Source organism: Bombina bombina, chromosome 10 (genome assembly GCF_027579735.1).
Source record: "Bombina bombina isolate aBomBom1 chromosome 10, aBomBom1.pri, whole genome shotgun sequence".
NCBI classification, from domain to species: domain Eukaryota; kingdom Metazoa; phylum Chordata; class Amphibia; order Anura; family Bombinatoridae; genus Bombina; species Bombina bombina.
In genome coordinates, this window is record NC_069508.1 from 155,452,018 (window position 1) to 155,524,106 (window position 72,089).

A 72,089-nucleotide genomic window follows, 5' to 3' on the forward strand; every position below is an offset into this window, starting at 1 on the left:
ATACTTAAACTGCCTGAACCCCCTAATCACCTCTAAACTACATGGCCCCCTTAATAATCTTTAAACTCCCTGACCCCTTCATATCCCCTAAACTGCCTGCACCCCCTAACAACCGCTAAACTGCATGACCCGCCTACTAAATCCCTAAACTGCCTGCACCCCTTAATAATCCCTAAACTGCATGACCCCATAATAATAATCCCTAAACTGCCTGACCTCTTAATATCCTCTAAAACTGCCTGCACCCCTAATAATATCCCCTAAACTGCCTTAATCCTAATAATAATCCCTAAACTGCCTGACCTCTTAATAATATCCCCTAAAACTGCCTGCACCCCTAAACTGCCTCCTAATAATAATCACTAAACTGCCTGGCCCTTAATAATAAACACTAAACTGCTTGACCCCCTGATAATCACCAGCAATAGAAAGTCTCAAGGACCAAATATGTAAACAATCTGAGTAACCAACTATGTTAGAAACGTAAAACAGAACTGTCTTTGGTATATTTCAGCCAGTGCAATACCTTCGGATATTTCCCAACACTAAAAACAAAACTATGAGCTAAATAAACTTTTCTATAGCAGATTTTCAAATGTCATTGTATTCTAGTTCTATAATGCTCCAAAAAGACACAATAGACACTTAATCTAATTAAAGGTCAATAGTAAAACTAAAGCTCTACGCTCACGGTCTATTGGTTTGCCAGTAAAAGAATCGTCAATGCGCCTTGTATGCACAGTTTTATAGTAACCTAATAAATGCGCCTTGTATGCACAGTTTTATAGTAACCTAATAAATGCGCCTTGTATGCACAGTTTTATAGTAACCCAATAAATACACCTGTTTTAATTCTCTGGAATAAGATAGTATTTTTTCCCCCAATGTAAGAATGTGTGCGGAGATCCCAGCAAATCTCACTGGAGCTGACCAGTCGTTACCACCTGTACAAAGCAACCCCTACTTGTATGCAGCCCCCCGAATAATTTTTTTTTTTTTCAGGGGCACATGGTCAGTAGTACCACTAGCCTACAGTCAATCTAAGGTGCATGGAGTTCATACTGTGGGATAAAAAGCCTGTTGCCCTAGACAACTGCCTTGTGTGCTTAGCATGACTGTGCCCATGACAGTATGTAGAGGCTTGTGCCACTTATGTAGATTATTGTGCGTTTGAGGTTTATATAAAACGTACATATTTCATAACAGATCTGCTAAAACAGAAACACTGGCCCTGAGGATGAAAATAAATAATTATTTGTATACCCCTCACAAGTAAAAGTTAAGCCGGCCGACTTTCTTGTACTGTAACAATTTATTGCTGTTTTGTCATGTTTAGGTGCTTAATACAATAAGGGGGAGTATATAACCTTAAACACATAACAATGAGCACATATACTGCACCACAGTTTCAATGCTATAGAAGATTTAAAGGGTAGCGATAACACAGCACAAGTGCTCACCACGTCACACTGATAGCAGAACAGAGCCCAAGAACCATCTCCATGGCTCCAGGTCCTGCTGGTTATTCTAGCAGTTTACTTTGTCCTGCATTAACCGCTGCTACACTGGAGATCTGCAAGTGCTAAACACGTTACAGCTAATAATGTTGACATTCCTACCCCTCAACAGTTATTAATCTCATATGATGGACATTGTTCAGTTGTTTATATGGCATTAAAGGGATATGAAATAGTATGTGTAAAAACAAAACTGCTACTCTGCCTTCCTGCAGAGACCCCAGACCCCTTTTGGGGCTGTGGCCAGAAGTAATGGACCCTGCACAAAAAAGTATAAGCCACTGCTTAGTGCTTTTTTTTTATCACAACAGTGAAACAGATAGTATAATATCCATTTAACCATAAGAAAAGTTCACATAAAAAGTGGTGGCCCCTTATAAAAGCAGATGGATAGCAGATAACCAATAAACACACTATAGTAATTATCACTAACCATATGCAGATTTCCTGTGGTTTAGTGTACTTGTCTATAGCTCCCTTACCCAACTTCATGGAACCTCTTGCGCTCTCCAAATAGAACAACAAAACTAAAGAAGTTTTTGTCATAGCCTCATTTATGTCATCAGGAAAGTGCAAAATGTTCTGGGACAATAATAGTCTATATAGTACCATTATACACAACTGCAATAAATATTGTTTTTGTATAATGCAGATGTGGGACACAGAGGACTGTCTAATGAGACTGATGTGAGACAGCTGTTCATCTATCAAGCAGTCTATTTATATAGAACCAAGTAAAAACCCTGTAATGAAAAATAATGAGAAATTATAATGAACTTTAACTTGTTATAACAGGTAAAAAAAAAAAATTATGTATAAAAATCTAATTAAAAAACACGCAACTCCCGTAATCCTGACTCCCCCAAAACTGTAGAACTGGCAGCACTACGAAGCATGCAATAGAAGCTGCGGTGACGCATGTTTAGTTACATTACCTTATTTATTTCTGTAAGTGTAGAAACATAACAGAAGGGCTCATTCATTTCACATAGAACAGTAAAGGACCTCAGTCACATTATACGTCACAACAAGCACCCATAGCACCTACACAGAAACATGTTCTAAAAGCATTTGAAACCCTATTTTGTTATGTTCTGCAATATGGTGAGGCTACAGGACTTCACAGATCTCTCAGGCAAGTGTACAGTATCTCACCGTATGAGAACACAATTAGTCTCACAGGAGATAAACAAATTACAGTAATAGCAAGCAGAATAATTGCACACTGCATTTTAGATTTTATTAAATTATACGATTATCAGTTCAGTCTGTTTAAAGGGACAGTCAAGTCCAAAAAAAAAAGTTTCATGAATTAAATAGGAAATGTAATTTTAACAATTTTCCAATTTACTTTTATCACCAATTTTGCTTTGTTCTCTTGGTATTCTTAGTTGAAAGCCAATTCTAGGAGGTTCATATGCCAATTTCTTAGACCTTGAAGACTGCCTCTAATCTGAATGCATTTTGACCCCTAGAGGGCATTAGTTCATGCGTTTCCTATAGATAACATTGAGCTCAAGCACGTGAAGTTACCCTGGAGTGAGCACTGATTGGCTAAAATGCAAGTCTGTCAAAAGAAATGAAATAAGGGTGCAGTTTGCAGAGACTTAGATACAAGGTAATCACAGAGGTAAAAGTATATTTCTGTAATAGTGTTGGTTCTGCAAAACTGGGTAATGGGTAATAAAGGGATTATCTATCTTTTTAAACAACAAAAATTCTGGTGTTGACTGTCCCTTTAAGAGAAGCCAGTAAAAACAGACATTTTAAGAGCTTGAGACACTCATGACATAGCACCAGAGGGCCACTCACATGACTAACTGTAGGTGCACGTATGTGCTATGGGGGGGGGGATACTTATAGCAGTTGCTGGTGCCACATAATGCAGATCTCTTACATTAAGCGAAGCCTACAGAATGAGCATATAAAGAAGCATGTGCAGTATGCGCCAAACTTACATTTATATTTACACTTTAATAGAATCATACGAACATCACAACATTTTCATTTGTATATCACTGTCAAACGGATTGAAAAATACACCAAGTACACTGCTGCCCAGGTAAGGTTTGTGGGAGAAAATCGCAATAAACAATATTTTATTACACAAACGATCACATTCCCAACATTCAAAGGAAACCATAACGGGGTCTTCTGCTTTAGTTTAAAAATGTACCAAGTTCGCGAATGCGATTTCACACCTGTCTCTCGTTTTCACAAGATCCTAAACACTGAGACAGCGGATGAGTAAAACTATATACACCATCTTTATATCACGTCTGGAGGGATTAAAAAAGAAAAAAATATTTATATCCTGACAAAGTCAGAGAGGAAAACATGGAATAAATAGAAGTCTGTCTTGCTGATGTCCAAGCCAGCGGGAGTGACGCCACAGCTGGAAGCATTACAGGACCTCAGTCTCCCATCTTTACTTTGGAGGTCTAGGGGGGGAAACAAACAGTTAGTACTATGATACTGTGCAATGACCACAAATAAACTATACTGTACAAGAGTGCTCCAAGCTGGACTAATGAGTCACTAACATAACGTGATACAAACGCTAACAGCGGAATAAGATCTGGTTATATTACAGTAGAAAGCCCAGCTCTAGATGATTCTATTAACCTATGCCATGCCAGTCTTATTAATGATAAATATGTTTACATTTATTATTTATGCGATAATGTGAGTGACGTAAGAAGATACTACAGTAAAGTTATAAATCGTTATCCCCATCAGGACCATGTGGGGCGTTGATGAAGGACCTAGAGATGAGCATTAGGTAGTTTTGTTCACTGCTGAATGCAGAAGTTAGAAGCTGCTTTTGGTATTAGACTCTTTTCAGTGCCGAATATCCTCTTGTGCAAGTGAAACACAGTAAGAGCTTAGTGCGTTTTACTTGCACAAGGGATATTAGGTTCTAAAAAAGAGACGAAAACTGTAAGCAGCCTCCGACTTCTGCATTTGGCAGGTAAGACGTACGATTATCTGGTATAATATTGTACTTTATAAATACAACGCAACACACCTGCAGAATAGCAACAATAACACCGAACAGTCCAATGGCACTGCCGAAGATTTCCACGATCAGGATCTTCACAAACAGACTGGCATTCTGAGCATCAGCGAGAGCTGCTCCACTGCCAACAATACCCACACAGATGCCACAGAACAGGTTAGAGAATCCCACAGTGAGGCCGGCACCAAACATGGAGAAACCTAGAGACAGAAGAGGGGTAAAAGTTTGGTGATAGCCTGGAATATCATCAGTTTATCACTCACTACTCACAGCTTACAAAGAAACGCACCAACTAATAACCCACAACTCACTTCTAAAGCATGAGCTGATGTTGTGGCACAGTCACCCCGATAGACAAATCTGAGAAAGTAAACATTAGGCCCTGAGATTTGGCAATCTTATAATTTATAACCAATCCTGTATGACGCTTTCAGGGAGGTCCCAATATAATCTGACTTAGCATTACACATTATGTATGAAATAAAACAGGAACCTATTTCTATGGGAATGTTAAAGGGACAGTAAACCTAAAAAAATAATGTTATATAATTCTGCACATAGTGCAGAATTATATAACATTATTTTAGTGCTATAGTTATAAAAGCCTTTGTACCCTTTGAATATTTTTAAAATATGCCGCTTTTACAGACCCGCTCTCTGCTCTCTGCTCAGCGGGTCTGTTTTTTTTACTCAGCGCATTGGGCCAGCTGTATAGTCACAGCCCGGCCCGACCGCGCCATAAGACTAAGTGCAGCTCGCTCCTGCTCTGTCTGACAGCAGGAGCGAGCTTCACTTAATGTTATGGCGCGGTCGGGCCGGGCTCTGACTATACAGCTGGCCCGATGCGCTGAGTAAAAAAAACAGACCCGCTCAGCAGAGAGCGGGTCTGTAAAACCGGCATATTTTTAAAATATTCAAAGGGTACAAAGGCTTTTATAACTATAGCACTAAAATAATGTTATATAATTCTGCACTATGTGCAGAATTATATAACATTATTTTTTTAGGTTTACTGACACTTTAAGGCACAGACACCATGTACACAAAGTAATTACATTTGGCGCTGGTTGTAAATGCTGCACATGACAGCACAGTTCTCACCCAACGACATCCCACAAGCGCTATAACACTGCGCTGGGAAAATCCTTCTTTCCACCAATAGGTTAAACAGCTGAGTGTGGCCTTCCCAGTCCAGTTTATTTGTGCTTACAGCCAAAAAGTCACTTAGTTCCTTTGTATAAGCTGCCGATACCAACAGGAACAGTGGTTTTAGCATTACTATACATATAGCCACTGGAGTAACGAAGAAAAGAAACTTTTTATATAGCAAACATCCATAGGATTTAGGTACAGAATTATATAAAACAAGAAGCATATCTAGCTGTGACACATTGTCTTAAGAAAACATATTAGATAAAAAATGACTTAAAAGGGATAGGAAAGGCAAAATTAAACTTGCATGATTCAGATAGAGCAGGTCATTTTAAGACTTTTAAATTCACTTCTATTTTCAACTGTGCTTCGTTCTCTTAGTATCCCTTTTTGATAAAGAATATGCACATATACACTAGTAGGAGCTGCTGCTGATTGGTGCCTGCACACATTTGTCGCTTGTGATTGGCTAACTAGATGTGTTCAGCTAGCTGCCAATAGTGCAATGCTGATCCTTCAGCAAAGGATAACAAGAGAATGAAGCAAATTTGATAATAGAAGTAAATAGGAAAGTTGTATAAAATTGTGTGTTCTATTCAAATCATGAAAGAAAATTTTGGGATTTCCCGTTTCTTTAAAAGAAAAATTACCAAAGTAATTACAAGCACCTTAATATAAAATGCACTGCGTGGTTCCCTGTGTAAAGCAAGTGTGCAATAAATACATCCCCTTCGCTCATTAGTTATAGTTTGTACAAAGCAACGTAATAAAGAGAACACATTTCTTTACCTGCCGAGCATTTAGATATATTTTATAGACAACTAGACGTTAGACCCGACTTAGCGAGGCTCAGTTTGTGGAGAAAACAGCAGTTACTGCTAAATGAAACTTATTAATAATGATAATGAGACAAAAACACTCTGAATGCACCAGAATGTGATAGTGTGTGTGGCACAGGAACATCGCTTATACAATAGCACCCTCTAGTGACCAAACCTGCACCTCACACCTGCCTGCATGCTGCTAGGGAACACTATACCAAACTATAAAAAGATACATTAAACTCAACCTTACACTGCCACAAAATGTTTAAAAAAAAATAAAAAATGTTTTTGTATAATCACTTTACTATACATTTGATATTCCACTACAGCAACAAATTTACAATACCAAACGCAACCCCCACCCCAAGAATACAGGAGAAAAGTGTACAATGCAGTTGGCAATGCTACAGTGAGTCTCACATGTCACCCCCAGAGGGACAGGAGACCAAGAGTGCATACTGCAGTATCCTGATATTGTCTGTGTAAAGAACAATGCTACAGTGAGTCTCACGTGTCACCCCCAGAGGGACAGGAGACCAAGAGTGCATACTGCAGTATCCGGAGATTGTCTGTGTAAAGAACAATGCTACAGTGAGTCTGACGTGTCACCAATTTCCCACAGAACTATACGAATACATAATTGAAAAATCATCTGCTCTTAGAACCACCATTCATGTTTTTTTGTCCCACAAATTAGTAGGGACATCACTATAAACAGTCCAAGCACATAATTGTGCAACAAAATAAGTTAGTGGGACAAAACAGCTTGTCAGCAGGGTCAGTTGTGATGCACATTATATAAAACGGCCTCTAGCCTATTGCAGGTCTTCACGCCAGCCTTGCACGTGCACTCACACGACTACGTGAATGTACAGACAAACTCATAACATAAACCAATGCTAACAGACAGATAACGTGACCAGCAGCGTATGAAGCACAAATGTCTATGGCTGGAGGCGAATGCTCTCAAAAATAACTTAGAGTGTTAAATATAACGGCTACCAACCTGCGTGATAGTTTCGGTTTCCAATAGTCTCTGGTGTTGTCCCTTGGAATCTCTAAAAAACAAAAACAAAACAAGAAAATCAGTCATTTTCTTCCAGAGAGTTAATGCACCAAAAATCTCAAGGGGGGGGGGGGGGGGGGGTCTTAATTTACAATGAAGTCTAAATGTATCCAAACACACACCAGTAAATTAATTGTATGCTTATTTCTATTGTAAACATTATAAAATTTCTCTCTGCTACATAGAAGATATTTGGGATAATTGGGGATTCACTCACACAATTTGTAGATACCTTGAATGAAGTTGTATCCACTTTAAAGTTCAGATTGACTTATTTAACTGACTGTTACTGTTTTTGGATACTGGGGTATTTCTTTCAGATAACAGCTTAATCTGACATGAAACCCCAAAAAAGTTTTAGGAATCAGGGCACTTTTTTTTATTTTTTATAAAGTTTCCGATTTACTTCTTTTCTCAAATTTGCTTTGTTCACATGATATTCTAGGTGTCTGGAGCACTATATAGCAGGAAATAGTGCAGCCATATTGTGCTCTTGCAAAACTGCTGCCATACAAATTCATAATTGAGCGGGTCAACTTAGATCCCAGATAACGGACCATATACAGAAACAAAGGGGAGGGGATAGGGAATTCAAATTGAAAAGGAAGAAGTCTGGTGGATAAAAAAAAAGTTCAATACATTGTAACCTAATGGCCTGAAAAGGAGATTAAAATGAATTTGTATAGGTTGTAGTCAAATGTAAAAGTAGGTTGTTTCAGTATACACAAGTTTTATTAATACCCACTCGTAATGATAGTTACTAAGTGAAAATATGTTTGTTATAAGAAGAAAAAGTTGTTAAAAAAAGTATGTATATCTAAGCAACTCTGGTGAGTGAAGGTTTTTAAGCTTGCAGATTGTGAAGTGATAATTATTATGATTAAGAACCAGAGAGGTACAAAGCCGCACTGTTTTATGGAGTGGGGATGTGTCCCTTGAATACATTATGTTACTTGTCATTGTGCTGTCGCTATTGATTCTTAAGGATGTGCATGCTTTTATTTGCGCATGCGTCTGTGTGCTGAGGATTCTACTTTGCTAGTCTGATCTAAGCAACACTAAACTGAGACACAGCAGAAGAATGACAAGTGACATAAATAAGAGTAAAGTGACAAAGGATCTGAATTACAATGTAAATCGCATCAGGCAGACAACTCATCAGGTCAGATAATTCAGACAGAATCTTCCGCTGACTATGTTAGATATAGTTAGTGAGTTCCAGTAAGCCTTACTCAGGCAAGTAGATGAAAAGATTTTATTGTATTCCAAAGAACTGCAGAAACACCTTTTCAAATGAACTGGGCCCTCTTTCCCACTGTGAGGTTGATTTATATTGTTGTATTTCGATTGCTTAGCTGTCCTTAGAGAATATTGCAGCATTCAGGTTCTTAGTATAGGTGGTGGCTCCAAAAGGCAAAATATGCCATTTCACATAACAAAATATAGGTAAAATAGGTATTTGTAAACAATTGAATACACTGTAGAAGGTTAAAAGGATAATTGGGGACACATTAAAAGGGGAGAACATGTACAATGACCCTTTAAGAAAGGTGCAGAATCTATAAAATATACGTTAAGCATAAATTAGATCACTGAGAGGGTAATGAACAGGGGCTGTGCCAGGGGAGATGCACACGTTTAGTATCAGTGTGATCACTGAGAGGGTAATGAACAGGGGCTGTGCCAGGGGAGATGCACACGTTTAGTATCAGTCTAATCAGTGAGAGGGTAATGAACGGGGGCTGTGCAAGGGGAGACGCACATGTTATAGTATCAGTCTGATCAGTGAGAGGGTAATGAACAGGGGCTGTGCCAGGGGAGATGCACACGTTTAGTATAAGTCTGATCAGTGAGAGGGTAATGAACGGGGCTGTGCCAGGGGAGATGCACACGTTTAGTATCAGTCTGATCAGTGAGAAGGTAATGAACAGGGGCTGTGCCAGGGGAGACGCACATGTTTAGTATCAGTCTGATCAGTGAGAGGGTAATGAACAGGGGCTGTGCCAGGGGAGATGCACACGTTTAGTATCAGTCTGATCAGTGAGAAGGTAATGAACAGGGGCTGTGCCAGGGGAGACGCACATGTTTAGTATCAGTCTGATCACTGAGAGGGTAATGAACAGGGGCTGTGCCAGAGGAGATGCACACGTTTAGTATCAGTCTGATCACTGAGAGGGTAATGAACAGGGGCTGTGCCAGGGGAGACGCACATGTTTAGTATCAGTCTGATCACTGAGAGGGTAATGAACAGGGGCTGTGCCAGAGGAGATGCACATGTTTAGTATCAGTCTGATCACTGAGAGGGTAATGAACAGGGGCTGTGCCAGGGGAGACGCACATGTTTAGTATCAGTCTGATCACTGAGAGGGTAATGAACAGGGGCTGTGCCAGGGGAGACGCACATGATATAGTATCAGTCTAAGGGTAATGAACAGGGGCTGTGCCAGGGGAGATGCACACGTTTAGTATCAGTCTGATCAGTGAGAGAGTAATGAACGGGGGATGTGCCAGGGGAGATGCACACGTTTAGTATCAGTCTGATCAGTGAGAGGGTAATGAACAGGGGCTGTGCCAGGGGAGATGCACACGTTTAGTATCAGTCTAATCAGTGAGAGGGTAATGAACAGGGGCTGTGCCAGGGGAGACGCACATGATATAGTATCAGTCTAAGGGTAATGAACAGGGGCTGTGCCAGGGGAGATGCACACGTTTAGTATCAGTCTGATCAGTGAGAGAGTAATGAACGGGGGATGTGCCAGGGGAGATGCACACGTTTAGTATCAGTCTGATCAGTGAGAGGGTAATGAACAGGGGCTGTGCCAGGGGAGATGCACACGTTTAGTATCAGTCTAATCAGTGAGAGGGTAATGAACAGGGGCTGTGCCAGGGGAGATGCACACGTTTAGTATCAGTCTGATCAGTGAGAGAGTAATGAACGGGGGATGTGCCAGGGGAGATGCACACGTTTAGTATCAGTCTGATCAGTGAGAGGGTAATGAACAGGGGCTGTGCCAGGGGAGACGCACATGTTTAGTATCAGTCTGATCAGTGAGAGGGTAATGATCAGGGGCTGTGCCAGGGGAGATGCACACGTTTAGTATCAGTCTGATCAGTGAGAGGGTAATGAACAGGGGCTATGCCAGGGGAGATGCACACGTTTAGTATCAGTCTGATCAGTCTAAGGGTAATGAACAGGGGCTGTGCCAGGGGAGACGCACATGTTTAGTATCAGTCTGATCACTGAGAGGGTAATGAACAGGGGCTGTGCCAGAGGAGATGCACACGTTTAGTATCAGTCTGATCACTGAGAGGGTAATGAACAGGGGCTGTGCCAGAGGAGATGCACACGTTTAGTATCAGTCTGATCACTGAGAGGGTAATGAACAGGGGCTGTGCCAGGGGAGACGCACATGATATAGTATCAGTCTAAGGGTAATGAACAGGGGCTGTGCCAGGGGAGATGCACATGTTATAGTATCAGTCTGATCAGTGAGAGGGTAATGAACGGGGCTGTGCCAGGTGAGATGCACATGTTATAGTATCAGTCTAAGGGTAATGAACAGGGGCTGTGCCAGGGGAGATGCACACGTTTAGTATCAGTCTGATCAGTGAGAGAGTAATGAACAGGGGCTGTGCCAGGGGAGATGCACACGTTTAGTATCAGTCTGATCAGTGAGAGGGTAATGAACGGGGCTGTGCCAGGGGAGATGCACATGTTATAGTATCAGTCTAAGGGTAATGAACAGGGGCTGTGCCAGGGGAGATGCACACGTTTAGTATCAGTCTGATCAGTGAGAGAGTAATGAACAGGGGCTGTGCCAGGGGAGACGCACACGTTTAGTATCAGTCTGATCAGTGAGAGGGTAATGAACAGGGGCTGTGCCAGGGGAGATGCACATGTTATAGTATCAGTCTAAGGGTAATGAACAGGGGCTGTACCAGGTGAGATGCACATGTTATAGTATCAGTCTAAGGGTAATGAACGGGGCTGTGCCAGGGGAGACGCACACGTTTAGTATCAGTCTGATCAGTGAGAGGGTAATGAACGGGGGCTGTGCCAGGGGAGATGCACATGTTATAGTATCAGTCTAAGGGTAATGAACGGGGCTGTGCCAGGTGAGATGCACATCTTATAGTATCAGTCTGATCAGTGAGAGGGTAATAAACAGGGGCTGTGCCAGGGGAGACGCACACGTTTAGTATCAGTCTGATCAGTGAGAGGGTAATGAACAGGGGCTGTGCCAGGGGAGACGCACATCTTATAGTATCAGTCTGATCAGTGAGAGGGTAATGAACGGGGGCTGTGCCAGGGGAGATGCACATCTTATAGTATCAGTCTGATCAGTGAGAGGGTAATGAACGGGGCTGTGCCAGGGGAGACGCACATCTTATAGTATCAGTCTGATCAGTGAGAGGGTAATGAACGGGGGCTGTGCCAGGGGAGATGCACATCTTATAGTATCAGTCTGATCAGTGAGAGGGCAATGAACGGGGCTGTGCCAGGGGAGACGCACATCTTATAGTATCAGTCTGATCAGTGAGAGGGTAATGAACGGGGCTGTGCCAGGGGAGACGCACATCTTATAGTATCAGTCTGATCAGTGAGAGGGTAATGAACAGGGGCTGTGCCAGGGGAGACGCACACGTTTAGTATCAGTCTGATCAGTGAGAGGGTAATGAACAGGGGCTGTGCCAGGGGAGATGCACGTTATAGTATCAGTCTGATCAGTGAGAGGGTAATGAACAGGGGCTGTGCCAGGGGAGACGCACATGTTATAGTATCAGTCTGATCAGTGAGAGGGTAATGAACAGGGGCTGTGCCAGGGGAGATGCACACATTTAGTATCAGTCTGATCAGTGAGAGGGTAATGAACAGGGGCTGTGCCAGGGGAGATGCACACGTTTAGTATCAGTCTGATCAGTGAGAGAGTAATGAACGGGGGATGTGCCAGGGGAGATGCACACGTTTAGTATCAGTCTGATCACTGAGAGGGTAATGAACAGGGGCTGTGCCAGGGGAGACGCACATGTTTAGTATCAGTCTGATCACTGAGAGGGTAATGAACAGGGGCTGTGCCAGAGGAGATGCACATGTTTAGTATCAGTCTGATCACTGAGAGGGTAATGAACAGGGGCTGTGCCAGGGGAGACGCACATGTTTAGTATCAGTCTGATCACTGAGAGGGTAATGAACAGGGGCTGTGCCAGGGGAGACGCACATGATATAGTATCAGTCTAAGGGTAATGAACAGGGGCTGTGCCAGGGGAGATGCACATGTTATAGTATCAGTCTGATCAGTGAGAGGGTAATGAACGGGGCTGTGCCAGGTGAGATGCACATGTTATAGTATCAGTCTGATCACTGAGAGGGTAATGAACAGGGGCTGTGCCAGGGGAGACGCACATGTTTAGTATCAGTCTGATCACTGAGAGGGTAATGAACAGGGGCTGTGCCAGGGGAGACGCACACGTTTAGTATCAGTCTGATCAGTGAGAGGGTAATGAACAGGGGCTGTGCCAGGGGAGATGCACACGTTTAGTATCAGTCTGATCAGTGAGAGAGTAATGAATAGGGGCTGTGCCAGGGGAGATGCACACGTTTAGTATCAGTCTGATCAGTGAGAGGGTAATGAACGGGGGCTGTGCCAGGGGAGATGCACACGTTTAGTATCAGTCTGATCAGTGAGAGGGTAATGAACAGGGGCTGTGCCAGGGGAGATGCACACGTTTAGTATCAGTCTGATCAGTGAGAGAGTAATGAACAGGGGCTGTGCCAGGGGAGATGCACACGTTTAGTATCAGTCTGATCAGTGAGAGGGTAATGAACGGGGGCTGTGCCAGGGGAGATGCACACGTTTAGTATCAGTCTGATCAGTGAGAGGGTAATGAACAGGGGCTGTGCCAGGGGAGACGCACACGTTTAGCATCAGTCTGATCAGTGAGAGGGTAATGAACGGGGGCTGTGCCAGGGGAGATGCACATGTTATAGTATCAGTCTAAGGGTAATGAACAGGGGCTGTGCCAGGGGAGATGCACACGTTTAGTATCAGTCTGATCAGTGAGAGGGTAATGAACGGGGCTGTGCCAGGGGAGACGCACACGTTTAGTATCAGTCTGATCAGTGAGAGGGTAATGAACGGGGGCTGTGCCAGGGGAGATGCACATGTTATAGTATCAGTCTAAGGGTAATGAACGGGGCTGTGCCAGGTGAGATGCACATCTTATAGTATCAGTCTGATCAGTGAGAGGGTAATAAACAGGGGCTGTGCCAGGGGAGACGCACACGTTTAGTATCAGTCTGATCAGTGAGAGGGTAATGAACAGGGGCTGTGCCAGGGGAGACGCACATCTTATAGTATCAGTCTGATCAGTGAGAGGGTAATGAACGGGGGCTGTGCCAGGGGAGATGCACATCTTATAGTATCAGTCTGATCAGTGAGAGGGTAATGAACGGGGCTGTGCCAGGGGAGACGCACATCTTATAGTATCAGTCTGATCAGTGAGAGGGTAATGAACAGGGGCTGTGCCAGGGGAGACGCACACGTTTAGTATCAGTCTGATCAGTGAGAGGGTAATGAACAGGGGCTGTGCCAGGGGAGACGCACACGTTTAGTATCAGTCTGATCAGTGAGAGGGTAATGAACAGGGGCTGTGCCAGGGGAGACGCACACGTTTAGTATCAGTCTGATCAGTGAGAGGGTAATGAACAGGGGCTGTGCCAGGGGAGATGCACACGTTTAGTATCAGTCTGATCAGTGAGAGGGTAATGAACGGGGACTGTGCCAGGGGAGATGCACATGTTATAGTATCAGTCTAAGGGTAATGGACAGGGGCTGTGCCAGGTGAGATGCACATGTTATAGTATCAGTCTGATCAGTGAGAGGGTAATGAACGGGGACTGTGCCAGGGGAGACGCACGTTATAGTATCAGTCTGATCAGTGAGAGGGTAATGAACAGGGGCTGTGCCAGGGGAGACGCACGTTATAGTATCAGTCTGATCAGTGAGAGGGTAATGAACAGGGGCTGTGCCAGGGGAGACGCACATGTTATAGTATCAGTCTGATCAGTGAGAGGGTAATGAACGGGGACTGTGCCAGGGGAGATGCACACGTTTATTATCAGTCTGATCAGTGAGAGGGTAATGAACAGGGGCTGTGCCAGGGGAGATGCACACGTTTAGTATCAGTCAGATCAGTGAGAGAGTAATGAACGGGGGATGTACCAGGGGAGACAAGAGATAACTAAGCTGTCTGAGGGACGGATAAAGCAAGGCTTGCAGAGATCTGTGACAAGACCCCTTAGTTTCTATAGATAAAAGCTGCAATACTCTGATGCCTCTAGATAAGCGTTTAATAGCTCAGAACTTATAGCACGTACCTCTGCCATATTGCTGATGACAATAGCCATGATTATACCGTAAATGGCCACCGCCTCACAGAAGATAATACTGTACGGAGAGAACATAAAGTGTATTATCATCCCACTGCAATAAGACATTTAACACATTCTTCATTCCATCTGCTCAATAAAAGGATATCTAGGAATGTGCCACTTACCTGACCAAATTCTTGGTTTTAATACGTGGCGCCTTAACTCCTCCCCCTAAAATACTGGAGCCCGTAATGTAAATGCCCCTAGAAGAGTAGAAAATTTATTTTTTTTTAGCAGTTTTTCCTTTAATATTTTTTTTTTTTCATTAAATAATTTTATTGATTTTAAACATTTTAAACAGATCAAACATTTCAAACATTTCAAACAGGTGTGCAGAAACAACGTTCAGTCAGACATCATATGCAAAAATACAGCTCATTTAAAGTAAAAAAGGGGGAGGGGGAAAGAGAAAAAAAAAAAAAAAAGGGGAGGGGGGGGAAATATCGATGCACTGAATAATTGCTAGGATTTGGTTCTTATCTCTGTTCCCAAATATATATAATATCTGCAATAAAATTTTGTTTACCCATAAAGGTGTAATATATTTTTTCTAGTGTCAACACATGATCCATTTCTCTCACCCACATCGAAAAGTTTCCTTTAATATTTTTGAGCGCACAAATAAAAATGTACTGGCACCATGACAGGGAGTGCATTTGTACACACAATACGGAAACATACAAACTTGGTAGACCTGGTGATGAACTGAGCAAAGGCAGACACCCACAAATAACTGCTATTTGTTACATACAGAATGGGACTTACCAGGCAGCACCCACCACTGAAAGAGAAATGGACAACCCAATTCCCAGCAGCGCCCACATGTAAGGTGAAGTTTCTGTAAGAAACCTGAAAGTATACAATGGAAAATTATATAGTTAACTGTTCTCAGAGCAAATACTTATATAACAGTAGATGTCCAACATCAGAAAATAGTAAATTAATATGTAATGTATTTAATGCTGAGCGACTGCCCCTCTCACATGTGCGCAGGCTGTGTACAAACATCAGATAATATTAACTTAATATGTAATGTATTTAATGCTGAGCGACTGCCCCTCTCACACGTGCGCAGGCTGTGTACAAACATCAGATAATATTAACTTAATATGTAATGTATTTAATGCTGAGCGACTGCCCCTCTCACATGTGCAAAGGCTCTGTACAAACTTCAGATAATATTAACTTAATATGTAATGTATTTAATGCTGAGCGACTGCCCCCCTCACATGTGCGCAGACAGTGTACAAACATCAGATAATATTAACTTAATACGTAATGTATTTAATGCTGAGCGACTGCCCCTCTCACACGTGCACAGGCTGTGTACAAACATCAGATAATATTAACTTAATACGTAATGTATTTAATGCTGAGCGACTGCCCCTCTCACACGTGCACAGGCTGTGTACAAACATCAGATAATATTAACTTAATACGTAATGTACTTAATGCTGAGCGACTGCCCCTCTCACACGTGCGCAGACAGTGTACAAACATCAGATAATATTAACTTAATACGTAATGTATTTAATGCTGAGCGACTGCCCCTCTCACATGTGCGCAGGCTGTGTACAAACATCAGATAATATTAACTTAATACGTAATGTATTTAATGCTGAGCGACTGCCCCTCTCACACGTGCGCAGGCTGTGTACAAACATCAGATAATATTAACTTAATACGTAATGTATTTAATGCTGAGCGACTGCCCCTCTCACATGTGCAAAGGCTCTGTACAAACTTCAGATAATATTAACTTAATATGTAATGTATTTAATACTGAGCGACTGCCCCCCTCACATGTGCGCAGACAGTGTACAAACATCAGATAATATTAACTTAATACGTAATGTATTTAATGCTGAGCGACTGCCCCTCTCACACGTGCACAGGCTGTGTACAAACATCAGATAATATTAACTTAATACGTAATGTATTTAATGCTGAGCGACTGCCCCTCTCACACGTGCACAGGCTGTGTACAAACATCAGATAATATTAACTTAATACGTAATGTATTTAATGCTGAGCGACTGCCCCTCTCACAAGTGCGTAGACAGTGTACAAACATCAGATAATATTAACTTAATACGTAATGTATTTAATGCTGAGCGACTGCCCCTCTCACACGTGCGCAGACAGTGTACAAACATCAGATAATATTAACTTAATACGTAATGTATTTAATGCTGAGCGACTGCCCCTCTCACACGTGCACAGGCTGTGTACAAACATCAGATAATATTAACTTAATACGTAATGTATTTAATGCTGAGCGACTGCCCCTCTCACACGTGCACAGGCTGTGTACAAACATCAGATAATATTAACTTAATACGTAATGTATTTAATGCTGAGCGACTGCCCCTCTCACACGTGCACAGGCTGTGTACAAACATCAGATAATATTAACTTAATACGTAATGTATTTAATGCTGAGCGACTGCCCCTCTCACACGTGCACAGGCTGTGTACAAACATCAGATAATATTAACTTAATACGTAATGTATTTAATGCTGAGCGACTGCCCCTCTCACACGTGCGCAGACAGTGTACAAACATCAGATAATATTAACTTAATACGTAATGTATTTAATGCTGAGCGACTGCCCCTCTCACACGTGCGCAGGCTGTGTACAAACATCAGATAATATTAACTTAATACGTAATGTATTTAATGCTGAGCGACTGCCCCTCTCACACGTGCGCAGGCTGTGTACAAACATCAGATAATATTAACTTAATACGCAATGTATTTAATGCTGAGCGACTGCCCCTCTCACATGTGCAAAGGCTCTGTACAAACTTCAGATAATATTAACTTAATATGTAATGTATTTAATGCTGAGCGACTGCCCCCCTCACATGTGCGCAGACAGTGTACAAACATCAGATAATATTAACTTAATACGTAATGTATTTAATGCTGAGCGACTGCCCCTCTCACACGTGCACAGGCTGTGTACAAACATCAGATAATATTAACTTAATACGTAATGTATTTAATGCTGAGCGACTGCCCCTCTCACACGTGCACAGGCTGTGTACAAACATCAGATAATATTAACTTAATACGTAATGTATTTAATGCTGAGCGACTGCCCCTCTCACAAGTGCGCAGACAGTGTACAAACATCAGATAATATTAACTTAATACGTAATGTATTTAATGCTGAGCGACTGCCCCTCTCACACGTGCGCAGACAGTGTACAAACATCAGATAATATTAACTTAATACGTAATGTATTTAATGCCGAGCGACTGCCCCTCTCACACGTGCGCAGGCTGTGTACAAACATCAGATAATATTAACTTAATACGTAATGTATTTAATGCCGAGCGACTGCCCCTCTCACACGTGCGCAGGCTGTGTACAAACATCAGATAATATTAACTTAATACGTAATGTATTTAATGCTGAGCGACTGCCCCTCTCACACGTGCGCAGGCTGTGTACAAACATCAGATAATATTAACTTAATACGTAATGTATTTAATGCTGAGCGACTGCCCCTCTCACACGTGCGCAGGCTGTGTACAAACATCAGATAATATTAACTTAATACGTAATGTATTTAATGCTGAGCGACTGCCCCTCTCACACGTGCGCAGACAGTGTACAAACATCAGATAATATTAACTTAATATGTAATGTATTTAATGCTGAGCGACTGCCCCTCTCACACATGCGCAGACAGTGTACAAACATCAGATAATATTAACTTAATACGGAATGTATTTAATGCTGAAGATGATCTACTCCTGCCGCAGTATCCTGCTCAATGCTGAGTGACTGCCCTCTCACATGTGCACAGACTGTGTACAAACATCAGAATATGAGAACTATTGCAAGCCTAGTTAATCAATACAGAGGGATACATTTTTTATTATTGTTGGTGCACTAAATATGATTTAACCTCTGTGGACCCTGTCTTATTCCTTAATCAACTTTAATGAGGTAAAATCTGTGGCACAAATAGTAGCGTCAAACTATGAACTGGTGCTATATGCACTGTTCATATTTAGCACCTATAGCAGACATACTACATATTTAGTTAAGTAAAATGCCCAGCAGAGGATTTCTATAAGGAACCCCTCGCTGGCTGTATAGCTGACCTATAGTTTGTACCAGCTAATTATTATATAAACATACAGAGGGCTGCATGCAAACCTCTTGATAATACAGATCTTTATGTACTTATGTAGTAAATAAATACACTCTATGAACAGCTGATACCGGATATCCCACATGAAGAGGTTCCAGAGGCCCAAATGCTCATTGGATCAGATTTAATATGTATAATATGAGGCACAAAGCAGAGAGCGGCTGGCTGCTATATCGCGAGACATACAGACCCCCATGGTCAGGCATCATGTGCTCGGAGGGTTGGCAGACTGCATAATGGTTTCTTTATCATATTTCCTCCAAGAAATATAGGTTTTAAAAAATCCAAAGAAATATGAAAGGCATTTGTAGTAATGAAGGATTTGTTAATATTCCACAAAGACGGACACTTTTTGACCTTTGAACCATAGCTGGAAGGATTGTAGCCCTTTGATATGGCTGACAGACAATACACTGAAGACATCTATAGCACTTATAGGGTTATTACAAACTTCTAGGTAAAATTCTTGTTCACATAAGTGAAAAGATGTAATTTAACTTTAAGTGCGCTCATGTGTCTCTTCTGAAACACATATGGTTAAACGTCTTCACAGCCCAAACCTCGCATGGAATGCATCCTGTTCACGTATAACGTATCACAACTGGTCTACAGTACAGAAACACAGTGTTAGCGTAGTGTGCAATAAGATCTCCAAACAGACTGAGTCTCAGACGCATCCTACATCAGAGAGATGTCAGGATTATTACACACGATACCAAGCCCACCGTCTACACACAGTACCACCAGTGAATTCGACAATAGTACAGAGAAGCCAGTTTCAGTAACAAAAGTTAGCAGCATTATGTGGCCAAAAAACAAACCAGATCACCGAACTGAGAAATGAAGAACTTTAACAGTGTTTAGTTTAGTTCCCTCTGGTAGTGAAACAGTTAAGAAAACATTTAATATGCTGCTGTATACAGTGTAATAACTGGCTCCTAGCAAGAGTCTGACCGACACTGCACTGAGCAGGTCTAGGCTGAACTGGTCCCTGACAGGGACAGCTAACATCTCTGTTTATAGTACAAACAAGGAGGAGAGACTTCTCTAGTTTAGTAAACTGCTTCCTGTCTATGTGACGAGGCACTGATTGAAAAGAAGCTCAGCAAGAGGTATATGGGCACATTATTTACACAACGGCTGTCTGTATGTGCTGAGGGCACTGAGAAATGACACTAACACAAGTAAAATGTGACCTCTTGCACGGAAACCCCCAGAATTAGTGTAAAACGCTACAGGCGGCACACGCTAACCTGCACTTAACCACTGGAAATAAACCTGTGTAAGGGAAGCTACTGCATATGTACAAATGCGTGTATATAGGTGTGTGCGCATATGTATAGGTGCAGGCGCATATGTACAAGTGTGTGTGAGCATGCCCTGTGGCCTTTAAGTGAAAACACTGCACACTACAAACAGTCTAAAAGACTAAAATTGCATTAAACACATAGCTACAGAGCAAAGGCAGGATAAACGCAGCAATAAAGTGCAAAATCTTACCATCCCACATCAAACCGGAAACCCAGGTCAAATATGGTATAACAGGTACCTGCAACAGACACACAACAGTTAGTTATGAGAAATTGTACAAGACAAAGCAGCAAGGAAACTGAAGCTGTGAATACAGTCACTTTGTTCCCAGCTACCGGTCAGTAAGGCCCATTGGGCACAGTATAAAATATGGCACAAGTAGACCAAACAGACGGAACCCAGGCCTTCTCAAACGTTACTGGCTACTAAACTGTATGGATTATGTATGTGCCTAGCAAATAAACAGTTTTATTTGAAATATTTTTTAACAACATTTTATATAGCAGGAAATATTTTCAAAGTGTAAAAGAACCATCTCAAAATGTATTACAGCTTTTTTTGTGGAAGTTTCTTTGCTAAATAAAGCATTTTTCCTATGGGATGCAGTAGATACCAGTGTATCACTTATACCAAACTATTTCAGGTCACTGTCCCGTTGGTTCTATAATCTCACCATCAGTGCCCGCCTAATGTAACCCATAAAAACCAATAGTCAGACCAGCAGTGCACAACCACTAATAAAGATAACACAATCTAAAGGAGTAAATTAAAGAGACAGTCAACACCCAATGTAACTTAAGGCCATACCTTAGATCCGGAATAGAAGATGCAGCTACACCGCATCAATGTTGATGAGCGCTTACGGTATTGGAGTTATCACCGAAAATACATAGCTTTATTCCTTGAAAATATGGCCGCCAAACTCCCCCCACTATTACGTATGGACCTTCTTTTTAATTGAGTCCTCCAATTGCAATGAAATCCTCGGTCGGTTAGCGAGTGTGCAGAAGATAATGCGCATTATCAAAACAGAATCATCACCCTTTGAAAAATGAACGAGCATGTTAAGACATTAGAGAAGGGGACGAAGGAGGAGGGGGAGGAGTTTGGCGTCCATATCTTCATGGAATAAACCAATGTATTTTCGTTGATTACTCCAATACCGTTAGAGCTCATAGACATGCGGTGTAGCTGCATCTTCTATTCCTGATCTAAGGTCGGGTGTTGACTGCCCCTTTAAATATTCACAATTTTTTTTAATTAAAATTGTATTCTTTATATTCTGATACTAAACCCATTTATTTTATAGATGGGGCAGGCAGTTTTAAGCAACTTTCTAATTTACTCCTATTATCAATTTTTCTTCATTCTCTTGCCATCTTTATTTGAAAAGCAGGACTTTAAAGCATAGGAGCTGGCCCATTTTAGGTTCAGCACCCTACATTTAGCCACCAATCAGCAAGCGCCACATAGATGCTTAACCAAAATGATGCAGTTTCCAAAGCTTTACATGCTTGCTTTTCAAATAAAGATTGCAAGAGAATGAAGAAAAACTGATAATAGAGCATACAATTTTAAGCAACTTTCTAATTTACTGCTATCTGAATAATTAAAAAAAGATTGGCAGTCTGATAAGGTGATAGAGATATAGATAGAGATCTACTAGCACCCAATTCTGCAACTTTCCTACTAGTGCCCTCTATTGTAATCCCAGTGCCCCCCTTCCACCTCTTATGCATATTAGTGCCCCCCTCAGTAATCTCACCACCCCCAGGGAGCAGTAACGCCCACTTTGGGAACCACTGACATACACGATAGAAACATTTTGCTTATAATAACTGATAATAGGATTGGACCGAGGGTACAGGTAGTTAAAGGGTTTGATTACAGTGCGCCACCCGGCTAAAATATTAGCCAATATTAAAAGGAATATGAAATCCAGAAATGTTCTTTTGCGAATCCCAGAGAATGTAAATAAAAAAAAAATGTTTCCAATTTACTTCTATTATCTAATTTACTTTGTTCCCATGATATTCTGTGGTTGAAGAGATACCTAGGTAGGCATCTAGAGCAGGAAATAGTGCTGCCATATAGTGCTCTTGCAAATCTGAATCATGAAAGAAAAATTGTGGGTTTTATATCCCTTTAAAGGGACAGTCTACTCAAGAATTGTTATTGTTTTTAAAAAGATAGATAATCCCTTTATTACCAATTACCCCAGTTTTGCATAACGTACACTGTTATAATAATATACTTTTAACTTCTGTGATTACCTTCTATCTAAGCCTCTGCAAACTGCCCCCTTATTTCAGTTCTTTTGACAGACTTGCAGTTTAGCCAATCAGAGCTGACTCCTAGGTTACTCCAAGTGCATGAGCACAATGTTTGATGATAAAAGTAAATTGGAAAGTTGTTTAAAATTGCATGCCCTATCTGAATCATGAAAGTTTAAATTTGGAGTGTATATATATATATATATATATATATATATATATATATATATATATATATATATATATATATATATATATATATCTGGCAAAGTTTTCTGTGGAGAACACTGGATTACAAAGTAGATCTGGTTTATGGGGGGTAAATATGAGACACATTCCTTGTCTAGTTGCGAAAATGTAGGAGCAGAAGACGACTGAGTAACACTGCACAAGTTACAGCAAGAACAAGATACAGGGAGAAGAAGTGAGACACGTGAATTGCAAATAATTGCAGGTCTTTTTGTTTTATCTATAGGACCCAGCACAACCCAAGATGGGGACCACACAGATAATGCAGATCTGGTAACCAGGGAGGGTAAACATAAAGCTATTCTTCATACAGAACAATAAAGCGTCAAAAAGGGACAGTAAAGACAAAAATAAAAGTGACATAAAATAAGTTTTGGTTTGGATACATTCTGCAATTTTAAACAACGTTCCAATGTAATTCTATTATCAAATATGCTTTGTTCTCTTGGTAACTTTTGTTGAAGAGTAAACCTAGCAAAGCTCATAAGAGCTCAGGATCATTCACATCTCTTTAGGACTCTAAACTGTGACCCTTAAAAAGGAGCCGTAAAGTCCAAATTAAAACTTTTCTATTGACTTGTATTAAATGACTTTCTCTTGACATCCTATGAAGAGTAAACCTAGGTATGCGCATAGGAGCTCATGAGCAGTTATATGTCTTTAGGACTTTATGGCAGCTGTTTGCAACCTTTGTAGCAGTGTTATACATTGTGCCATTATGTCCTATAGACATGTAACTGCTCCTGAGCTGCTATGCACATACCTAGGTTTACTCTTCATAGGACATCAAGAGAAAGCAATTTATAATACAAGTCAATAGGAGAGTTGTTTACAAATGACCAGCTGTTATTGAAAGTTACATTTGGACTTTGGCACCTTTTTAAGGATCACAGTTTAGTTTGATGCGCCGTAGAAAGGGCACTTTGAAATCTCCTGCACTGAGATTTTTATTTTATTTTTTCATGCTGATGAGGCGCATGTGACCAAATAAGATTTGTATTGTTTGAATAAGAAAACCTTTTTTAGAGTTTACTGTCTCTTTAAGAGAAGACAAGGCGCTATCTGGACCAGGCAGTGGTATCTTGTGTTCCTCATATAAATCAACAGAATAAAACAGACAATGTACAGAATAGAGGAAGTGCTGACAACTCACACGGCTTCCTCTTAACCAAATTTCTCAACAGCTCTAAATTCAGGGAAAAATTTAAATGATGAAACTGTGGTGGTGCTGCTGCATTAACCCTTTATATCAGGGAATTTATAAACAGCAGCAAATACAAATGATTAGGGGAAACAGCAGTTAACATACTCCACAGAAAATCTGCCAGCCGGGTGGTATTATAAAGTAGGATCAGTGAATTTAGGAACATTTTCGGTTATTTATTAACGTTGCTTACGTTATACAAAGTGCAAATTAATCGCATAAATTTAATAGAAATTGAATTAATGAGAATGTGTGCAAAAAACAATGACATTTTTTTTAGCTAATTGTAGCTTAATATAGCTTAAATTGTAGTAAAACCAGATGGGTGGTTTGCCCTTTAAATATGTCCTGGGGGAATACTGCGCATATGATAAACTGTGACTTTGCAAACAGACGGGTGCAGATCTTATTGCCGTGCTACCAATGACATCTGAAGGTAGCTGCTGAGCCCTATCCTGGTCTCACTGGCCAAAACCACCTCTGTTTACTGTAAATAACGACAGAGAGCTCACTCTGGCTCATCTGGTTATATTTAGATGGGAAACCTGCACTAAACACCTACATATACACATAAAAAGCATGTTACTCGTCAACACAAAGGGTTAATATGCGCAATAAAGTTAGCCCTTTTGTGCTTAAAAAGTGGTTTCGAAAGAAGCAAATGATGTGATTGGGTGCATCATTTCTTAAACTTAAAAAGGGATAATAAAGCCAATTTTTCTCTTTCATGATTCAGATAAAGCATGCAATTTTAAGCAACTTTGTAATTTGCTCCTACTGTCAAATTTTCTTTTTATCTTTATTTGAAAAAGCAGGAACGTAAGCTTAGGAGCAAAACCATCTTTGGCACAGAACACTGGGTAGCACTTGCTGATTGGTGGCTACAATCAAAATATATTTAACTTTTTCTACAATATCAGTAGCTGAACCAATTCCAACTGTGGCAGATCATTTCCATGGAACATATTACACACATTATTTGTAAAGCTAAATAAATGGGGGGGAAAACATGAACATTAGACATTTCTTCTGAACAAAGAAAGAAACTTCCCCAAAAACTGAGAAACTGTCATTACTGCTGGTAGCAGCTGTATACACACAACAGAGCTATTGTGTATAAAAACAGGCCAGGACCCCAAAACATACACAGAGAAAAAGTAAACTTAACTGGTTTGTCAGATAAACAACATATCCCTGTCTGCACTGTACAGAAGCATTTAAATGAGCAGATGAGAATCTTAACAGGACACAAAACTGTACATGTGAACACTCCCAATGGATATTAGATGTAAACAGCAGGGAAACACTGCAGGGCCAGGGATGTGGGTGCCCCCAGAGTTATGCACTGCAACCCCTTTAACCATAATCTCTAGATCTACCCAGGAATCCGGTGGTGGGGGAGGGAGACCCTGAAGATGGGGCAGTGGGCTATCAAGTGTTATTATTATCATTTATTTGTAAAGCGCCGCCAAATTCAGTAGAGCTGATATTAAGAGGGGTTTGGTTGTTATTAAACTTAGTGAGTTAGCACCCTGAGGTGCCTGGGAGGATTTATCCTGAGAAACAAACAGCAAATTCCCAACATTAAATAGCCAATAATAATAATAGGTTAGTAGCTGTGGCCCTCTCGCTAATGGGATATGACAGGGCATGATATACAGTTTTCCACTTGAAGTACTGTGACCCCTTAGAATGGAGAAGTGGGAGTGATCCCAAAATATCACACACAGTTACCCCAGATACACTCCCAGGCAATGGAGAAGTTGGAGCACCACCAGATGTCACACACAGTTACCCCAGATATACCTACGGGTGTACAGTGACCTCTGGGGATGGAGGGGGGGGGGAACAACACTAGATGCCACACACAGTTACCCCAGATATACCTACGGGTGTACAGTGACCTCTGGGGATGGAGGGGGGGGGGACAACACTAGATGCCACACACAGTTACCCCAGATATACCCACTGGGTGCACAGTGACCACTGAGGATGGGTGGGAGCACCACGAGATGTCACACACAGTTACCCCAGATATACCCACTGGGTGCACAGTGACCACTGAGGATGGAGGGGGGGAGCAACACGAGATGTCACACACAGTTACCCCAGATATACCCATTGGGTGCACAATGACCATTGAGGATGGAGGGGGGGAGCAACACGAGATGCCACACACAGTTACCCCAGATATACCCACTGGGTGCATAGTGACCACTGAGGATGGGAGGGAGCACCACGAGATGTCACACACAGTTACCCCAGATATACCCACTGGGTGCACAGTGACCACTGAGGATGGAGGGGGGGAGCAACACGAGATGTCACACACAGTTACCCCAGATATACCCACTGGGTGCACAATGACCATTGAGGATGGAGGGGGGGAGCAACACGAGATGCCACACACAGTTACCCCAGATATACCCACTGGGTGCATAGTGACCACTGAGGATGGGAGGGAGCACCACCAGATGCCACACACAGTTACCCCAGATATACCCACTGGGTGCATAGTGACCACTGAGGATGGGAGGGAGCACCACGAGATGTCACACACAGTTACCCCAGATATACCCACTGGGTGCATAGTGACCACTGAGGATGGGGGGAGCAACACGAGATGTCACACACAGTTACCCCAGATATACCCACTGGGTGCACAGTGACCACTAAGGATGGAGGGGAGCAACACGAGATGTCACACACAGTTACCCCAGATATACCCACTGGGTGCACAGTGACCACTAAGGATGGAGGGGAGCAACACGATATGTCACACACAGTTACCCCAGATATACCCACTGGGTGCACAGTGACCACTAAGGATGGAGGGGAGCAACACGAGATGTCACACACAGTTACCCCAGATATACCCACTGGGTGCACAGTGACCACTAAGGATGGAGGGGAGCAACACGAGATGTCACACACAGTTACCCCAGATATACCCACTGGGTGCATAGTGACCACTGAGGATGGAGGGGAGCAACACGAGATGTCACACACAGTTACCCCAGATATACCCACTGGGTGCACAGTGACCACTGAGGATGGGGAGGAGGGAGCAACACGAGATGTTACACACAGTTACCCCAGATATACCCACTGGGTGCACAGTGACCACTGAGGATGGGGAGGAGGGAGCAACACGAGATGTTACACACAGTTACCCCAGATATACCCACTGGGTGCACAGTGACCACTGAGGATGGGGAGGAGGGAGCAACACGAGATGTCACACACAGTTACCCCAGATATACACATTGGGTGCACAGTTACCCCTGGGAATGGGAACCCCGGACCGACTTACTGGGGGCACAGTGACCCCGGACTTACCCACTATGATCATGGTGGCCCAGAAGGCCAGGGTGACCCCGGAGTAGAGCGTGAGGTGCCCGTTCATGTTGCTGTCGGCCCGTAGAAAATTCCGGGAGATATAGAGAGCACAGTAGCCAGGACGGTCTGACTGACACTAAGGAAAGGAGCTGCGGTGACAGTACCGGCTGGTCAGCTGATCCCCTCCCACCAATCACCTGACACACACACGTGATCACGCACCGCACGGATAGCCCGATGACGTTCACAGACGTGCACCCTGCAAATGCAATCGGGCCACGTCGAAGCACACATCGCCATCTTTTCTCTTGGATTGGGCGATAAAATATGTAACAGATGAACGACAAGGAATTTGGTTTCTTATTCAAGCTGTTTCTTATTCGTGAAATTCTGTTTCTTATTCATGGAAGTTGGTTTCTTATTCATTTTTTTTGTCAGACTGCTTTAAATTGACTATAAAATAAAAATATAGGTTTTATTTATACAATAATATGATTCATATAATGTAGTTACACAGAGGTGAAATCCCTTTATACAACAATTGAATATACAAACTTGAAAAAAGGGCATACGTTGGCACCAATACAAATATTAGTATTTTGAATAAGTAACAGATATTTTCAAAGGGTTAATAACCATTGTGCCACTGATTTCACTATGAATATATACAGGGTAGATACCCATCCATGACATGCAATTGTTTTTAGCCTGGCCCAATGGTGTATTGGGCACAGAAATTGATGCCAACACTTGCATAGGTGCTCTGATTCTCATTTTTTAATATGTAACAGATATTTTTAAAGGGTTAATAACCATTGGGCCACTGATCGCACTATAAATATATACAGGTTAGATCTCTCTCCATGACATGGAATTGTTTTTAGCCTGGCCCAATTGTGTTTTTGGCACATACATTGATGCCAACACTGTCATAGGTGACATAATTCTCATTTTTGAATAAGTAACAGATATTTTCAAAGGGTTAATAACCATTGGGCCACTGATTTCACTATAAATATATACAGGGTAGATCCCCCTCTATGCCAGGCAATTATTTTTAGTCTGGCCCAATGGTGTTTTGGGCACAGAAATTGATGCCAACGCTGGCATATGTGCTCTAATTCTCATTTTTTAATAAGTAACAGATATTTTCAAAGGGTTAATGACCATTGGGCCACTGATTTCACTATGAATATATACAGGGTAGATCCCCCTCCATGCCATGCAATGGTTTTTAGCCTGGCCCAGTGGTGTTTTTGGGACATACAATGATGCCAACACTGGCATAGGTCACATAATTCTCATTATTGAATAAGTAACAGATATTTTCAAAGGGTTAATAACCATTGGGCCACTGATTTCTTTTTTATTTATTTATTTTTATAAACCAACATTGTGTACAAAACATCAAAGACACAGTAGAATAAAAGAATATGCCACACAGGGCCTATTATCTTAATACAAAAACAAGAAGGAGAATTATCCATGATTAAACAACTAATAAGTAGTCTTGTAGCAACTTCAATATAATATGTGCTCAATGCTGGTATTTTATATATAACCATAAAAAAAAAAAAAAAAGATAAAAAGAAAAAAGGGAGGAAAAAAAGGAGGAAAAAGGGAGAATCCTACTATCTACTATCTCAGGGGTATAACATCAACTAAGAGAGGAATACTGTTACATAAAGGCCGTATTATTTTAATCAAGCCAACTACTAGGGAAATATCCAGCGTATATGTTCATTTGAACAAACTCAGAATTTATCAGAGGCTTAACTAGTTGTCTTTGGGCCTGAATTGACATGGTTTTAATAACCACTATCCATTTTTTAAAATATTTTTCTAGTTGATCGTTGTTCATATTAGGAGTCTGCATCTGTTCTATTGTACTTTGGGCTATTAATGTTTTTTTAAATTGTACAAAGCTGGGGGTTTTGTGGGACTTCCATGATCCTAAGATAAGATTTCGTGCAATAAAAACCATAGTATTAATTAAACTATGATTTAAACAGTCATCCGAATATTTAAGCAGAAAAAACACAATCAATGGGGTTATCCTGAAATTTAAATGAAGCACCATATTCATCCAATAATCAATTTTCGCCCAAAATTGGGCGATTTTTGGGCAAGCCCAGAAACAGTGAAACATATTAGCATTACTGCTACTGCACCTTGTACACAAGTAATTAGTTTTATACCACTTAGATATTTTTTCTGGTGTAATATATACGTCAAACAATAATTTTAGATGTGTCTCCCGCCAAGATGTCATAACCCATGAGTTTTCAATGATTTTAAGGCTATCAGATATATCTTGCATAGTAATATTTGGAAAGTACAGTTGCCATTTAATTTGAAGAAATTCTAATTGTGCATTTGTGGAAAGGGCGTTCAGCATAGTATATAATGGGGAGATGGTATATATGCCATTTTGATATAATTAAATTCTAGGGGTTAAATCCCCTAGAGACCAATTTAGGTTATATACTTGTTTCAGTTCATCAATATAATGACGTATCTGTAGATATGCATAAAAATCTCTCATTGTAAGACCAAATTTGATGCAGATATCAGTAAAAGATTCCACATATAAATCTGGTCTAATAAATTGGCTAATCCATTTCAAGCCTTTATTCTCCCATTCTATAAAAATATTGTTAGAATAGCCAGGAATAAACTTGGGGTTACCCCTAATTGGGAGGAACTCCGATACATAGGGGAGTATATGACATTCTAAACAATAATCTTGCCAAGCCCTAACTATGTTTTTACTAGTTACTAAATTACAAACATTAGATGGTAACTGAGTTAATGGGCAATGTAGAATTGCTTTAAGGCTAAAAGGTGCTATTAGGTTAGATTCACACTGCAAAAAAGAAATATATTCTTTTTCCGTAATCCAATCTAACGCTATTTTTATTAATGTTGCTAAATTATAATGTTTGAGATTAGGAAATGCTAAACCTGCAGCTAGTCTAGGATTCATTAAACGCTTTAATGCTATGCGTGGCTTAGTGCCTTTCCAGATAAACCGTGTACATAGGCCATTAAATAATCGGATATCAGATTGATATAAAAATACTGGGATGTTTTTAAGTAGATACAAAATTTTAGGGAATAAAATGGTTTTAACTAACATCGCCCTAGCTGTTAGAGAGATAGGTAGATGTGCCCAGTCTTCGATTTTTTTTTTTTTGAAGAATTTGAATACTTCTGGGAAATTTAATTTATACCAGTCTTGTGGGTTATTACTTAGAGTTATCCCTAAATATGTAATTTGCGTTGTCTCTCTAAACGGATGACTAATCTTATTCCCAGATAATTTATTAATCCATAAAAGTTCCGACTTGGAGAGATTGATCCTATATCCTGAAATTGCGCCAAACAATTTAATATCTAACAATAATTTTGGGAGACTCACACTGAGATTACTGAGATACAAAAGTAAATCATCCGCATAGAGCGACAATACAAATTTCTCCCGACCTACCAATATACCATTTAAATTCTGACGTAGAAAAATCGCAAGGGGTTCTATCGCAAGATTAAAAAGAAGCGGGGAAATTGGGTAGCCTTGTCTGGTTCCTCTTTGTAAACTGAAACGCTCAGTTAATGAACCATTAACAATAATTGAAGATACTGGTTTACTATATATCAATCTAATACAGTCAGCAAACTGACCTGCAAAACCAAATCGCTCCAAAGTAAAAAAAAGATGTTCCCAACTAATATAATCGAATGCTTTCTCCGCATCTAATGTTAATATGGCTAGGTCTGTTGTACTTTTTTTTAAAGATATTTAAATTTATTCCAAAAAAAATCTAATGTTAACATAAGCTTGCGTATATTTTTTTTTGTTTTTGTTTTCAAAAGAGCTTTATTAAAGGGTATTCAAATAGTTACAAGCTTTTCAGTTTTTCCATAGAATATACAAATACAAAATCATTTAAACGTTACATTGCAAATTGTGATATGTGATACTAACACGCAGAGATCATTCTTCCCTTGGCCCCTTAAGGCATGGTAAATTGCAAACCGCTCATAGAGCAGGTGAAGTTAAAGTCCTGGGGGTCAGAACACAGTTCTAAGTGCACTTGTATGTTGAAAGTCCAAGAGTCCATTAGTGCACTATCTCTGGTGCTCTGCGGCCAATCCTACTAAGCTATGCAACCATGAGTCCGGGTTACCAGGGAATGGGAAGAGAAAAAGGAAAAGGAGGAATGTGCAGGGAACCTGTCTGCAATGTGCAGTAGGGGGAGTTTGTGAAGTAATTCACTTTCTGTATTCCCACTGTTTGGCATTGTTTGGGTCTCGCTTACGTGTGTTTCGTGAGAGGTAGGTAAAGGTGGTGGGGAAAGGTGGAGAAGGGAGGGGGGGGGGAGGGGAAGTATCGGTGGAGGTGTCGATAATCTGTGCTATCGGCTGTATTGTCTTACACTGTCCGTTGTCTGTGTGTTGCCCAACGCTCCAGCATCATCTCGTGCGTGTCTACAGTTCCTTGCTGAGTGTGGTGATATCTTTCTAGGCGTAGCAGTGTGTCTACTTGTTCTTGCCACTCTTTAAAGGTCGGTGTGACTCTAGACTTCCAATGCTTTGGGATCAGTAATTTGGCTCCATTCAGCATAAGCAGTAATAGTGCCCTGCTCGCTTTACAGGGCAATTTGGGCAGTGATAGGTATAGTAATGTTTTTGGACTGTTTTGTAGGGGTTTCCCTAAGACTAGTTCCATGTGGCTAAGAATATCGGCCCAGTATTCATCTAGCCTAGGGCAATCCCACCATATGTGTGTAGGTGTACCAGTTTCTCCACAGTCTCTCCAGCATTTGCCTGAGGCCTGTTTGTAAATCTTCTGCAGCCTGCTGGGTGTGAGGTACCACCTCGCTAGACATTTAAAGCTAGATTCTTGTACTCTCATAGAAATTGAGGATGTTTTGGTCACTAAGAAAGCATTCTGCCAGTCCTCATATCCTATCTCGGTCTGCCACTCCCTTTCCCACGCTTTTGTGTAAGAGGGAAGTGTCCGGGCGTCATCTGTCAGTAGAAGTTTGTAGAGTAATGAGATTGCATGAGCTGTTGGTGTGTCTTTCAGGCATAGGGTCTCAAATGTAGTAGGTGTTCTGGTTAAGCAGGATCTGTGTTTATGTGTCATGAGATAGTGATTTAGCCGCGTATGTGAGTACCAGCTCAGCGTCAGGTTAGGCAGTTCCTCTGAGATGGCCGCATGTGTCTTAAGCTTATGTCCGTCAGTCAGTGTCATGATGGTGTAGTCTTTGAAGGGTGTGTCAGCGGTGGTTCTATTGTCGGGGTAGTTCCATGGCAGCGCTGCATTGTGATATATAGGGGTCAGTGGGGAGTGTTTAGTTGTTATATGTGTTGTGGTATATATTATCTTGTCCCATACTGAGTAGAAGTCTATCAGCAAGGGGTATTATGTTGTGGCTATGTGCCTATCCTTTTCCAAAGTCCAGGCGCCTAAGCCTGCGTTGTTTGTGTCCAAGATATCACAGTCTAGTCGTACCCATTCTTTATTGGGATCATTAGAGCACCAATCTAACAGTCTACCTAGCGTGATTGCCTGTTTATACGTTTGTATGTTTGGGACCCCCAGTCCCCCTCTATCCCTAGGTAGATACAAAGTTTTCCTGGCTACTCTAGGTCTGATCCCTCCCCAGATGTATTGCTCGATTAAGTTTTGTATTTTTAGTAGGTAGTTCCCTGGGAGGGGGATTGGCGTTGTCTGGAGTATGTAAAGCAGTCTGGGTAGCACTTTCATCTTAACGACATTTATCCGTCCAAGCCAGGAGATAGATTTGTTCTTCCATCTAGACAAGTCCGCTATCAGCGTGGTTTCTAGGCTTTTGTAATTTTCTTGAAAGACAGTCTGGACGTCTGGGGAGATATATATCCCCAGGTACTTCAACTTATCTTGTTGTAATTTCAAGGGGCAGTCACCTAGTGTTGTATTTAATTCCTCTGGGTTGTATGTGATGTTCAGTATTTCTGATTTGGCAACGTTAAGGTGAAAGTTAGAGAGTCGTCCGTACTCGCTGAAAGTATCTAAAATTCTGGGTAGAGAAGTCCCTATGTCAGTGAGTGTCAGTAGGACGTCATCGGCGTATAATGCCAACTTGTGTGTGCGCGATTTAGTCTTTATACCCGAAATCTGAGGGTCTTCTCTAATTTTTTGCGCCAGCGCCTCTATGGTAATAGCGAAAAGGAGCGGCGAGAGTGGGCATCCCTGCCTAGTCCCATTTCTAATATGAAATCTATCAGACAGCAGGCCATTAACTTTTACTCTGGCAGTGGGGTTCTCATAGAGAGCAAATATTTGTTTGATAAAGGCTTCACTAAACTTCATTTTGGACAGGACCGCTTTTAGAAAAGGCCAGTGCACCCGGTCAAACGCCTTTTCGGCGTCTGTAGAGACCAGTATTAGGGGTGTGCTCTGTTGCTGGGCGTGCGACACAAGTTGTAGCACTTTCAGCGTGTTGTCGCGAGCTTCTCTCCCTGGCACAAACCCCACCTGGTCCGGGTGTATCAGCGCGGGGAGAATCTTATTGATTCTGTTAGCTAATACCTTGGCGTAGATTTTTACATCCACGTTGAGGAGCGAGATCGGACGAAAATTCTCTGGTCTATCCGGAGTTCTTCCCTGCTTGGGAAGGACAGTGATATTTGCCTCTAGCATCTGGTCTGTGAACCCTCCCTCTCATAGCAATGAGTTAAATAAGGATGTGAGAGGTATTAGTAAGTGATGTACAAAGTCTTTGTAGTATTTAACCCCTAGCCCATCTGGCCCGGGGCTCTTTCCATTTGGCATACTCTTGATGGCTAGCTTAATCTCATCAGCTGTTATTGGTCTATCTAGTTGCTCCGAGTCCTCTTGAGAGAGGGCGGGCAGTTGGATTTCCCTTAAGTAGACATCTATGTGTGATTGTGAGCTATTAGTGATGTTGTAAAGTGCTTCATAGTATCGTCTGAAAGTCTCGGCTATTTTCTCACTCGCTTTCTGTGCGTGCCCTGATGCGTCAGTTAGAGTGTATATGTGCGTGTTTAATTGTTTGCGCTTCAGCGCCTTGGCTAGTGAGGAGCCTATTTTATCGCTCATCTCGAAATATTTTTGTTGTAGCATTGATGCCTTTCTTTGGTAGTCTTTGATAAGATAATTATTCAGTTTGGTCTTTACTGCAGTCAGGGATTTTAATATTGTGGTAGATGAGGCATTCTTCTTTAACTCAGTTTCCCAGTATCGGATCTGAGATAGGGATGAGTTCAGGAACTGTCTATTCTGCTTGGTTTCATTAGCTTTGAGTTTTATGAACTCACCCCTTATCACACATTTGTGTGCTTCCCATGTCGTAGAGGTGGGTAAGGCTTCTAGTGGGTTTTCATTAAAGTAATGCTGTAGGGTTGTGTCAATTGCCAGTTTGTGCAAAGGGTTATCTAACGCATGGTCGTCACGTCTCCACAAATGGGGTTTTATGGGTATGTCTGGCCAGTCTAATGTGCATTGTACAGGAGCGTGATCTGACCAAGTGATTGGCAGTATATCAGTGTTATTTATTAAAGAGAGGCCTAGCTGGTCTGTTATGAGGTAGTCAATTCTAGTATAAACGTGATGTGGATGTGAAAAAAAAAGTGTAATCTCGGGCGCCTGGGTGCAATGATCTCCATATGTCATGCAATTTTAGTGAGCGGAGCTGTAGATTGATGGCTTTGATTACTTTGTGTGGTATATTGGTTTTTCCTGTTGAGGTGTCATGAATGGGGTCCAGTGGTAAATTAAAGTCTCCCGCCAGGAATAATATGCCTCTTGCGTGTTCTAGCAACAGTTGTGTCAGCTGTTTGAATACCGTGTGCTGGCCCTGATTTGGCAAATAGACATTGGCTATTGTGATGTATGAGCTAAACAATGTTCCCACCACTAACAGATATGATCTGTTGGGGTCCTTGAGTGCCAGGGTAGGTTGGAAGGGGATCGTGTTCCTGATAAAGATACCCACCCTTTCTTTGAGCAGCCCGAGGCTAGATAGAAGGTGTTATACCTATGAGTGATGTACCTAGGCTCCCTCCCTTTTTTGAAATGTGTCTCCTGGATACAGACGATATCCCCTCCAGCTTTATATAGTTGTGTAAAAGCGACTGATCTCTTTTCGGGGCTATGAAGCCCTTTTGCGTTTATGGTTATGAGTTTGATAGGGCGTGACTGCATGTCTCTGGTGTTTGGTAGATCCAGATGGACAGCGCCAGAGATACTTCGCTTGCGTTTTACCTATCTGTTAATGTACTAGCGTACTGGGGGCTGAGCAACGTCTGTCTATTCTGTAGGCCCTACTCCTTCTGCGAATCTGTGGATTGTGTGGTTTCTAGGTCTCTCAGTCTCTGTGTGTTAAGAGAGGGGGGGTAAGGGGAGATGGGGAGGGGGGATGAAAAGAAGATGGGGGGGTAAGGTTGCAAACAGTTATTGTATACAAAAAGCGCGGCTACCCTGCTGTGGGTGCCGATGCCAGGTAAATAAATAAATCTCTAGAAAACTACAAAAACAGTAATCAATAATAGCAATCAACTAAATAAGTAGGGTAATATCCCCGTCATCAAACCCAGCATTTGAAAAACAAACTTAAAGATAACATTGTATTATATACGACCTGTAGCCTCGATTCTGGAACTGGCCCCCAACCTGGGCCGCAGGAGCGAGCAGTCCATTAATTGATGTGGTTCTTCCAAATCATCAGCAACAGTCACTAGTGAGCGGTGTTTGTGATTGTCCCGTTCAGTGTTAGTTATAGTTGCGGATCGCGCCCGGCTCCCTGGAGGGAACCTCGGCGCAGGGCCTTCTTTTGTTTGTTCCTCTGTCTGGATGTGTATCTGCAGGGCCTCGCAAAAGCGGGGTAGATCATCTTGGGCTTTGTAGATAGCTGTAGTGTTGCCGTTGGTTGCGATAATGCTTACCGGGAACCCCCAGCGATAGGGAATCTTCTTCTCTCGGAGCACTGTGGTTATATGGTTCAGTTCCCTTCTTTTCTGGAGTGTTGTGGGGCTCAAATCTGTAAAAATTTGGATACGGTTACCAGCATGTGTGAGATCTTGTTTTTGCCTTGAGTGCTTTAGGATGTCTTCCTTGTCTTTAAAGTGCAGCAGCTTCAGGGTCACATCCCTGGGAGGTGCTTTGGGTGGTGGCTTCGCCCTGAGGGCTCTATGCGCTCTCTCAATAACTACATCAGGTGCATTTTCGTCTCCTCTTACTGTGCGGAACAGCGCCTGCAGGCAGCCCTCGAGGGCTCCTGGTTGGATGGTTTCTGGTATCCCACGTACTCTCAGATTATTCCTCCTGCCCCTATTGTCCAGATCCTCTACTTTCTCTAATAAATTGTACATGGTTTCTTCCTGATCATAGAGTAAGCGGGACATATGGTTGATGTCGTTGCTGGCTGTATTGTGATTTTCCTCTAGGTTAGCAACTCTCTGCGTTACCTTTGATAGGTCTCTTTTCAGGTCTCCGTACCATCCCTTTACTTCAGTGAGCATTTCTTTGAGATCTTCTTTGGTACACAAAGATTTGAGGTCTTCTTTGGTGATTGACGGATTAATGGTAGGGGCAGGATTCACAATCTGGGTATTAAGCTGTGAGCTGGATGTAGGCATATTGCTGTCAGAAGTAGGTTGTACTTGTTTTGGAGTGGTTTCAGGCTGCTTTAAAAATTGCTGCATGGTCCTGGGGTGTGGGGCGCTATCTAGCTTGACGGGTTTTTTCCCTGGCATACTTATGTAGGATGGAGAAGGTAGGTGTGGGGGGGCAATTGGTGACACCTCTTAAGATATTATGGGCCAGAGATGGGGCTTGTGGCTTAGGTGTGGTTGATATGGTGCCCTGGCTATTTCACCCTATACACTATATATGCTTTTATGGGGCCTATCTTTACAACAGTGCAGCATAGGAGTTTCAAGAAAGTCTTGCTGCCTCAAAGAGACCGTGCAGAGACGCTGCTCCCTGTATCTATGACCTTGGTGGCGTGTATTTTTGCTGCTTGGTAGCGTGTGGCAGCAGGGAGATGTCGCCCCAAAGTGTATATGGCGTGTGTGCTTCACAGGTGCTGTTGTGGGCTGTATAACTTATGCCCCTTGTCTCACACCCTACCGGTTTGCATTTAAGTTGCCCTGGCCCTCACTGCAGCTATTGGTGATAGTCCTTTGAGGTGCTTAGCTGCTTGGTCCCTCTGAACTGTGGCTCCGGCTTGTCTGTGAGGGGTTCGACAGCCCCTGGTAGATAGATGTGCTGCGGTGCTGTATACAGCCTAAGCCGTTAGTGTCTGTGACTCGCAGTGCGTGCCGCCTTACCTCAAGGCCTCAGGATGCGTGGCCAGCCCTGGGAGCGTGTTAGGCTTTTGGATGCGGCAGCGGGCTTTGGATGCGGCAGCGGTCGTTGGTGTGGACGTCAGGTGGTGAGTATCGGCAGCCGCCGGTCCGCTACGCTGCTTCTCATTAAGTCAGACACTGCCCTTGGGCCGTTGAGGCCTGGCTGCGCGTTGTCCTCTCCCCTGGTCCCGAGCCGCGCCAGATGTTGTGAGCGGGCCCAATAGAGTTAAGATGTGCTTGTGGCTGTTGGGGTGTTAAACCAGGTTTGGGAGGCTTTCACCCTTAATTTAGGGCAGTCATTAAGGCTTAGATCGTGGATGGCTGCTGGGTTTGATGACTTAGGGCCTGGGAGCTGTTTCTCTACGCAGCCATTTCACTGAACGGCCAAGCTCCGCCCCCAGCTTGCGTATATTTTTAACTGGATTTCTACCAGCCATAAATCCCGTTTGGTTTTCATGGATTATTTGATTAAGATGCGGTTTAAGCCTAGTAGCTAAAATAGCAGTTAAGAGTTTGTAATCACAGTTTAAAAGTGAGATTGGTCTGTATGAGCTCGGCAGTTCCGGATCTTTATTTTTCTTAAGAATTAATGAAATATTAGAAGCTGTAAAATAGGACGAGCACTTGGTATTAGCAGAATAATAAAAATTAAATAATTTGTGAAGTGTAGGAGCAATTTGGAGATCTGTAGAACTCCGCAGGAAGAAAAACGAGTCCTGGTGCTTTATTCAGTTTAGCTGACTGTATTCTATCTACAACCTCTTCTAAGGAGATAGGAGAATTTAATTGTTGTATAATAGCAGGTGAAAGTTTAGGTAGTGTAATTTGGTCCCAAAATAATTCTCTCTTATCTGGTGTTAGCGTATCTGCTTTATATAAATCTTGAAAAAACTTAAAGAAAGTCTCCTCAATATCTACATTATTTGTAAATCTATCTGTGCCATTCCTTATAGCAGAAATAGTATGCTTATTTGTGATCTTAGTAATCTTTGTTAAATATTTTGCAGATCTGCCTGCATGACCTCCATAAAGTGCCCTCTGCTTAATATCCTCTTGTGTTGTTTTTTGTTTTAAAAAAACATCTCGGACTGATTTAGCATCAATATATTTCTGCCATAATACTTGTGTTTGGTTGGCTACATAAGCATTATATGTATTTTTGACATTATTAGATAGTTGGGTTTCTTTATATCGAGTTTTTTTTTTTAATAAACATAAATATGCTCTAATATCCCCCCGTAAAACCGCTTTGGCCGATTCCCAAAAAATTTAATTTTTTTTCCAGATATGGTGAATTAAATTTATAAAATTCCCCCCACTTATTCTTAAGCCAATTCTGGAATTTATCATTGTTTATTAAGTATTTAGGGGAAAAAAAAGTATTTGGATTACGGGTTTGGAAATATCTGGTATTAAATTCTAGGGAGATAATAGCGTGATCTGAGATTGCAATTTCTTTAATATCTGGTATCATGTTCATTCCAATAAGTGCCTCTAAAACTAAGAACATATCCAATCTAGAGAACGTTTGATGACCTTTTGAAACACATGTATATATTCTAGTATCAGGGTTCTGCACACGCCATATGTCCTGAAGTCCTAATTCAGAGCAGAATTTCTGCAGTATGCATTGCTTCCTGTCTCTTTTAAAAGCTATTTTGGGACTTAACCTATCAAGGTTGGGCATAGATATTATGTTCATATCACCAGCTATTATTACATTTTGACCAACATATTTTGACATTTGTACTGACAAATCATTCCAAAATTTAAGATCTAAGTTATTTGGACCGTATATATTACACAAGACAAACGTTATTTTATTGATGGTTATCTCAAGAACCAGATACCGCCCTCCAGGATCTATTTCACAAGCTTCTATCTTATAATTTAAATTCTTATTAAAAAGGATTGCAACCCCTCTCTTCCTACCATCATAGGGGGCAGCAATAACCTCCCCAACCCATCTCATTTTAAGTTTAGGTGTTTCCAGGTCTTTTAAATGAGTTTCTTGGATCAATGCAATATCGGGCTTATATCGCCCAAGTTGTTTAATAATCATTTTCCTTTTAATCGGGCAAGTTATACCCCCCACATTCCAAGAAAGGAATTTGAGTGGTTCAATTGCCATTAAATTAAGAAAGGGCTAGAGTAGGATGTACAGGGCCACTGATTTCACTATGAATATATACAGGGTAGATCCCCCTCCATGACATGAAATTGTTTTTACCCTGGCCCAATGGTGTTTTGGGCACAGAAATTGATGCCAACCCTGGCATATGTTACATAATTCTCATTTTTGAATAAGTAACATATATTTTCAAAGGGTTAATAACCGTTGGGCCACTGATTTTACTATGAATATATACAGGGTAGATCCCCCTCCATGCCATGCAATTGTTTTTAGCCTGGCCCAATGGTGTTTTTGGCACAGAACTTGATGCCAACCCTGGCATAGGTGACATAATTCTCATTTTTGAATAAGTAACAGATATTTTCAAAGGGTTAATAACCATTGGGCCACTGATTTCACTATGAATATATACAGGGTAGATCGCCCTCCATGCCATGCATTTGTTTTTAGCCTGGCCCAATGGTGTTTTGGGCATAGAAATTGATGCCAACCCTGGCATAGGTGACATAATTCTCATTTTTGAATAACTAACAGATATTTTCAAAGGGTTAATAACCATTGGGCCACTGATTTCACTATGAATATATACAGGGTAGATCCCCCTCCATGCCATGCAATTTTTTTTTTAGCCTTGCCCAATGGTGTTTTGGGCACAGAAATTGCTGCCAACACTGGCATAGGTGACATAATTCTCTTTTTTTAATAACTAACAGATATTTTCAAAGGGTTAATAACCATTGGGCTACTGATTTCACTATGAATATATACAGGGTAGATCCCCCTCCATACCATGCAATTGTTTTTAGCCTGGCCCAATGGTGTTTCGGGCACAGAAATTGATGTCAACACTGGCATTGGTGCTTTAATTACCATTGGCATAGGGCTCTAATTTTCATTTTTGAATAAGTAAATCATATTTTCAAAGGGTTAATAACCATTGGGCCACTTATTTTACTATGAATAAATACCCTGTTTATATTCATAGAGAAATCAGAGGCCCAATGGTTATTAACCCTTTGAAAATATCTGTTACTTATTCAAAATTGAGAATTATGTGACCTATGCCAGGGTTGGCATCAATTTCTGTGCCAAAAACACCACTGGGCCAGGCTAAAAACCATTGCATGGCATGGAGGGGGATCTATCCTGTATATATTCATAGTGAAATCAGTGGCCCAATGGTTATTAACCCTTTGAAAATATCTGTTACTTATTCAAAAATGAGAATTAGAGCACTTATGCCAGGGTTGGCATCAATTTCTGTGCCAAAAACAGCATTGGAACAGGCTAAAAGCAATTGCATGTCATGGAGGGGGATCTACCCTGTATATATTTAAAGTGAAATCAGTGGCCCAATTGTTATTAACCCTTTGAAAATATCTGTTACTTATTCATAATAGTAATATTTGTATTGGTGCCAACGTATGCCCTTTTTTCAAGTTTGTATATTCAATTGTTGTATAAAGGGATTCCACCTCTGTGTAACTACATTATATGAATCATATTATATAAATAAAACCTATATTTTTATTTTAATGTCAATTTTTAAAGCAGTCTGACAAAAAAAATGAATAAGAAACCAACTTCCATGAATAAGAAACAGAATTTCACGAATAAGAAACAGCTTGAATAAGAAACCAACTTCCTTGTCGTAACAGATGACGCACTCGCAGACTCTGACGTCAGTGGCTGTTTTGCTGCGTTTCCACAGATTGTTACTAGATCCGCCATTTTTATATATGTTTTTTAACTGAAGTCACATATAGGCCTCGATTTATTAAAGGCCCTACGGCTGCAAGTTCTCACAAGAACCTGCACGTCATCAGACCGTCTTTGCCACCTCTAAGGTGACGAAATTCAATCTCCGCGGTCTAGTCTGACAGAGGAGATTGACAGCTCCTGCCCACGTGTGATTGGCTGTGCGCGGGCAGTGGGCGGGATTGCACGTGAACGCAAAATAGCGCTCATGTGCAATGGTAATTTCCTCTGGGGGAATTCTCCCGTGCCCCTGTCCGCCTCAGCTTTGATAATAGCCCATAATACACCGAGCACAGCTAGAACACCGCCTCACACTGTGCACAAGCTGCTCTCGGTTCTAACTTCTTACACAATATTGCTTGGTGCATAACCATGTGTTATTGTCTCTAGCGCAGAACGCTTAGGGCTTGATTTATCAAAGCTGAGGCAGACGGGGCGCTTATACGCGCCCCTGTAGCCTCAGCTCGCCTGTGGCGGGGCGAATTTACCCGCAGGTAGTCACCATTGCACACAAGCGCAATTTTGCCCGCGCACAGCCAATTACGCGCGGGCAGGAGCTGTCAATCTCCTCGGTCGGACTAGACCGCAGAGATTGAATTTTGCCACGTTAGTGGTGGTGAAGAGGTTAGGAAAGCAGCGGTCTCATGACCGCTGCTTGTTAAATACGGCGAGCAGGTTCTTGTGAGAGCTTGCAGCCGTAGGACTTTGATAAATCGAGCCCTTAACATAAAGGTGTATTATTCAGCTGCATTTCACAAGAAACATCAGTCATTCATTCTGCACCATCTGGCAGTTTCTGCAGAAAATATCAATATGATTATTTAATAAGGTCTCACAGAGAGGTGAAAACCCATTGTGACATTAAGTAAAATAAAAACATAATTATAAATACTTCCAACGTATCAAAAAATACAAATAAATAAACCACTCATAGACAGTGTCTGTGTGAACTTCTAGGCACTTAGGTGTTCTTAAAGAAATAAAAAGTACAAAACATAGTGTAACTCTGTTTTGTATTATTCCTCACACAATACAACAAGGTACCCACGCATCCAGCAGTTACAAATAGCTCTACGTATTGGGCTCAATAAGAATTGCTCCAGATAGCAGCAACTTGATTCGTAACGTAAACAATTTATTGGATACAAAATATCACAATATTAAAAGTATAAAACAATTCAAATGTTTTAAAAGTCACTCGTGGCGTTTGGAAGTTCTGTTTTATCAAACATTATACATGAGATCAAACCGTTACTTAGTTTAAAATTGTGCCATCTCAATCCAGCTATAACTGTAACAAGTACGTATCCCTGTTTTCTGCTGAGAATTTCAGTAAGCCCCTCCTTATAACGTAATTGCGCCTCCAATGTACATTTCCCCTTTTGGCTACGGTCTGCGGCAGCGTTGATGGAGCAGGAGTTGGCAGCATTTGGTGGAGCAGGAGTTGACAGGCACTGCAGTCTGCGGGAGTATTGGTGGAGCAGGAGTTGGCAGCCACTGCAGTCTGCGGGAGTATTGGTGGAGCAGAAGTTGGCAGCCACTGCAGTCTGCTGGACTGTTGGTGGAGCAGGAGTTGCTAGGCACTGCAGACTGTGGCAGCATTGATGGAGCAGGAGTTGTCAGGCATTGCGGTTTGCAGAAGCGTTGGTGGAGCAGGAGTTGGCAGGCACTGCGGTTTGCGGCAGCGTTGGTGGAGCTTGAGTTGGCAGGCACTGCGCTTTGTGTCAGCATTGGTGCAGGAGTTGGCAGGCACTGCAGTCTGCAGCAGTATTGGAGCAGAATTGGTAGGCACTGTGGTCTGCAGCAGCATTGGTGGAGTAAGAGTTGGCAGGCATTGCGGCAGCATTGATGGAGCAGGAGTTGGCAGGCACTGGGATTGCATTGGTGGAACAGGCGTTAATAGGCACTACAGTCTGCAAAAGCATTGGTGAAGCAGGAGTTGGTAGGCACTGTGGTCTGCGGCAGTACTGGTGGAGCAGAAGTTGGCAGGCACTGTGGTCTGTGGTGTAGTTGGTAGAGCAGGAGTTGGCAAGCACTGCGGTCACTTTGGTGGCGTTGGTTGAGCAGGAGTTGGCAGCATTGGTGGAGCAGGAGTTGGCAGGCGTTGTGGTTTGTGGCAGCGTTGTTGGCAGACACTGCATTCTGTGGCAGTGTTGGAGGAGCAGAATTGGTAGGCACAGTGGTCTGCGGCAGCATTGGTGGAGCAAAAGTTGACAGGCACTGTGGTTTGCGGCAGCGTTGGTGGAGCTTGAGTTGGCAGGCACTGTGGTTTGTGGCAGCGTTGTTGGTGCAGGAGTTGGCAGGCACTGCAGCAGTGTTGGTGGGGCAGGAGTTGGCAGGCATTGCAGAAGCATTGGTGAAGTAGGAGTTGGCAGGCACTGCGGCAGCATTGGTGGAGTAGGAGTTAGCAGGCACTGCAGTCTGCGACAGCATTGGTGAAGCAGAAGATGGCAGGCACTGCGGTCTGCAGCAGTGTTGGTGGTGCAGGAGTTGGCAGCGTTGGAGAAACAGGAGTTGGCAGTCACTGCGGTCTGCGGCAGCGTTGATGAAGCAGGAGTTGGCAGCATTGGTGAAGGAGTTGGCAGACACTGCAGTCTGCAGCAGTGTTGGTGGAGCAGGAGTTGGGAGGCACTGCGGGGTATTGGTGGAACAGCATTTGGCAGGCACTGCGGTCTGTGGCAGCATTGATGGAGCAGGAATTAGCAGGCACTGCAGTCGCATTGGTGGAGCAGGAGTTGGCAGACACTGCAATTTGCGACATCATTGGTCAAGCAGGAGTTGGCAGGCACTGCGGTTTTAGGCAGCGTTGGTGGAGCTTGAGTTGGCAGGTGCTGGTGTTTGTGTCAGTATTGTTGACAGGCACTGCGGTCTGCGGCAGGGTTGGTGGAGCAGAATTGGTAGGCACTGTGGTCTGCGGCAGTATTGGTGGAGCAGGAGTTGGCAGGCACTGCGGCAGCATTGGTGGAGCAGGAGTTGGCAGGCACTGCAGCAGCGTTGGTGGAACAGGAGTTGACAGGCACTGTGTTGTGCGTCAGCGTTTGTGGAGCAGGAATTGGCAGGCACTGCGGTTTGTGGCAGCGTTGGAGCAGGAGTTGGCAGGCACTGCGGTCTGCGGCAGAGTTGGTGGAACAGTAGTTGGCAGGCACTGTGGTTTGCAGAAGTGTTGGTGGAGCAGGAGTTGACAGGCACTGTTGTTTGCGACAGCGTTGGTGGAGCAGGAGTTGGCAGGCACTGCAGTTTGTGGCAGCGTTAGTGGTGCAGGAGTTGTCTGTGCAACTACAAATCTAGCTAGATGCCTGTGAGGGATAATAGTGCACTGGGGTTAAATTAAATGGCTGCAAAACTGAAAATGTTTAAATTTACTGTAGTGAATTGTCATTTGTAAGTTGCACACAATTTTAGGCTACTACATGCTTTTAATTTGCTGGTTAAGGGCTAGATTACAAGTGAAGAGCTAATTTAAATCTGCCCATTTACAGGTGCACGTTAAATAACAAGCCATTACAAGTGGATGGTTAATGCTCCTGCGAGCTTGCGGTAGCACTTTATGCTAAGCGAAATTAAGCAGAGGTCAGACCTCTGGTTAATTAAAAAAATGTGCCCAGATTGCTCCCAAAATAAAGTTTACATTTCCTTTTATTAAAAAATATATATATATATATATATGAGCATCTTTATTTAAAAAAAAAAATGCACGGAGCAGTTATAAGGGGTTAAAGTGAGGGGATGTGGGGTGTTAGAAAAAAATGTCACTGAAAAGTGCCTTTACATTGCGGTTTATGAGGACTATTATCACTGTAAATATATATGTATATGCTTATAATAAGAGCAGGTTGGATTCGCACACACTTCCAATAGGTAGCTAATTTCTTTGTACAGGTAATATCCGGTGCAATACCTAGAAGGACCACCCTTCAGGTCCCAAAGTGGTAATATTTTTTAAATAAAGGTAGCACATGTTTTCAAAAGGCTGAACCTTTTATTAGAGCAACGTTTCGGGGCTCCTGCCCCTTTCTCGAGCCTTGGCAGCATTGACGGAGCAGGAATTAGCAGGCACTGCAGTCGCATTGGTGGAGCAGGAGTTGGCAGACACTGCAGTTTGCGACATCATTGGTCAAGCAGGAGTTGGCAGGCACTGCGGTTTTAGGCAGCGTTGGTGGAGCTTGAGTTGGCAGGTGCTGGGGTTTGTGTCAGTATTGTTGACAGGCACTTCGGTCTGCGGCAGTGTTGGTGGAGCAGAATTGGTAGGCACTGTGGTCTGCGGCAGTATTGGTGGAGCAGGAGTTGGCAGGCACTGCGGCAGCATTGGTGGAGCAGGAGTTGGCAGGCACTGCAGCAGCTTTGGTGGAACAGGAGTTGGTAGGCACTGCAGTCTGCTATAGCATTTGTGAAGCAGGAGTTGGCAGACACTGTGGTCTGCAGCAGCGTTGGTGGAGCAGGAGTAGGCAGGCACTGTGTTCTGTGGCGGCGTTGGTGGAGCAGGAGTTGGCAGGCACTGCGATCTGCAGAAGCATTGGTGGAGCAGGAGTTGGCAGCTTTGGTGAAGCAGGAGTTGGCAGTCACCGTGGTCTGCGGCAGCGTTGATGAAGCAGGAGTTGGCAGCATTGGTGGAGGAGTTGGCAGGCACTCCGGTCTGTAGCAGTGTTGGTGAAGCAGGAGTTGGCAGGCACTGCGGTCTGCGGCAGCATTTATGGAGTAGGAGTTGGCAGGCACTGCGGTCTGCAGCAGTGTTGGTGGAGCAGGAATTGGCAGGCACTGTGGTCTGCAGCAGTGTTTGAGCAGGATTTGGTAGGCACTGCAGTCTGTGGCAGCATTGGTGGAGCAGGAGTGGGCAACCACTGCGGTAAGCAGCAGCATTGGTGGAGCAGGAGCTGGCAGGCACTGTGGTCTGTGACAGCGTTGATGGAACAGGAGTTGGCATGCACTGCGGTCTGCGACAGCATTGCTAAATTAGGATTTGGTAGGCACTGCGGTATCGTTGGTGGACCAGGAGTTTGCAGGTGTTGCTGTCGCCGACAGCATTGGTGAATCAGGAGTCAGCAGGCGTTGCAGTCTGAGACAGCATTGATGAATCAGGAGTTGGCAGGCACTGCGGTCTGTGGTGGCATTGGTGGAGTAGGAGTTGGCAGGCACTGCGGTCTGCAACAGCATTCATGATACAGGAGTTGACAGGCACTGTGGTGTGCGTCAGCGTTTGTGGAGCAGGAATTGGCAGGCACTGCGGTTTGTGGCAGCGTTGGAGCAGGAGTTGGCAGGCACTGTGGTCTGCGGCAGAGTTGGTGGAACAGTAGTTGGCAGGCACTGTGGTTTGCAGAAGTGTTGGTGGAGCAGGAGTTGACAGGCACTGTTGTTTGCGACAGCGTTGGTGGAGCAGGAGTTGGCAGGCACTGCAGTTTGTGGCAGCGTCAGTGGTGCAGGAGTTGTCTGTGCAACTACAAATCTAGCTAGATGCCTGTGAGTGATAATAGTGCACTGGGGTTAAATTAAATGGCTGCAAAACTGAAAATGTTTAAATTTACTGTAGTGAATTGTCATTTGTAAGTTGCACACAATTTTAGGCTACTACATGCTTTTAATTTGCTGGTTAAGGGCTAGATTACAAGTGAAGAGCTAATTTAAATCTGCCCATTTACAGGTGCACGTTAAATAACAAGCCATTACAAGTGGATGGTTAATGCTCCTGCGAGCTTGCGGTAGCACTTTATGCTAAGCGAAATTAAGCAGAGGTCAGACCTCTGGTTAATTAAAAAAATGTGCCCAGATTGCTCCCAAAATAAAGTTTACATTTCCTTTTATTAAAATATATATATATATATATATATATATATATATATATATGAGCATCTTTATTTTAAAAAAAAAATGCACGGAGCAGTTATAAGGGGTTAAAGTGAGGGGATGTGGGGTGTTAGAAAAAAATGTCACTGAAAAGTGCCTTTACATTGCGGTTTATGAGGACTATTATCACTGTAAATATATATGTATATGCTTATAATAAGAGCAGGTGGGATTCGCACACACTTCCAAAAGGTAGCTAATTTCTTTGTACAGGTAATATCAGGTGCAATACCTAGCAGGACCACCCTTCAGGTCCCAAAGTGGTAATATTTTTGAAATAAAGGTAGCACACATTTTCAAAAGGCTGAACCTTTTATTAGAGCAACGTTTCGGGGCTCCTGCCACTTTCTCAAGCCTTGAGAAAGTGGCAGGAGCCCCGAAACGTTGCTCTAATAAAAGATTCAGCCTTTTGAAAATGTGTGCTACCTTTATTTCAAAAATGTATATGCTTATACACATAGATATTTATGTGTTAATATGTGTACACATATAAACACATAACTATATATGTACAGTATATATTCATATTCATTTTAAATTTGCTGCCCAACGCACAACATACCCCCTGCGCTGCTCTAGGTTCTCTGCCGTGTCTAATGGCATGTGAACGAGGCTCTCGATGGAGCCTATGAAAGCACGCTCTTGTGAGGGCAATGCTTCCGTACAATACAAACGTGAGGTCACGTTCGCATTGCACTTAACTTGGCAAATCATTGTCACATTCATTCACTGTAAAACTGGCAGAATGTGTCTGAACAGAGGAATATGTATTAAACTGTAGTGATCTGGCAACTGCACCCAGTTTCTGGTGACTTAGTTTCTGGCTACTATGTCCATTTAAAGGGACATTCCGGTCAAAATGTAAATGCACATAGATTAATTACTTCTTTGAATAGAAACATATTTGCAATATACATGTATTGACAAAAATGCTTCTAGCAAAAGTTATCACTGCTTTAGTGTTAACTTTTTTCTCATGCGTCAGTGGGGTCTGTATCATGTCAGCAATTAACAGATTGAGTCATTACCAGATGGTACAAGCACCTTAGGCTCTCTGCATACTTAAATAGCTATAGCTTTTATTACAAACATTTTTGCTAATACATGTATGTTACAAAAATGCTTCTATTCAAAACTGAAATGCATCCATGTGGATTCCAATTTTGGCTGGAATGTCCCTTTAATTTGCTTGTTAAATTGTTTGAATATAAGTGGCAAATCTATGTTTATGTAACACATTTTTCAATGACAACCATGGGCGTCCACAAAGGGGGGAGCAAGAGGGGACATCTGCCCCCCCCCCCCCCTCCGGGTATTCCTCCCCATCTGGAGTAAAACTGCAGGAAAAAAAAGAAAATGTAATTTCCGTTTCTATGCCTTTTAATCAGTTCAGTTTTAGAGGAAGAAGCACTGTATTCTGGGAGTTACAAAGCATTCTGTAATTTATAGTGCACTATATCCTACTTAGTATTGGGTCAATGCAGTTTTGGACTCTAATTCCCAACATGCATTGTTATTTCTTGTTTGAACTCTGTAGAGTGGGAACACTGCATTGCAAATGGATGATATGTAAGCCTGTTCTAATATAGTGTAAAATATCACTGACCATGTTGCTCTTTACTTAAAATACATTTCTGAGATATTGCAGGGATTCAATAAGCATAAATCAGACAAGCTTTATATACTGGTTTGTATGTGTAAGGAACATGCTTTACTGATTAGTGTTACAGTGTCTTGCAGTTTGCTTTTTATAGTATTTTTGTGCTGAACCTGGCTGTTTACACCTCTGCACATGTACAGATAAAAAACCAGCACTGGGGAAAGTCAGATCATTTCACAGTTACAGCTACACAATTTGTAGGTTTTTTTTCTCTCCTTGCACCCTTGCTGTATCTGTGTATCTGTATTCATGAATTTCTAATTATGACTTTACTGTACCTTTAATGTGTCTATATGTGGCTCATTTTGGCAGATTACGTGTTTTTAAGACCTATGAGGTCTATACTATACTTTTATTTATGTGTAATACATAAACAATTGTAAGTATGGATATGTACTTATGCTCTAGAAGAACCAAGTTAGGCAGAACTCAAGGGAAATACATTTTCTTAAAATCCAATACTTTATTCAAATATGTAAAATAACACACTCCAATGTGTGGTGGACAGGAAACAAGTAATCTGTACGCGTTTCGTGCCCGTAGGCACTTAGGATAATGTGAGCACTCACTGATTTCTCCTTTTGTCAGCTATTCGTCCAATCAAAAACCTTTACAAATTGAACACAGTTATTGTTACTTAGACCAGCAAAAGGTGAAACAGTGTTGCTTTTTCTTAAAAAGCTTAATAATATAACAAGTTAAAACCAGAGATAGAAAAAATAAAACAAATATTTCTATCACTGCATGAATAAGCGATCTTACTAATAGATAGAATGGGCCAAAAAAGGATATATATATAAACATATACAAATGATGTATTATTCAAAGGTTAAATAGAGTGATGTAAACATATATGCATATTAACAATATACCAATAAGATGTCAAACTAAAACCTAATTTGAATGCGTATACATGATCATAAAACATAACATATAGTTAACTTCTTTTTAGCATTTAGTATGTATTAATGTAACGCTATAGCCATGGGGCAAAAACCACATGGATATAAAGACATAGAAGGTTCCAGGTCATCCCATAATCCAAACCAGAAACATAAGATATCATACAAAGCAAAAAGTTATCAAAAAATTATCAAAAAATGTACTTATGCTCACGTGATTCTTAAATAATAATAATATATATATATATATATATATATATATATATATATATATATATATATATATATATATATATATATATATATATATATGGCACAAATGGTTGTAAATACTTCTCTGGGATACCCTTTGTTCAGAAATAGCAGACATATATGGCTTTGGCATTGCTTTTTGGTAATTAGAAGGCCACTAAATGCCGCTGAGCACAACACTTGTATTATGCTCAGCAGTTAAGGGGTTAATTAGGTAGCTTGTAGGGTTAATTTTGGCTTTAGTGTAGGTATTAACCTCCCACCTGACACATCCCACCCCTTGAACCCTCCCTGACACCCAGCTCTCTTCCCTCCCCTCTCTTACAATTGTCACCGCCATCTTAAGTACTAGCAGAAAGTCTGCCAGTACTAAAATAAAAGGCTTTTTTTTAAATGTATTATTCTGCAGTGTTGAATCCCCCATTAGCCCCCAACATCCCTGATCCCCCCAAACAGCTCTCTAACCCTCCCCCCTCTACCAAGTTGCTGCCATCTTGGGTACTGGCAGCTGTCTGCCAGTACCCAGTTTGTTAAAAGAAAGCCTTCTAGTGTAGCTGCCCCCCCTCAATACCCTACCCCCCTCTCAGATCCCTTTCCAAACATTTATTCCCCCCTCTCCCTCCATCCCTTACACTTTTCTTTAGTGTAGCGGTCCCAGTCCCACCCCCTCCCGCCCATATGCAAGTGCTCCTGTGCACCCGCCCACCGCTACCGGCACCATCATACGGCCTGAAAGAAAGTAGACAAGCCCACCCGCCTCCCTGCTATGGCTCCCACCCACCAACGAGCGGCACTATTGCTGGCTGATGCAGAGAGGGCCACATAGTGGCTCTCTCTGCATTGGTGGCTAAAAAAAGGGTATTGCAGGATGCGTCAATATCACTGCAATACCCTGAAAGCGTCTGGAAACGATCAGGATCGCTTAAAAAAACCAAAACATTCAGGCTAATAGATATTTGTTAGATCAGGTTTGATCAAGTATTTATAACATTAGATATAACAGTCTAAAGCTGATATTAACAATTATTTGGAGGGGGTCTAACATGTCATCAGCCCCCCCTTAACAAAAATTGGATGAAAAGTTATTTAATTTAATATATGTGTTAGATCAGGTATGATCAGTCAGTTGATTTGTTAGATCTAACATAATTACAGAGATATTGTATACTAAATTAGATATTTGTTAGATCAGTTTAGTTAAAGTATTTAAAATTTATAAAAAAAATATAGAAGAGAGAAATAAAAAAACTTTTTCATTTTGATTTAAAAAAAATAGAAAGGGAATTCAGCACACTTCAGGTTCATTTAAAACCAACACTTGTTTTTTTACTTATCAAAAATTAGTGCACACGGGAGTAGAACACAAACACATAAAACACACATTAGTAAAAATATTGCAACTTTGTCCCTAATTCATTCATCTATGGCCACAAAATGACAATTGTTCTTTAGGATAGAATACAAATTGTCAGTATATACCAGGGTTATAATACAATTTCTTTATTATTATTCTTTAAAATAACCTCCAATTAACATTTATATACGAAACATTTAAAATAATATTTATTCCTAAATTCTTAGATTAGTTAGCCTTATAAACACATTGAATTATATTTATAGAAACTAGATTATGAATCAACTATAGATCCTACTTCCCCATCCAACTACCGCCCAATTTCCCTCCTCCCTCTTGCTTCAAAGCTTCTCGAAAAACTAGTATATGCACGCCTATACCATTTCCTTACGTTAAACTCCCTTCTTGACCCGCTGCAATCTGGATTTCGTCCCTATCACTCCACAGAGACAGCTATTGTTAAGGTCACCAACGACCTACTTACAGCTAAATCAAAAGGCCACTTCTCTCTGCTTATCCTCCTTGATCTGTCCGCAGCCTTTGACACTGTCGACCACCCACTTTTGCGCCAAACCCTCCAATCCTTCGGCATCTGTGACACAGCCCTTTTGTGGCTCTCTTCCTACCTGTCAAACCGTACCTTCAGTGTAGCCTTCTCTGGGGCCTCCTCTGCCCCGTCACCACTTTCTGTCGGAGTACCGCAAGGCTCTGTCCTCGGTCCCCTTCTCTTCTCAATCTATACGTCATGACTAGGTTCCCTAATTAAGTCCCACGGTTTCCAATATCATTTGTATGCCGATGACACCCAAATCTACTTCTCTGCACCAGAACTATCTCCTTCCTTGCTAACCCGTGTCACTAACTGTCTTTCTCACATCTCTTCCTGGATGTCCTCTCACTACCTCAAGCTAAATCTCTCCAAAACTGAGCTCCTCATTTTCCCCCCTTCTTCCAAAATCTCCACCCCCAATATCTCTATAACTGTCGACAACTCCATCATTACCCCTACCCCACATGCCCGATGTCTCAGGGTCACAATTGACTCAGATCTTTCCTTCACTCCTCACATTCAGTCCTTGGCTACAGCCTGCCGCTTCCACCTTAAAAACATCTCTAAAATTAGACACTTCCTTTCACAAGACACAACTAAGATTTTAATCCACTCTCTCATTCTTTCCCGCCTTGATTACTGCAACTCTGTCCTCTCTGGTCTCCCCACCTGCCGCCTAGCTCCTTTACAATCCATAATGAATGCCTCTGCCAGACTCGTCTTCCTTACACGTCGCTCTTCATCTGCTGTGCCTCTCTGCCAATCCCTTCACTGGCTTCCTCTTGCCTCTAGGATCAAACACAAAACTCTCACATACAAAGCCCTCAACTGCACTGCTCCCCCCTACATCTCAGACCTTGTCTCCAGATACTCTCCCTCCCGTCCCCTTCGCTCTGCTCATGACCTCCTACTCTCCACCTCTCTTGTCACCTCATCACACTCCTGTTTACAGGACTTCTCCAGACTGGCTCCCATCTTGTGGAACTCTCTGCCTCGCTCCACAAGACTCTCTTCTAGTTTTAAAAGTTTCAAGTGCTCCCTAAAGACTCTACTGTTCAGGGACGCATACAACCTACGCTAACCTTTCCTAATACCAGTTCCTCTCCTCCACTGCAATCCCCTGAACCCTCTTAGCATGTAAGCCTAAAAGTCCAGCTGTTTGCAGATCACCTTCTTAAGAGCTGACTACAACAGTGCAACTCTTGGCAAGGCCCTCTACCCTGTAATTGTTTTGTTGTACTCCCCCTTTGTTTATAGCGCTGCGGAATCTGTTGGCGCTCTACAAATAACCGATAATAATAACTATACACGCTTATGCTGTTATAATATTCTTTGCAAAGTAAACCAAACATATATCTCTAAAATGAACCTTACTTACAATGAAACACATTAAAATATCACAATAAAATACCAGAATCTTCTATAATTAGCCAACAACTCTGATTCAATGCCCAATATGTCTGACCTGAATTTATCTCTTATTTAGCTACAATAAGGCAAATTCTAAAATATATATATATATAGCAATAATTGTAATTAATTTATGATATTAAAATACAAAATTATTTCTAAACATTAATATTTAATACCAGTATGTCAGGGTGCCAGGAATCAGACTGAGATGAGAAGTGCAAAAATAATCACATTTTTTTTAATAGCATAAAATAATAAAAAGTCCACAAGTCAAATAACAAGCCAGGAGTCAAAACCAGAGCTGGTAGTGAGACGAGACGAGTCAGGAGCCAAAGTGAATTGTCAGACGAGCCGAGTCAGGAGCCAAAGCGAGTAGTCAGACGAGCCGGAATCAGGAACAAGGAGAATAGCAGAGTCAGCAACAAGCCAGGGATCAGAAATCAGGAGGGACGTCAGACAGCCAGGTAATACACAGGAACTCTCACAAACAGATCTGAGACAACTCAAGAGCAAAGCATACTGAACAGAGGCCCTTTAAATAATAAGTGATGACATCACAATTCTGAGACTGCAACCTGTCTCACATGGATGATGTACACCAGTCTGGCCATAAAAGGGCATGCAGGAAATTAGCAGAATCACACACTATGCACCAGAGTCAGCAAGAGAGGTGAGTAAAATGGCTGCCAGCAGCACATGGCAAACAAAGCAGGGAAAAAACCCTGACAGTACCCTCCCCTCAACGACCCCTCCCCCGTGGGAGGACAAAAGGCTTATTGGGGAAATGGGCATGGAAGGCACGGAGAAGGGCGGGAGCATGAACATCAGAGAAGGGAACCCATGAACGCTCCTCCGGACTGTAACCCCTCCAGTGAACCAAATACTGTACGCGGCCCCTGGACATACGAGAGTCAATAATGCTGCTGACCTCATATTCTTCATGGTTGTCAACAAAGATAGGACGAGGCAACACAGTGGTAAACCGATTACAAACCAATGGTTTCAAGAGGGAGACATGAAAAACATTGGAGATGCGCATAGCAGGAGGAAGGCCAAGAGCGTATGCCACAGGATTGACCCGTCAGAGTATTCGAAAAAGGACCAACATAACGGGGAGCCAGTTTATTGGAAGGCACATGAAGGTTCAAGTTGCGGGAGGACAGCCAAGCCCTGTCACCAACCTGGTAGGAAGGCGTGGGCAGACGCCTACGATCAGCCTGGAACTTTTGTCGCTGCATAGAACGATGAAGGCAATCCTGAATCTGCACCCACATGGAACGGAGTTGCCGGAGATGCTCCTCCAAAGCCAGAATACACTGAGACATGAATGAATCGGGCAACAAGGATGGTTGAAACCCATAATTCGCCATGAACGGGGATAACTTGGAGGAAGCATTAATAGCACTATTACGAGCAAACTCTGCCCAAGGTAACAGTTCAGACCAATTATTGTGGTGATCTGAGACATAGCAACGGAGGAACTGTTCCAGAGCTTGATTAGACCATTCCGCAGCCCCATTGGATTGAGTGTGATATGCCGAGGAGAAGGAAAGCTGGTTCCCCATTTGAGCACAAAAGGAACGCCAAAATCTGGAGACAAACTGGCTACCCCGGTCCGACACTATCTCCTTGGGTAAACCATGTAAACGGGCAAAAATTGAAACAAGCTTCTGAGCGGTAGGCAGCTTCTTCAAGGGAATGCAATGTGACATTTTAGAAAAATGGTCAACCACCATAAGTATAACAGTATTGTCATTGGAAACAGAGAGCTCGACAATGAAGTCTATGGAAAGATGTGTCCAAGGACTCTCACCATTAGCAATAGGTTCACAAAGACCCACAGGAAGACGTCGAGGAGTCTTATTCTGTGCACAAACTGAGCAGGAGGCAACGTACGCAGCAACATCAGAATGAAGACCTGGCCACCAGAATTGTCGAGTGACAGACCAAATCATTTGGTTCTTGCCTGGGTGACCTGCGGCTTTAGGATAGTGGGAAGTTTGCAAAAGTTTAGTTAAAAAATTCTCAGGAACAAAACACTTACCACTAGGTTTCTCAGGAGGTGCATTGGTTTGTGCAGCCAGGATCGTCTCCCCCAAAGGAGAAGTCAAATTAGTATGTATGATAGCCAAAATATGGTCAGGAGGTATAACAGGAGTAGGTACAGACTCCTCCTTGGACAGAGGCGAAAATTGTTCAGAGAGGGCATCAGCCCTAACATTCTTACTACCAGGCAGGTAGGAGACCACAAAATTAAACCGAGACAAAAATAGCACCCATCTGGCCTGTCGGGGCGACAAACGTTTTGCTTCAGATAGATAAGTTAAATTCTTGTAGTCAGTAAGAATGAGCACTGGTACGCTAGTACCCTCAAGAAGATGCCTCCATTCCTTGAGTGCCAAAATTATGGCCAGTAATTCCCTGTCGCCAATTTCATAATTGCACTCTGCTGGAGACAATTTCTTAGAGAAGAAACCGCACGGATGCAAGGAACCGTCAGGCGTAGGATGTTGAGACAAGAGGGCACCTACTCCAGTCTCAGACGCATCGACCTCAAGAATGAAAGGCAGGGCAGGGTTAGGATGAGCCAGAACTGGAGCAGCAGCAAAGACAGTCTTAAGACTATCAAAGGCCTTAATGGCAGTAGGTGACCAATGGAGTGGATCATTCTCTTTACGGGTCATGTCTGTGATAGGTTTGACCAAGGAAGAAAAGTTTTTAATAAACTTTCTGTAGTAATTGGCGAACCCCAAAAAACGTTGAATAGACCGAAGACCAACTGGGCGAGGCCACTGCAGAACTGCAGACAACTTGTCAGGATCCATGGAGAACCCTGCAACGAAGATAACATAACCTAGTAAGGTTACTTGAGTCTGATGGAACTCACATTTCTCGAGTTTACAAAACAGGCCGTTCTCACGTAGTCTCTGAAGAACCCGTGTAACATCAGAACGATTAGCCTCAAGCGTGGGTGAGTGTATGAGGATGTCGTCTAAATACACCACAACACACTGTTGCAAACTATCTCATAGGACATCATTAATAAATTCCTGGAAAACAGCAGGAGCATTACATAGGCCAAAGGGCATTACAAGATACTCATAATGCCCGCTCCTGGTGTTAAATGCTGTTTTCCATTCGTGGCCCTCCTTGATCCTAACGAGATTGTACGCTCCTCTCAAATCAAGTTTAGAAAAGACCATAGCTCCCTTGAGGCAGTCAAAGAGTTCCTTAATGAGCGGAATAGGGTAAGTATTCTTAATGGTAAGACGATTAAGACCCCTATAATCGATGCATGGTCTTAACTCGCCACCCTTTTTCTTCACAAAGAAGAAGCCAGCCCCTGCAGGAGAGCAGGATTTGCGGATTATCCCCTGTGACAAAGCATTGCAGCATACTCCTCCATAGCACAATTCTCCGCAACAGACAGAGGGTAAACCCGGCCCCGAGGAGGAATGGCTCTGGGTTGCAGGTCTATGGCACAATCGTACGACCGGTGAGGAGGCAACGTACCGGGATGCACCTTGTCAAAAACGTCTAGAGGGGGGTGGAGCCGGCCACGGAACAGCATGGCCGCGAAAATATAGTGCTCCGAGTAGCTGACTCCTGCCGCATACTTTAACGGCTGTCCAGGAGACGATATTTCAGGGTGTAGCTGGGCAAATGACAGAGGAACCTCTGAGGACCAAAACCCATCATGTGAGAGACCGATATCACATCGGTAGTGCGGCTATATCACCTGAGTTGCCATAATCTGGGCCCAGTAACGCTACGTCTGTGGCGCAAATCGCCATTGCCAGCCGAGCTAATCAGAGTGGAAGAGAGGTGCAGGTCCGACCTCTCCGAAATATGAACACCAGCTGCCGCAACATAACGGCGTAGAGGATGAAAGGGTGACCGTAGCGACAGACTCCATTAACGCACCACTTTGGAGGTAAAGAGAGGGGAGAGGGAGGGCCTACCATCTTAATTTAAAAGCCTGACTAGACAACATTGTACCTCATACAGAGGAACTATGAAGAGTGTGAACCGGAGGTGGGAACTTTAGATGCAGGCCACTTCTTTATGCACAGTGTGAGCTGGGAACACAAAAGAGCTAAGCAACGGGCTGCATCATAGAGACTACCACATGTACACAACCTAAACAAGCTAACAAGTGGCAGCAATCACACTAAACCCAGTCAATTGTTGTAAGGTCCAGTATGAAACTCTGCAACTACACAGGGGAAAATAAAGAAATGCTATAGGCAGGATAAAAGATACATTTAGCATTCAAACATCAAAGTGCATATAAACTCTGTAAATGCTGCTCCAAGGAACTCCTTTGTTTGAGAAGTGAACATTCAAAGACAGAAAGGTGTAATTGTCTAAACAGCTGCACTCTCCAAACAGCTCCCCAGTTAACACAGAACTTTTTTATTTTTCATTCTATTAAGCAGTATCACAGACATGGCGTCTAGAAGGCAGCAAAAAATGGATAAATTGCAAAAGCCAGCAAGCTCTGCAGGCTCCAAAATGAACTCTTTCTTTAAAACAGTAGTTACACCCAGTGCAACATCACCTAACTCTCCCATCTCTGAGATAGAAGAGGGCAGTGTAGACGACACCCCCCCTGATGAAGAGTCTCCCCTCACTAGAGCTGACCTGAGTGCGTTACCTTCTAAAGAGGATTTTACAACTTTTATGCAGCAGGTCAGTCAAATAATACGGGATGGGTTGGCGGAGGTTAAGAAAGACATCACTGAGCTGGGAAACAGAGTAGTACAGCTTGAGGAATATGCCGAAGAAGTGTCAGAAACCACTAATCTCACGACGCTGCAACTTCAACACCAAGCAACGGAGATCACACAATTATAAAACCAGATTGAAGACTTGGACAATAGGGGCCGCAGAAAGAATTTAAGAATAAGGGGAATTCCCAAGACCATACTGCCCGCACAGCTACCACAATACTTGCAAAACCTGTTTCGCTTCTTGCTTGACTCAGATTCGGACAAGGATATATTGTTAGACAGAGCTCATAGAGCGTTGAGGCCGAAACCACTGCCCTCTGCCCCACCTAGAGATGTTATTTTAAAATGCCACTACTTTCAAGACAAAGAGAATATCTTAGCAGCAGCGAGAAAGAAATCACCAGTCCGCCATTTAGATACCGCCCTCCAAATATATGCGGACTTAAGTCCTCTCACCTTATGGAAACGCAGAGAGGTGGGATTTCTAACAACTCACCTAAGAGGATTGGGTATACCTTATCAATGGGGCTTCCCCTTCTCCCTGAGAGCATTAAAGGACAATTAGGAAGTAATTTACAGAGATCTGGAAGACTTAGACTCTTTTTGCTCGAAACTAAATATTGCACAACCAAAAGTACCTGAAGATGGAAACAGAGGGCAGGTAGAAGAACCAGCACCCCGCCCATCACCAAAGGCGCAGAGGCTGAAATGGACAATGGTCCAGAAGAAACACAAGTCGACGACGCTGAAACAAGCACATAAAGATCCCAAAGACACAGCTCCACTATGAAGTTATGAACAATAACATTTATAGGACTTACTCCTCAAAAGAATGGACTCACTAAGACTATGGGCCAAAAAGATAGAATAAATGGTCCATGTAGCCTGCGAAATAGTGTCAAGCCACTCAAGCTCTATAACCTTTTGCTAATTGTTTTCTTTTTCTCCCTTCTCCTATTTTCATCAAAAGTTAATAGTTAAGAACTCAGACATAATGGAATAAACTCTGGACTCATATGCATTCTACCTTGAAAGGCAGGAGCAGCAGCAGTATCAAGCCTGCTGTTTCCCCCCATTTAAAGTAGTATGAGATTCTATAATATGTTAGATATTATTGTCTTTGTTATTGTTATGTTTATTGTCAATAAGTTGTTTAGTTTTAACGTGTTCCTTCTGATCCAACCACAGAAACATTACTATAGAAGCAATGGTTGTCTCTCACAGATATATGGGTCTCTGCCTGGTCCCGTGGGTCGGGGGGGGGGGACCAAACACCTCCAGGAGCTGGCTACATTTGGCAAGGTAAGACTACACACCCCTTCTTAGTAAGACACAATGCATAGGAAAATCTGCGTAACCTCACAGAACACTTAGGCCTAGATTTAGAGTTCGGCGGTAAAAGGGCTGTTAACGCTCCGCGGGTTTTTTTCTGGCCGCACCATAAATTTAACTCTGGTATCGAGAGTTCAAACAAATGCTGCGTTAGGCTCCAAAAAAGGAGCGTAGAGCATTTTTACCGCAAATGCAACTCTCGATACCAGAGTTGCTTACGGACGCGGCCGGCCTCAAAAACGTGCTCGTGCACGATTCTCCCATAGGAAACAATGGGGCTGTTTGAGCTGAAAAAAAACCTAACACCTGGAAAAAAGCAGCGTTCAGCTCCTAACGCAGCCCCATTGTTTGCTATGCGGTAACCCTTCCTACGTCTGCACTTAACACTCTAACATGTACCCCGAGTCTAAACACCCCTAACCTTACACTTATTAACCCCTATTCTGCCGCCCCCGCTATCGCTGACCCCTGCATTACACTTTTAACCCCTAATCTGCCGCTCCGTAAACCGCCGCCACCTACGTTATCCTTATGTACCCCTAATCTGCTGCCCTAACATCGCCAACCCCTATGTTATATTTATTAACCCCTAATCTGCCCCCCACAACGTCGCCGACACCTACCTACACTTATTAACCCCTAATCTGCCGACCGGACCTGAGCGCTACTATAATAAAGTTATTAACCCCTAATCCGCCTCACTAACCCTATCATAAATAGTATTAACCCCTAATCTGCCCTCCCTAACATCGCCGACACCTACCTTCAATTATTAACCCCTAATCTGCCGACCGGAGCTCACCGCTATTCTAATAAATGTATTAACCCCTAAAGCTAAGTCTAACCCTAACACTAACACCCCCCTAAGTTAAATATAATTTTTATCTAACGAAATAAATTAACTCTTATTAAATAAATGATTCCTATTTAAAGCTAAATACTTACCTGTAAAATAAATCATAATATAGCTACAATATAAATTACATTTATATTATAGCTATTTTAGGATTAATATTTATTTTACAGGTAACTTTGTATTTATTTTAACCAGGTACAATAGCTATTAAATAGTTAAGAACTATTTAATAGTTACCTAGTTAAAATAATTACAAATTTACCTGTAAAATAAATCCTAACCTAAGATATAATTAAACCTAACACTACCCTATCAATAAAATAATTAAATAAACTACCTACAATTACCTACAATTAACCTAACACTACACTATCAATAAATTAATTAAACACAATTGCTACAAATAAATACAATTAAATAAACTATCTAAAGTACAAAAAATAAAAAAGAACTAAGTTACAGAAAATAAAAAAATATTTACAAACATAAGAAAAATATTACAACAATTTTAAACTAATTACACCTACTCTAAGCCCCCTAATAAAATAACAAAGACCCCCAAAATAAAAAATTCCTTACCCTATTCTAAATTTAAAAAGTTACAAGCTCTTTTACCTTACCAGCCCTGAACAGGGCCCTTTGCGGGGCATGCCCCAAGAATTTCAGCTCTTTTGCCTGTAAAAAAAAACATACAATACCCCCCCCCAACATTACAACCCACCACCCACATACCCCTAATCTAACCCAAACCCCCCTTAAATAAACCTAACACTAAGCCCCTGATGATCTTCCTACCTTGTCTTCACCATGCCAGGTTCACCGATCCGTCCTGGCTCCAAGATCTTCATCCAACCCAAGCAGGGGCTAGACATCCACTGAAGAAGTCCAGAAGAGGGTCCAAAGTCTTCCTCCTATCCGGCAAGAAGAGGACATCCGGACCGGCAAACATCTTCTCCAAGCGGCATCTTCTATGTTCTTCCATCCGATGACGACCGGCTCCATCTTGAAGACCTCCAGCGCGGATCCATCCTCTTCTTCCGACGACTAGACGACGAATGACGGTTCCTTTAAGGGACGTCATCCAAGATGGCGTCCCTCGAATTCCGATTGGCTGATAGGATTCTATCAGCCAATCGGAATTAAGGTAGGAATTTTCTGATTGGCTGATGGAATCAGCCAATCAGAATCAAGATCAATCCGATTGGCTGATCCAATCAGCCAATCAGATTGAGCTCGCATTCTATTGGCTGTTCCGATCAGCCAATAGAATGCGAGCTCAATCTGATTGGCTGATTGGATCAGCCAATCGGATTGATCTTGATTCTGATTGGCTGATTCCATCAGCCAATCAGAAAATTCCTACCTTAATTCCGATTGGCTGATAGAATCCTATCAGCCAATCGGAATTCGAGGGACGCCATCTTGGATGACGTCCCTTAAAGGAACCGTCATTCGTCGTCTAGTCGTCGGAAGAAGAGGATGGATCCGCGCTGGAGGTCTTCAAGATGGAGCCGGTCGTCATCGGATGGAAGAACATAGAAGATGCCGCTTGGAGAAGATGTTTGCCGGTCCGGATGTCCTCTTCTTGCCGGATAGGAGGAAGACTTTGGACCCTCTTCTGGACTTCTTCAGTGGATGTCTAGCCCCTGCTTGGGTTGGATGAAGATCTTGGAGCCAGGACGGATCGGTGAACCTGGCATGGTGAAGACAAGGTAGGAAGATCATCAGGGGCTTAGTGTTAGGTTTATTTAAGGGGGGTTTGGGTTAGATTAGGGGTATGTGGGTGGTGGGTTGTAATGTTGGGGGGGGGGTATTGTATGTTTTTTTTTACAGGCAAAAGAGCTGAAATTCTTGGGGCATGCCCCGCAAAGGGCCCTGTTCAGGGCTGGTAAGGTAAAAGAGCTTGTAACTTTTTAAATTTAGAATAGGGTAAGGAATTTTTTATTTTGGGGGTCTTTGTTATTTTATTAGGGGGCTTAGAGTAGGTGTAATTAGTTTAAAATTGTTGTAATATTTTTCTTATGTTTGTAAATATTTTTTTATTTTCTGTAACTTAGTTCTTTTTTATTTTTTGTACTTTAGATAGTTTATTTAATTGTATTTATTTGTAGCAATTGTGTTTAATTAATTTATTGATAGTGTAGTGTTAGGTTAATTGTAGGTAATTGTAGGTAGTTTATTTAATTATTTTATTGATAGGGTAGTGTTAGGTTTAATTATATCTTAGGTTAGGATTTATTTTACAGGTAAATTTGTAATTATTTTAACTAGGTAACTATTAAATAGTTCTTAACTATTTAATAGCTATTGTACCTGGTTAAAATAAATACAAAGTTACCTGTAAAATAAATATTAATCCTAAAATAGCTATAATATAAATGTAATTTATATTGTAGCTATATTATGATTTATTTTACAGGTAAGTATTTAGCTTTAAATAGGAATCATTTATTTAATAAGAGTTAATTTATTTCGTTAGATAAAAATTATATTTAACTTAGGGGGGTGTTAGTGTTAGGGTTAGACTTAGCTTTAGGGGTTAATACATTTATTAGAATAGCGGTGAGCTCCGGTCGGCAGATTAGGGGTTAATAATTGAAGGTAGGTGTCGGCGATGTTAGGGAGGGCAGATTAGGGGTTAATACTATTTATGATAGGGTTAGTGAGGCGGATTAGGGGTTAATAACTTTATTATAGTAGCGCTCAGGTCCGCTCGGCAGATTAGGGGTTAATAAGTGTAGGCAGGTGTCGGCGACGTTGTGGGGGGCAGATTAGGGGTTAATAAATATAACATAGGGGTCGGCGATGTTAGGGGCAGAAGATTAGGGGTACATAGGGATAACGTAGGTGGCGGCGATTTGCGGTCGGAAGATTAGGGGTTAATTATTTTAAGTAGCTTGCGGCGACGTTGTGGGGGGCAAGTTAGGGGTTAATAGATATAATACAGGGGTCGGCGGTGTTAGGGGCAGCAGATTAGGGGTACATAAGTATAACGTAGGTGGCGGTCGGCAGATTAGGGGTTAAAATTTTTAATCGAGTGGCGGCGATGTGGGGGGACCTCGGTTTAGGGGTACATAGGTAGTTTATGGGTGTTAGTGTACTTTAGGGTACAGTAGTTAAGAGCTTTATAAACCGGCGTTAGCCAGAAAGCTCTTAACTCCTGCTATTTTCAGGCGGCTGGAATCTTGTCGTTAGAGCTCTAACGCTCACTGCAGAAACGACTCTAAATACCGGCGTTAGGAAGATCCCATTGAAAAGATAGGCTACGCAAATGGCGTAGGGGGATCTGCGGTATGGAAAAGTCGCGGCTGTAAAGTGAGCGTTAGACCCTTTAATCACTGACTCTAAATACCAGCGGTAGCCCAAAACCAGCGTTAGGAGCCTCTAACGCTGGTTTTGACGGCTACCGCCGAACTCTAAATCTAGCCGTAAGGGACTTAATTCCCCCTCAAAAAGATCTATAGCATTAAACTGGTTTGCGAAACAAGAAAGCTTGGTTATATTTATACAGGAAACCCACTTTGCAAAAAACTCGGAACCCAAACTTTCTTCAAGAAAGTTTCCTACAGGGTACCTTAATTCCAATGAGAAGAAGAAAAAATGGGGTGGGTATCCTGATACACCGCAATACACCCTTCCAGTTAATCAACACAATAGGAGATAAGGAGGGCAGAATACTCATAGTGATAGGTCTAATACATAACAGACCAGTGACGTTAGTTAACGTATATGCACCTAATGCTAACAGAACACCCTTTTTTTAAAAATTACTCGCATTAGTCTTAGAAAACAGGAAGGGCCTATTGATTTTAGGGGGAGACCTCAATGTAACAATGGACCCCCTGCTAGACACAACCTCCCATAATACACACGCAGCTCATAGACCCCCAGACTCAGTATATCGAAGTTTTCGACAGCTGGGGTTAATTGATATTTGGAGGGTACAACATCCCAAACAACTGAACTACACATTCTACTCCCACCCCTGGGCCTCATACTCATGGTTGGACTACCTCTACATAGACCAATCTAATCTATCCCTCGTGGTAGATTCAGATATCCAACCAACCACGTGGGCTGATCATTCAGCGGTCTCTATCTATTTAAATTGGCCAGAAGCCCCGGTAAGTCCTTACATTTGGAGACTAGACGAATACCTTTTGCGCCACCCCCCTACATGCCAATCCCTAACCACATCTATCACGGAATACTTTCAGCTTAACACTAGTACAGAGGTATCACCACTTACTATATGGGAGGCGCATAAGGCGGTAATTCGAGGAGAGTGCATCAAACATAACGCTCATATCAAGAAGGCACACAACTTGGCAAAGAGTTCTTTACTCTCCAGGTTACGGGACTTAGAAATAGAGCATAAACAACGACCAAAAGACTCAAATCTCCTATCCTCAATAACTACAGTTAGGACGGACCTTAACAATATACTCACGAGAGAGGCCCAGAGGATAGCACTAAAATTGAGGAAGACATTCTTTTATGAGGGAAACAGAACAGGTTCAATGTTAGCAAAGGCTTTAAGAACTAAGACTGGCCAAACACATGTCTACAAAATACAAAAACAGGACAAGACAGACACCCATGACAGTAAGGAAATCGTGGAATGTTTCAAAGACTTCTATGCAAGACTATATAACCTAGAGCAATTAGATACCCAGACACATATTGAGGGAATGGACAAATATATTCAAGCTGCTGGCCTCAACCCTCTGACAGAAACCCAAAAAAGAGACTTAGATACACCAATAACCCTAAAAGAGATTTTGACTGTTATTTCCCATCTCCCAGGGGGGAAATGCCCGGGCCCAGACGGGTTCACCAATTCGTATTATAAAACTTTTAAACATCTTTTAGCCTCTCATCTTTTGACACTGTTTCAAGCCATAGATAATAACCTAAAATTCTCACCGGATATGCTATTAGCGCACATAGCGGTTATATTAAAGCCGGATAAACTACAGGAATTGCCGGGTAGCTACAGGCCCATTTCCCTACTTAATTCGGACATAAAGATATTTAGCAAAATTATAGGAAACCGTATAAACTCAGTACTGAATGACGTAATACACACTGATCAAGTAGGCTTCACGCCTCGTCGTGAAGCACGAGACAACACAATACGAGCACTACTACTATCTTCATACGCAAAAGCACATGATATACCGGCAGTGATAATGACGACGGACGCAGAAAAAGCGTTCGATAGGACAAATTGGCTTTTTCTCAAAAAAACACTAGAGATATTCGGTTTCGGATCCAAAATGATTGATAGAGTTGGTAGCCTCTACACATGCCCTGGAGCTAGAGTTAGAGTAAATAACATGCTCTCAGAACCATTTCCCATTCGAAACGGCACGCGGCAAGGGTGTCCCCTTTCGCCTATCCTGTTTATATTAACAATGGAAGTGTTTGCATCCCACGTACGCATTAAGAAGGAAATAAAAGGTATTACGATAGGACCCAACAAATTTAAAATAGCTATGTATTTTTTCAATAACCTCCCCCAGTAGCACCATACCAGTGATCCTTAGTGAGATTGAGAAATTTGGTGCTTACTCACATTTTTTAGTAAACCAAACCAAGTTAGAGGTCCTGAACATTTCACTTAGCCCATCGGTATTTCATAAACTCTCGCGAATATGCCCTCTACGTTTACAGACAGAGTCAGTCAAATACCTGGGTATCCACCTCTCCCCCAACCCCTCCACTCTCTTTAAGAAAAACTATGAGTCCTTACTCAACACTATATCAAGAGACCTTAACGCCTGGGCAACTAAAACGCTCACGTGGTGGGGTAGGATACACTCCATTAAAATGACAACATTACCCAAGATTCTATATTTACTACAAGCCCTACCAATACACCTCCCCATCTGGTTCATAACTCAGGTACAACGACAGATAAATACCTACATCTGGGGCAAGATCAGACCTAGAGTCAATAGGCACACTTTATATAGGTCCACGACCACAGGTGGGGTGGGACTGCCCAAAATAGAGGAATACTATCACGCAGTGACTCTCCAGAGGATACTAGACTGGCATGGATCAACGACACACAAAGCGTGGGTGGCCATTGACTCCCATATATTACAGGTTCCTTTTGTGAGGGCATTATGTTGGGTTCCCCCAGATCTTAGACCAAAACAATATGGACACCTGGACTTACACAAACATTTTTTCAAAGAGTGGGAGAGAATAAAAATCTTATACCCTCATATCTCTTCTATCAGATCCCCACTGTTCCCAATAGCTCTTAACACAGAAATGACAGAGGGGGCCTAGACAGGGGATTTAGGAGTCATAAGGAATGGGGATACACAATTCCGTTAAGCAGATTCTTAGAGAATGGGAAATTAATGGATAGACACAGATTAGAGACTATAGCAGACGGACGGTACACACACTGGCTAAAATATGCACAGCTTCAGCATTTTCTACAGACAGCACCCCACAAGCAGGAGTTTCTTCGCCCACTGACCCCCTTTGAAAGGTTGTGTGACAGGGAGGCGGCGATTCGGGGTCCCCTGTCTCTGTCTCGCCGTCTTCTATTAGAACCTCAAAACAACACATTACCAAACTTCACGGTCAGATGGGAACATGACCTTCACACGGATATTGACAGGGAGGCTTGGCACACCATATTCCTTAGAACGAAAAAATCATCTACCTCCCCACAAATACTTTAAATGAATTATAAGCTTTTATCCCGCTGGTACCTAACCCCGACTAGGATGAGCACTATATACCCTGACTCTTCACGCATGTGTTGGAGGGGATGTGGCAAAAAGGGTAGTTTGCTACACATGTGGTGGGGTTGCCCCATAATAGCAGGACTATGGAAGGAAGTGGAGGCAGACTTTCAGAGACTTACAGGAGACAAGTTTAGGCTGACCCCTAGAATAGCATTACTAAATGATACCACTTCTACCACATGTAAATTGAAATCCCTTATAATCCAAATAGGGTTAAATGGAGCCCGATCAGTAATTGCCAGAGCATGGAAGACATCACTTTCCCCAACTAAAGAGATGTGGTTAGAAAGAACATCTGAACTCATATGTCTAGAGGAATATGGGTTCTTAAAGCGGGGTAGGCTCCCCTTTTTCTTAGATGCCAAATTCCTATGGGAAAATATACATTCACCATCTCACCACATAGTCAAATAACAAGACCCACACAGGGAAAGACATCACTGAGGGGGGGTTGGCCTGTCTTCTCCTCCCCCCCTCGGCTCGGGGACCGGGATTGACCAGAAGAGATACACCGACAATGGGTAAGTTAGTTTAGCGAGAGATAATAGATAGGACAGATGGCTATTAAGGTTTTGAGTAATGTACCATTGACATGTAACATTCTTTACTTATGGAACACAGAGTTAGTTAAGAGAGTTGTAGTTAATTTGGTTCATTATTGTTGTTTAAACAGTCAAACTGGATATAACTACCAATTATTATGATGTACAATGACTGTATGATATATTTCTTTGTTGTTTGGAAAATGAAAATAAAATTAATATAAAAAATAAAAAAAAGTCTAGAAACTCTCAATACTCCTCTGGCAATTGAAACACCGAAGAAGTGCACAAGACTTTAACTGGTTTCCGAAGACAAGTGGAAATACATTGCAGAGACCACGACAAAATTTCGGAACTGCGCCAGTCGAGACAGGGATTGTGCTTTTGGAGCCAGGGATAACCCAGAACAACTGGAAAATGCAGAGAATTTATCACCTGGAACTGGAGGGTTTCAAAATGGAGAGCCCCAACAGCCATGGATAACGGAGCGGTCTCGTGAGTAACTGAAGGGGCCAGCCATCAATAGCCTCAATAGCAAGCGGAACGGACCGAGGTAAAACAGGAATGGAGTGCTTTTATGCAAAAGCACTGTCAATGAAATTGCCCACAGCACCGAAGTCAGCAAGAGCCTGGGTGACTATGGAAGAGTCCACCCAGGAAAGGACAACCGTGACCAAAGGTTTCTCCTTTAGTGGTTCCGGGGATAAGGATAAACCACCCAAGGTCTGCCCCAGACAGAACCTTAGGTGTGAGCGTTTTTCCGGCCGTATAGGACAAGACTTTCAAAAGGTGGCCCTGTAACTCACAATAGAGGCAGAGCCCCTCCCTCTTCCTAAAGGCCCTCTCCGCCACAGAGAGACACGTGAATTCCAACTGCATTGGCTCAGCAGTACCTGGTGACTCGGGACCAGGAGGCATGGGAGGAGAGGGAGGCATTGGTGGGTACGATCACGTAGGAGACAACGAAACAAGAGGCTTCCGCAAGCGCTCCTTGAAAGAGGGTCTCTCTCTGAGTCTGATGTCACTTAGGATCAAAAAAGACACCAAAGCCTTGAGATCCTCTGGTAAATCTCTGGCAGTAACTTCATCTTTAATCGCATCAGAGAGCCCATGAAAGAAGGCGGCAAGTCAAATAACAAGCCAGGAATCAAAACCAGAGCTGGTAGTCAGACGAGCCGAGTCAGGAGCCAAAGCGAATAGTCAGACGAGCCGAGTAAGGAGCCAAAGTGAGTAGTCAGACGAGCCGGAATCAGGAACAAGGAGAACAGCAGAGTCAGGAACAAGCCAGGGATCAGGAACCAGGAGGGACGTCAGACAGACAGGTAATACAAAGGAGCTCTCACAAACAGGTCTGAGAAAATGCAAGGGCAAAGCATACTGAACAGAGGCCCTTTAAATAATAAGTGATGACATCACAATTCTGAGACTGCTTCCTGTCTCACACGGATGATGTACACCAGTCTGGCCATAAAAGGAAGTGCAGGAAATGAGCAGCATCACACAGTATGCACCAGTGAGTCAGCAAGAGAGGTGAGTAAAATGGCTGCCAGCAGCACATGGCAAACAAGGCAGGGAAAAAACCCTGACACATAAAATATCAAAATGTATTTGATACATATGTAGTTTATTCAATGTTATTTACAGGTACCCTGACAAAATTATCCCATTGACAGTTAAATTTTGTTATGTACCTTAATAGGGAATGTTCTTTTTTTGTTTTTGCCACATATAGCAACTCTTTTCTATCCATTTTTCTTGCCCTTGCTCTAGCTCTTTTTATTCCTTTTTTAGAGTACCCTCTTTTCAGAAATCTTTTTTCCATAAGCTCCGCATGCTGCTCAAATTTTAAGCAGGATTAGCAGTTTCTTCTCAAACGACGAAATTGTCCAATGGGTATTCCATTTTTTGTGGATGATGGATGTGCACTTGTTGCTTCTAAAAGCAGGGGTGGACTGATCAGTCGGGCAAATAGGACCGGGACAGAGGGCCCAGCATGTCTGGGGGCCCACAAATGGCATCTCCATGGATCCTGGAGTGTTGCTTAAAGGGATACTCAACTCAAAATTAAACTTTCATGATTCAGATAGAGCATGACATTTTAAACAACTTTCTAATTTACTTATATTAACAAAATGTGCACAGTTTTTTATATTTAAACTTTTTAAGTCACCAGCTCCTACTGAGCATGTGCAAGAATTCACAGAATAAACGTATATGCATTTGTGATTGGCTGATGGCTGTCACATGGTACGTGTATGCTTTTGTGATTGGGTGATGGCTGTCACATGGTACAGCGGGAGTGGAAATAGACATAACTTTTAAAATTGTCAGAAAAAAAATCTACTACTCATTTGAAGTTCAGACAAAGTGCTATTGCATTGTCTTGTTATCTTGCATTTGTTGATTATAAAATTCTACTCTGTTTACTGGTCCTTTAAGCTAGGGCTGACAGCTGCCCTATCAGTAACTAAGCAGTTAAGTGTAGGTTTAGTGGGGCCCTAGCCTGGATATGGGGTTTGTTGCTGTTGGGGGGGGGTCATAGAGTGTGGGGGGGGGCCTGCCTCTGGCCCTTGATGTTGAAGGTCATGGCCCTGGAGGTTGGGGGGCCTGGTAGGGTCAGAGAGGCTGCCATGTTCATTTGGATACATTTGAATACATGTTGGTAATTGTGAGACAGTGAGAATTATAAGAAATCTATGGCTGCTAAAAGCCTTTTAGAAGCAACAAGTGCACATCCATCATCCACAAAAAATTGAATACCCATTGGACAGTTTCTTCGTTTGAGAAGAAACTGCTCATCCAGCTCAAAATTTGAGCAGCATGCGGAGCTTATGGAAAAAAGTAACCACTATAGGCCTTATACTATAAATACCTGTTGATCCAAATACCACTTTGTCTATCAGTTTGGAGGATGTATTTGTGTGAGACTTTTGCTTGATCATTCCTGCTTTGCCTGCACACACGCAAGTCAATCTGGTACTTTGTATCTATCAGTTGCAACTGTATCTTTTGAGGATTGTTGCCTCTCTAACAGATCCCTAATCTTGCTAACACTGCAGTGTTCTAAATAAGCTTGCTTGTTTCATGCATGAACTAACCATACTCTAACCTGGATATTTGTTGGAACGGGGTTATCCACCTACCACATGAAATTGTGATACTGTATCTTGACAGAGGACTAAGGGGCCCATTTATCAAAGGGCTTGCGGACCTGATCCGACACTGCGGATCAGGTCCGCAAGACCTCGCTAAATGCGGAGAGCAATACGCTCTCCACATTTAACATTGCACCAGCAGCTCACAAGAGCTGCTGGTGCAACGCCGCCCCCTGCTGACTCGCGGCCAATCGGCCGCCAGCAGGGAGCTGTCAATCAACCCGATCGTATTCGATCGGGTTGATTTCCGGCGGTTCCTGTCCGCCTGCTCAGAGCAGGCGGACAGGGTTATGAAGCAGCGGTCTTTAGACCGCTGCTTCATAACTTGTGTTTCTGGCGAGTCTGAAGACTCGCCAGAAACACGGCCCTTCAAGCTCCATACGGAGCTTGATAAATGGGCCTGTGAGTAGCCATTTGAGAAGGTCCTATTGTTGCAATATTTTTACTAATGTGTTTGTGTTCTACTCCTGTGTGCACTAATTTTTGATAAATAAAAAAACCAAGTGTTGGTTTTAAATGAACCTGAAGTGTGCTGAATTCCCTTTCTATTTTTTTAAATCAAAGTGAAAAAGTTTTTTGATTTCTCTCTTCTATATTTTTATAAATACAAATTTTAAAGGGTCTGCTCCTCTTTATATGTGAATGATCAAGTAACATAGTAACATAGTAACATAGTAGATAAGGTTGAAAAAAGACTGAAGTCCATCGAGTTCAACCTATACAAATCTAAAATACTTACAAAAAGCTCCAGTTAAGCTTAAATAACCCCATTAAAATGTGACCCATTTAATTCTAGCAATCATATCCATGAATTTTGTTTATATACAGAAATGTATCCAGACTATTTTTAAATGTATCAATGGTATTGGCATTCACTACCTCCTTTGGTAATGAGTTCCACAATTTTATTGCTCTTACAGTGAA

The 72,089-nt window shown here is 42.3% G+C and overlaps 2 protein-coding genes across 2 annotated transcripts; both read right to left on the reverse strand.

Moving 5' to 3' along the window:
• Positions 1–2,438: 2,438 nt before the first annotated feature.
• On the reverse strand, positions 2,439–27,749 carry ATP6V0B (ATPase H+ transporting V0 subunit b). Its single transcript, XM_053693404.1, has 8 exons — positions 27,558–27,749; positions 20,682–20,730; positions 15,776–15,859; positions 15,136–15,213; positions 14,957–15,026; positions 7,519–7,570; positions 4,546–4,736; positions 2,439–3,958 (listed from the first exon to the last, which is right to left on the reverse strand). The coding sequence occupies exons 1-8, from the start codon at positions 27,622–27,624 to the stop codon at positions 3,932–3,934; spliced, it is 618 nt and encodes a 205-aa protein (XP_053549379.1). The 5' UTR covers positions 27,625–27,749; the 3' UTR covers positions 2,439–3,931.
• Positions 27,750–45,919: 18,170 nt separating this feature from the next.
• LOC128640769 (putative keratin-associated protein 4-16) lies at positions 45,920–46,726 on the reverse strand. Its single transcript, XM_053693192.1, has one exon. The coding sequence runs from the start codon at positions 46,724–46,726 to the stop codon at positions 45,920–45,922; it is 807 nt and encodes a 268-aa protein (XP_053549167.1).
• Positions 46,727–72,089: the final 25,363 nt, after the last annotated feature.

Coding starts and splice junctions, on each gene's coding strand:
- ATP6V0B (XM_053693404.1), bottom strand. CDS start 27,624: ATGAACGGGCACCTCACGCTCTACTCCGGGGTCACCCTGGCCTTCTGG. Junction 4,737..7,518: donor AAACCGAAACTATCACGCAG/GTTGGTAGCCGT, acceptor TTCTGTCTCTAG/GTTTCTCCATGTTTGGTGCC. Junction 3,959..4,545: donor TTATTGTTGCTATTCTGCAG/GTGTGTTGCGTT, acceptor TTCCCCCCCTAG/ACCTCCAAAGTAAAGATGGG.
- LOC128640769 (XM_053693192.1), bottom strand. CDS start 46,726: ATGCCAACTCCTGTTCCATCAACGCTGTCACAGACCACAGTGCCTGCC.